The 56,010-nt window shown below is 57.4% G+C and overlaps 1 protein-coding gene across 1 annotated transcript; it reads left to right on the forward strand.

Moving 5' to 3' along the window:
• The first annotated feature begins 4,338 nt into the window (after window positions 1-4,338).
• FAT2 (FAT atypical cadherin 2) lies at window positions 4,339-43,383 on the forward strand. The gene is made up of 24 exons (XM_049778006.1): window positions 4,339-4,532; window positions 10,844-14,204; window positions 14,534-14,848; window positions 14,993-15,051; window positions 15,823-16,128; window positions 16,565-16,775; window positions 17,593-17,732; window positions 18,453-18,713; window positions 19,127-19,337; window positions 24,464-28,519; window positions 29,717-29,913; window positions 30,339-30,492; window positions 30,798-31,031; window positions 31,823-32,206; window positions 32,795-33,009; window positions 33,484-33,621; window positions 33,940-34,083; window positions 34,595-34,792; window positions 35,557-36,364; window positions 36,469-36,617; window positions 37,160-37,613; window positions 40,873-41,020; window positions 41,268-41,707; window positions 42,870-43,383. Exons 2-24 carry the CDS (start codon window positions 10,949-10,951, stop codon window positions 43,295-43,297), a joined length of 12,906 nt encoding a protein of 4,301 aa, XP_049633963.1. The 5' UTR covers window positions 4,339-4,532; window positions 10,844-10,948; the 3' UTR covers window positions 43,298-43,383.
• Window positions 43,384-56,010: the final 12,627 nt, after the last annotated feature.

The raw sequence follows: 56,010 nt of genomic DNA on the forward strand, positions 1-56,010 counted from the left end.
CTTGGGTCTTACTGCACCAGCCCAGCTTCTCCTCCACTGCTTCCCTTGTGACTTTTATTTATTTATTTTTTTTTTTGGTTTTTGGGCCACACCCGGTGACGCTCAGGGGTTACTCCTGGCTATGCGTTCAGAAGTCGCTCCTGGCTTGGGGGACGCCGGGGGATCGAACCGCGGTCCGTCTCCTAGGCTAGCGCAGGTAAGGCAGGCACCTTACCTCGAGCGCCACCGCCCGGCCCCCCTTGTGACTTTTATTAGCCAGAGTTTAACATAAAGCACCCAAGGGTCAGGGTTGACTAATTAAGGGTACTAGTGCGAATTATCTCAGAAAAGGTGAAATAGGGGCTGGAGAGATAGCACGGAGGCAAGGGGTTTGCCTTGCATGCAGGACGATGGTTCGAATCCCAGCGTCCCATAGGGTCCCCTGAGCCTGCCAGGAGCGATTTCTGAGTGTAGAGCCAGGAGGAATCCCTGAGCGCTGCTGGGTGTGTCACCCCCTCCCAAAAAAAAGGTGAAATTAAAAAGGAAAAAAGGATTCTACAGGAATAAAACAACAATGCTTAGTCCACAATGCAGCACTTGGTCATGCCTCTGTCCCCCAGTCTCTCTCCTCCCCAGTCTCTGCTTCCAGTCTCTCTGTCTTCCAGGCTCGGTCCCCCATCTCTGCCCCCCCTCCCAGTCTCTGTCCCCTGTGCTCTGATTGTCCCTGGAGACCTTCTGGCCCTGCAAATACAGGTAAGCAGTTGGCAGGCAGGTGTTAGTCTGTGGGACTCTACTCAGTGGCCGGCGCCTCCTGCCAGGATCTGCATATGTCCCCGTGGCCTGCAGCGTGGGCTCTGGGCCCAATGAGCTCACGAGCTGGCAGGTTTGGTGATCCTCAGCAGTAGCTCAGTCCACACTCGACCATCTGTGCCCACAAGAACGCTCGGCCAGCCCCACACCCGTCCCAGGCCTCGAGCACCACTCAGGCGCCCCACACAGCCACTGTGCTCAGCAGAGCAGCCACTCGCTGTCCTCAGTGTGTCACAGCCCCATGACACCCGGACGGGATGCTCCAGGACTCTTGGCTCATAAGACCAAGTCAGCTCACACTCTGGGAGGTGCCCAGAAGGCCTTTTCCTGACCAATAAGGTCACAGTAAGCACAAACATCACTTGACTCCAGAGGGACATTTTCAGCTGGACCCGGGTCTCAGGCGACTCTGGACAAGCCGGGCCCACCCCAGAGCTGCACTGAGAAGACGCAGGCTGGGCACTCACACCCCTGCCAGCCTCACTGCAGGGACCCGAAGCCAGGCACAGGGCAGTTGACCCTCACACCCTCCCCTGTCCTCTGCCCAGGCACCCCTCAGAAGGGAAGACCAGTGCAGGCCCTGCGGTGGCATCGCCTCCAGGACTTGTCCAAACACATGCTTCCTGAGCAGAGCCACAGTGAGACCTTGGGGAGAGACACCACACCACCTGGGCGCTGTGATGAGGGGGCGACACAAATGGAGGAGTGAAGGTGACACAGAGCAGCCCCACCAGGCGAAACACGAGAGCCACTTGCGTTCAGGGACCCTAGGGGCAGCAGGCGTGTTTCTGTTCCCAGGACTACTAGTGACATGCAGATGTGTCCCGGGGACAGGCAACATGTGGGACAGATGGCATGTGACCCACTGAGGCCCAGAGAGGCCAGGACACGGGTTCAGGACACAGATGTGGGCAAGCAGGACAGAGGCACACCCTGGCTCTCACTAGCTGGCTTTGAGGTCCCTAAGGAGGTTGTGAGGCTGCCAGGGCCCCCAGCTGGGCTCCTGCCTGACACCACTTTGGGAAAATCCTTGAATAAAGTAGAACAATCAGTGGGTGCGGGAGAGGTCTGTTCCTTTGGGGAAGTGATTGGCAACGGCCTCATTCCATCAGGGCCTTCTCTTTTTTTTTCTTTTTGGTTTCTGGGCCATATCTGGAGGCAGTCAGAGGTTCCTCCTGCCTCTGCACTCAGAAATTGCTCCTGGCAGGCTCAGGGGACCATCTAGGATGCCAGGGATCGAACCCAGGTTTGTCCTGCAAGGCAACCACCCTACTGCTGTGCTATCACTCTGGCCCCTATCAGGGCCTTCTCAGACAGACACGAAACCCTCACTGCCCGGGGAGCCAGGATCCCGAGGGGTGCGTGAACGAGGTCAGCGTGGCCTCTGCTCAGGCTCCCTGTGGTACATGCAGCCCAGAGGGAGGCACATGGGGACAGGGCCCATCTGCGTGAGGTTCCAGGCACCGCCAGATGTCCCTGTGCCCACTGATTCATGTGCACCAGGCTCCCCCACCCCAGCGGTGGCAGCTCTGAGCTTTGGTCTGCTCTCCTGGGGACAGACAGAAAGAGTGTTGGGTCTCATCAGCAGTTGAGCAAAAGGGACCTGGGCAGGCCTAGGGGTGTCCAGATTGTAATGGCTGAGCCTGGGGCCCAAGCTCAGGACCCCGGGAATGAGGGACGGGCCCAGCAGAAATCTCGTTTCCTGCCCCAGAGGCATACACCAACAGGGCCATGTCCTGGGGTTGGAACCAGGCCTGTGTGTGCCAAACTCATGCGCTGACACTTGGCCCTGATTTCATCTTCTGTCCGACTCAACAGAGCTTAGAGCGGAGGCCTGAGAGGGGTATGTGTAGACCCCCAAAGCCAGCATCAGATGCTAGGAGCCATGGGTAGGGAGGGGGACACACCCTGCTGGACCCTCCCACTCCTGAGAAGAGACACATTCTCATCTCCTGAGCGGGGCCATGAGGGGAAACCAAGATGGCAGATGACGATCTCATTAGAGCACAAGAGTTGGGGGCTGGGGACGGAGCAATAGCATGGCGGTAGAGCATTTGCCTTGCAGGCGGACAACCCAGGATGAACCCGAGTTCGACCCCCAGCATCCCATACGGTCCCCTGAGCCTACCAGGAGTGACTTCTGAGCATAGAGCCAGGAGTAAACCCTAAGCACTCCCGGGTGTGGCCCCAAAACCAAAATCAATCAATCAATCAATCAATAAATTGCTAAAATATGTTGGGGGCTGCTGTGGGGTTCGGGAAAAAGAGGCAGGAGGGAGGTAGGGAGGAGGACAGAGGCATGGCCCTGAGCGGGGGCGTGTTTGGGGGCGGGAGCAGGTCCCTTGCAAGGGGCAGAGGCCTTCTAGGGTTCAGGGGTCCTGCACAGGGGGTGGTTATGTGGAGGAGGGTCCTGAGCTCTGAGCAGGGGCCAGGTCCATGGGCAGGGTCAGAGTTGCCGGAGAGACCCGGGGTCTCCCCAGCCCCTACTGACCTCTCTAGGTGGACACACTGAGGCAGGAACTTGGGCTGTGGCAGCAGCGGGCGGATGAGTTCACGGGCAGGCGGGGAGGAAGATGAGAGGGTGGCAGATGGCGCCGGTAGTGACCCACTCTGACTCGGTTCCCATCCCCGGGAGGGAGTCTGACACGGTTCCAGTCCCCGGAACTGGGCAGGCTGTGCCCATCTGTCCACAGTGCCCGCTGGATGCCGGCCTGGGCCTTGCTCCCTGCCCCAACCCATGTGTGGTTCAGAGCAGGCCAAGGGCTGCCCCTCTCCAAGTTTCCACCGGTGCCGGGGTCTCCAGACTGCTCTGTGGACCGACCAACCTCGGAGGCCATCCCTGGGCACAGGCCTGGGGATGTGGTTCCACTCACCCACTCGCGGGACAGCCCAGGGGTGCCCAGGAGGGGTCAGGGCTTCGTTAAATGAGAACAAAAGACTGTGGGCTCCTGCTGCCCCCCCCCACGCCCTCTGGTCCCAGAGGACCCTCCTTGGAAACTCGGTAGTGCAGCCATCGAGGCAAGAAACGGAGAGAGAAGGACGAGTTGAGAGACTGGGGGGCCGTGGTGGGGCAGGGCTGGCAGGTCCCGGTGTGGAAAGGCCATTCTGCTGGATCTGAGCAGGGCACGGGGCCAGAACCAGCTGGGGATGGGTGGGGACAAGCAGTGGCCTGGCACAGCTCTGGGGACCGTCCCACATGGCCGCAGGGCAGAGGCTGCAGGGCGGGACACAGAAGTGGGCATCGCTGTGGGCACGCAAGACAAAAGGCACCCATGCCCACTTCTGGAAGCTGAGGGCTGGCCTGGACCGCAGAGAGGCTGAGAGGGGCCTTGCAGGCTCCCAAGAGCCCCTCACGCTCCTCTCCTGTCTAGCCCAGAGGCTCAGACGAGGGAACTGGGGCAGCCAGGTTCCTTACCGGGGTCCTGGGGCCCAGACGACTGGACAGGTGACAGGGAGAGGGGACCTGGCCCGCCCCCTCCAGCCAGGCCTCAGTTTACCCTCCGCCAAGCCCACTGGCGGGATTTGAGGCCGTGCTGGGCTGTCCTGAGCTTCTGGCCCGGCACCAGCTGGCTCAGCCCCTTCTGCACGCTGCCCCGCCTTCTGCCCGCCCCACCGGGGCAGAACGCACCTTCCCTCCCTCAAAGCTGCACCGAAGCTTCCTCTCCGCCTCAGCACTGCCGCTCAGCCCGGTGGCCTGGACTCAGGCTGGCAGCTCCCTGCAGCTCCCCTCCCAAGCCCCTCAGGTAAGCACCGGGCAGGAGGAGGCGCAGGGGGTCCTTGCGGACTTGTCAGGCAGTGGGCAGGGACACCTGGGAGCGGTGGAAAGCCCAGGGGTGGGGGCTGGGGCAGCAAAGTGGGGACTGGGCTCTGCACAGGGGTTGAGAGGGCAGTGGCGGTCCACCCGTTCAAGGTCTAGGGGGAAGGGAGGCCGCCGGTACCCAGACTTCTCAGGGGTCCCTGATTGGGGGGGGGTGGGAATTGGGGTGCACTCTCCTGCACGGTATCCCAGGCCAGGAGCTTGCCACAGAGGTAGCTGCCTCATTCCACGTTTGTGCCTTTGGAGCATCTCAGACACAAGAAGGTTCTGGAGGTTGCCAGGTCAGAGGTCAGCGCAGGGCTGGGTGCACTGTACCCGCTGCCGGGAGCTGGGCCAGGCCAGGGTGTGGAGAGCGGCTGTTTGGGAAGAACTGAGACTTGGGCTCACTCCACCCAGTGGGGCTGGTGCAGAGGTGGGTGCTAGAAGGGAATATCCTGGGGTCCCCCAACTCCTACAGGAGGCCCCTAGCCTTGCAGGCGCTGCAGGCTCCACCCCCCCCCACACACCCAGGATAAAACCAGGAACAGGTTAGGGGCCCCTCGGGCCCTCCCCGCTGCCCCCGGATGGGGAAAGGCCATGGCAGGGCCTGCTCAGCCAGGCAGTGTCAGGCAGGAGCCGCGGGCGTGCCAAGGCTCGACGGGAACAGAAGGAAGCGGCAGCGGGCACCGGCCCCCGCTCCCGCCCAGCTCCTCCCGAAGCCCAGGGCACAGCCAGCACAGCCTGGGTCTTGGGCATCTCCCGGCACAGGCCCTCGCCATGCCCGTGTGCCAAGCCCCACTGTGATACCAGGAGTTCGAGGATGAGGGTTTTAGTCTTGACCAGTGCTCCTAGGGAGGATTCGTGTTCCTGTGTGCGGTTCGTGATCTGTGTGTGACTAGTGGTCCCTGCACGATTATTAATCCTGTTCAATTTGTGATCCCATGTGTGATTAGAGATCCCATGTGTGGCAGGCGGTTTTGTGCATGACTGGTGATCCCCGGTGGGACTAGTAATCTCATGCAGGAATAGCAATTCTACTGCTTTTGGGCTTTTTTGTTTGTTTATTTTGGCTTTGGGGCCACAACCCGATGATGCTCAGGGGGTTACTCCTGGCTATGCACTCAGAAATCACCCCTGGCTTTGGGGGACCATATGGGATGCCACGGATCGAACCCAGGTTCGTCCTGGGCAACAGCGTGCAAGGCAAACACCCTACCGCTGCGCTATCACTCGGGCCCCAATAATTCTCCTCTTCGGACTAGTAAGCACATGCAACCCCATCCATGACTAGTAATCCCACGTGTGACAAGCATTCTATGCTTGGCTAACGACTATCAACATGCATGGGAAGGATTCCCACAAATGGCTGTAATCCCATGCATGACTAATCTTAACGGGTACCATCGCGCATGTCCTGGGCAGCTGTGAGGTGTGGGCAGGTTCAGGACCTTCCTTGTCCATGCGAGGGTCCCTGTCCAGTGCCCCAAGTTCCTCTCACGCAGGTGTCTGACAAAGACGCAGCATGTACGATGCTGCCAGCATCATAGACACCCCTACGCCCCACTGGCCTGTGGAGGCAACCTTAGGGCTGAACTCTGACCCCTAGACTGTGACCGCCCTCCAAGGGACCCGAACTTCAGCAAACAGGTGACACCCGAGTGCCCAACCCGTGCGTACACGCACAGGAAACATGGGACACGCATCACGTTGTAGACACAAACCCCACACACCACACACAAACACGAAGCATACTCCTGTGGACACACAGTTCAGGCCTATTCCCAAGGTACATACATGCGCATGGCGTACAGTTGTACACAGAGACATGTGCTCCACAAATGCACACAACTCACATTTGCACACGTTAGAACACAAGGCACAGGCAGGCACACACCCTAGCACAAAGGGACATGCAGCACATGTACACGCAAAGCTCCCATACAGGCACCCATGGGCCACCGGCTCTAGGAGGAGCTCCCCAGGCTATGGGTCCTCCCTGGAGCTGCGAGGAATGCCGTCTGTTCTGCAGACAGAGCCACAGATGGGGTCTGTTCGCAGCCAGGGCTGCAGCCTGGTGAGGGGAACCCAGTCTCCTCCTGCCCTGTGCCCAAGACTTCCCTGCCCACACCCTTCTCATCATCTCCCCCAGCCTGCAGACGAGCGGTGACAGCACAGGTGCCCCTACGGGGTGCACTGCAGGCTCTGTGCACACTTCCGGGCCGTCACCCAAGGGCTGCCTGGAGGTGGCGGCTCCCGAGTGGGTAATGCCTGGGGCAAATGGAACAGGGCAAGCCGGGGCCAGCCCAGCCTAGCAGCCTGGGAGGAGATCGGGAAACCACGAAAGCCACTCTAGGAGGACCTGCTTGGACAGCGGTGGGCAGGGGGCGACGGGGAGGGAGGCAGCCATGGTCGGCGTCACAAATGACCTGTCACTGTGTGACACCCATCACTGTATGTGTCTCAGTTACTGTATGACCTACATTGTTGTATCTTCCCCTTCACTGTATGATCCCACACTAGTTTCCAGGTCACCCCAAGCTACCCAATAGGGGTGTCCCTGTCTGTGGAGGTTGGAACATCCGGGCCCACATGTCTGAGCAGATACCCTGCCTGTGCCTGCTGGGAACAGACCTAGCTTCCCCAGTCCCTCTACACCATGGGACAAGGACCCTGGCTTGGAGGACAGGTGGGCCGCAGGATTTGTGCTCATCCCAGCCCAATCCTGGTGTTTAGGGGCTTGGGGTTTGGGGATGGCAACTCCTGCCGTAACCTCTAGAGGGCAGCACGTCACCCCAGCACTGCCATGTGTCCGTGTCCATGTCCCGTACACCACCCCCCCACCCCCCACCCCACCCCCCCACCCCCCCCACCCCCGGCAGCCTGTCTACAGGGACCAGCCTACAGGGTTCCAGATCTACCCACAGCCCAGCCTGACCCGACAGTCAGTCAGGTCCCAGACCCTGCAGGAAGTCCCCGACCCAAAACTTGTGCGACCTGGCCTAGGAAGCTGCCACCACCGGGACCCTGCACGTTGCAAGGCTGTAAGGCTGCCATGCCCGCTGCTGTGCCCGTTGCATTGCCCGCTGTCTGCTGCTCGCTGTCCCCGCTGTCCCTGCTGACCCAAGCACTGTGCACCTGAAACCCCTCTGGGCAGCAGCACAGCAGGGCTGGGTCGGGGCTTTCTTTCACCCACCTGGTGGCCCTGTGAGGAGAGGTGTCGAGGGCATACACGTGAGGGATCAGCCAGGGCAGCTCAAGGTTCGCTCCCTGTCTCTCTCTCTCTCTAGTGACTGCCATCTCTGTACCCTCGTCCTGTCACTGGGGAGCCCTGGGATTCAGGACTCAGAGTACCAGTTCAGATCCGCAGCTATACGTGTGGGCCCTGGTCTGGGGGATCCCCACAACCTCACAGAGCCAGCAGCCTCTGGGTTGGGAAATAACAGGGTTCCCAATCCCTCATGGGATTGCATGTACACGATATGGCCTATGTGTATATGTTCAGGGGACACACCTGGCAGGTAAGCATATGTGTTTGGGTGACATATGCTCTGCTGTACATGTCTACATGCATATGCTATGTATGCCACGTGCAGGACACATGTATGGTATGGAACTGCACAAGTGTTGACATGCAAGCGTGTCTACATTAGGGCTGACATGTAAAGGTGTCCACATTAGGGCTGATAGGTGCACACTTGTGTGACGAGTCCTGTACAGATGAGCCAGGTCTCCGGGAGTCCTGTGGGCAGTTGGCCGCTGCTGTGCCCAGCAGCCCCGAGAGCTGCCAGTCGCCCACACAGGCTCATGCCACCCTGCAGGGTCCTAGCATTCCTGGCGATTCACAGAGAGCCAGGTCCCACCCGCATCCCCAAAGAGGGAACACGGATAGGCCTGGCTGCACTCCAGAACGCACTTGAGTTCCCACGTGAGGGAAGGCAGACCAACCGTGCAGACGGAGCCCAGGGGTCAGCTCCCAGGGGACAGGCTGCTCCTCTGAGTTGACGGAGGACATCATCGGCCCATGTTGCGGAGACCTGAGCACTCGCGGCTCACTCCCCTACCACTGCCAGCTCTCACCCGCAGCCCCCCATGGACAGTGGTCCTCCAAAGCCACCTGTCTACTTGTTTTTCCAAAGGGGGCGGGTGGAGAGACAGGTCAGTGAGGTTTGGAAGCACCGGGTCTGGGGTCGCACTGGATGCCCCATCGCAGGGAAGCGCCAGGAACTTGTGGATTCTGCCTCCCACTAGCTGTGTGGGATGGGAGCGCCCTGACGGAGCTGTGAGAGGGACCGGGTTGCTGTAGCCTGACCTGGCGTGGAGGACCTGCTGAGGAGGTCCTGGCCACAACCCCATAGGCTGCCGGAGAGGCTGTGGAGGGCAGGAGTGGGCCAGGGAGGGGTCAGACCACTTGAACGTGGGGTCACGAGCCCCACCCTGGGCGCAGACAAGGCCCTGTTCTGGGGCTCCAGGCATCTCCACAGTGGTGTCTGGGGTGTTGGGGACAGCTTTGGGGCTATGCTGACTCTCTGGTGACCTCAGAACTTAAAGTCTTGAGGTTTTTTATTTTTGGTTTTTGGTTTTTGGATCACACCCGGCAGCACTCAGGGATTACTCCTGGCTATGCAATCAGAAATCACCCCTGGCAGGCTCCGGGGGACCATATGGGATGTGGGGATTCCAACCACCGTCCTTCTGCATGCAAGGCAAATGCTCTACCTTCATGCTACCTCTCCAGCCCCAAAGCCTCGAAAATGAGTCAACTTGACCAACTCAGACCTTCCACCTGGTGCTGCTGAGGGGCCCCTGTCTCCCCACCCCCACCCCAGCTCCTGCTGGGACCTATTTGAGCTGACCAGATCTGAAGGCCCCACTGCCCTGCTGTTCAGGGCTGTGTACAGACTGCCCAGGCCACGCTCCTCCTGGATCCTATCTGAGCACTGCAGACAAGGGTGGCAGGTGGTGAGGGGTGGGGGCTGTGCTGGTGGCATGGGTGGGGGGATTGATACTGGGTCTGGGCTGAGAGCTGCGTGCAAGGTTCGGGAACAGGCAGGACCCACACGCAGTTCAGGACTTCATTCAGCCCTCACTGCTTCTCAGGCTGACAGGGGACCCCTTCAAGGCAATTGGGCAATGGGGAGGTGAAAGAGACAGGTTGTTGTTTCTTTTGTTGTTGTTTTTGTTTTGTTTTGCTTTGTCTTTTGTTCTTGGGCCACAACTGCAGTGCTCAGGGGTTACCCTGATTCTGCACTCAGAAATTGCTCCTGGCAGGTTCGGGAGACCATATGGGATGCCTAGGATCAAACCCGGGTCTGTCCTGGGTCACAGCATGCAAGGCAAATGCCCTACTGCTGTGCTATCTCTCCTGCCCCAGGCCCATCTTTCTCCCACCCTCTCCAACCCCAGTTAGAATCTCTGCGGTCCATGAAGTGTGTTCCGTTCTGGTCTGTGGTCTAGTCCGTGGTCCTTGGTAAGGTCTCTGGTCTGGTCCATGGTAGGTGGTCCAGTCTGTGGTCCGAGCACCCTAATGGGAGACACAGACCTCCTGAAGAACCCCAAGTTTCCTGCATGTTCCTCCCCAGGGAGCGCCAGTGCTGCCTTTGAAGAGAAGGGGCTGGAGGAACCGGTCTGCCAGCCTTGCTTCCCTGGGAATGCTGCACCCCAGCGGCAAGTGGTTGGGGCAGGGCTGCCTCCTCCACCCTCCACAGCCCCCAAAAGTTTGGTTCTGACCTGGCCAACGCAGGGTCATGGGAGAGGACCCAGGGAGAGACCCCCTTGCTGTTCCCACCTTTTCTGCCCTCTCTGCTCTCTGGAGCTTGAGTGGGGAGAAGGGGTCTATCCTGCCTGGACAGGCAATGCAGGCACAGGACTTGTCTCCACATTCCAGAGCTTTCCGTGTTCAGGCCCCGAGGCGAGTGGGTGGGGCGGGTTATTCCCGGGTCCGAGCGTCCCTGCTCCACCTTGGAGGGCCGCTGGCCAGCAGGCCACTCTCTGCCCGCTCCTAAACGAGGCCGTTTCCCAACATTTCCTGCCCTCTGAGATGGGGCACAGAGGGGCCTTGGGGTTTAAAGAGACCCCGGACACAGCTAGGCCGGAGGCAGGTGGCTTGGGAATGAGCTCAGAGCTGCCACCGTTAAAGGTGCCAGGAATCACAGGGGGTTTCCTCCTGCCCCCTGACAGTGTTGGAGGAATTTGTTCCTCTGCCATTTGGTGTGGTATCGTGGCAGGAGATTCTAAAAGGGGGTGCCCTGTGCTTCGCAGGAGACTCAGCAGCACCCGGCCTCAGCCTCCCGACCACGGACAGCCTCCTCAGACCAGGACCCTCGGAGCTGCACGCCAGCCTCTGATGTCACAGAGCTCGCAGCCATGCTGGGTGCCCTGTGGACCGCTGTCCTGCTCTGCTTGCCTCCCTTGGCCTGCATGGAGCCCTCCGGCCCAGCCTGGCGCTTCACTCACTCCCTGTACAATGCCAGCATCTACGAGAACGCAGCACCCAGGACCTACGTGGACAGCCCTGTGAGGATGGGAGTGCAACTGGCCCGGCCCGGCGTGGCCGTGAGGTACCGCATCGTGGCCGGGGACTCCGGAGGCATGTTCAGGGCTGAGGAGCATGTGGTGGGCGACTTCTGCTTCCTGAGGCTGCGCACCAGGAGTGGCAGCGGGGCCCCCGTGCTCAACCGGGAGGTGCAGGATAGGTTCACGCTGCTGGTGCAGGCGGCCGAGGCGGCCGGGGGCCGGGGCGAGCTGGCCCGTGTGGCAGTGCGCGTGCTGGACCGGAACGATCTCAAGCCCCTGTTCTCGCCGCCGTCCTACCATGTCACCATCTCCGAAGACACGCCCCTCCGCAGCCCCATCTGCAAGGTGACGGCCACTGACGCCGACCTGGGGCCCAATGCTGAGTTCTACTACGCCCTGCCTGGGAGGCCCAAGGAGCTGGCCGTGCACCCCACCACCGGCGTGGTCACTCTGATGGCGAGGCTCAGCCCCCTGGCGCACGGCGACCTCGAGTTCCGGGTGCTGGCCGTGGACCGCATGCGTCGGCTGTCAGAGGGGCCAGGCTCGGGCACCCTAGCCCGGCTGACGGTGCACGTGGAGCCTGCACGTAGGAGAGGTCCCAAGATAGCCTCGGTGCTCGTGGACCCTGAGGATGGCGTGGAAGACGGGGCCCTCGCTGTCGTTCTGCTGGACACGACCGGCCCGGGTGCCGACACCGTGGACGTGGTGGACGGCGACCCTGAGGGTTACTTCAAGGTCGTTCCAGCCTACAGCAATAGCTCCGAGTTCCGTCTGGTGCCCGTCAAAGAAGTGGACTGGCTGCAGCACCCCCAGGGCTTCAACCTCAGCCTCCGGGCACAGGCGCAGGGCCCGCCACCTGCCTCCTCCCCGACACTGACCTTCCACCTGTCGCCAGCCAGGCTGGCGGCCCTGCGGTTTGAGCAGGAGGTGTACCGGGTGCAGCTGAGCGAGCTCTCGCCCCCTGGCCGCCGAGTGCTGGTGCTGAGGGTGCCCGGAGCGCCCCCCAGTCTGCACTACATCCTGCAGCCATCCCCGGGGAGCGCGTGCTTCCGACTGCACCCACACACAGGCCTGCTCAGCACGGTGGCGGCCCTGGAGTGGCAGGAGCACCCCCACGTTCGGCTGCAGGTCCAGACGGTCCCGCTGCTGGCCTCTGCCACGGTGCTCGTGGACATCCAGGACGCCAACAACCACGCACCCACCTTCAACAGCTCCTCCTACGAGGCTGTTTTCGATGAGAACCTCCCCGCGGGCATGCGCGTGCTGACCGTGACGGCCACCGACAGGGACCAGGGTGACAATGGCCGCGTGTCCTACTCCATCGTGGGCCCCCGGGCCGTGCCCTTCGCGATCGACCCCTACCTGGGCACCATCACCACCTCCAAGCCCATGGATTACGAGCTCATGCAGAGGGTCTACCACCTCCGCATCCGCGCCTCCGACTGGGGGGCCCCGTTCCGCCGGGAGACCGACGTGCCCGTGTCCCTCCGGCTGCGGAACGCCAATGACAACCGGCCGGCGTTTGAGGCTGTGGGCTGCGTGGGGTCTCTGCGCCATGACTGGCCCGTGGGTGGGGCCGTGGCCACCGTGTCGGCCATCGACGTGGACGAACTGCAGAGCCTGCGCTATGAATTCGTGTCGGGCAACGAGCAGCATTTTTTCGACCTCCACCCACACTCGGGCCTGGTCTCCCTTCGCCGTCCATTTCCACAGAGCTCGGCGGATCCCGGGCCCACCCGCTTCTCGCTGGAGATCACCGCCTTCGACGGGAAGAACTATGCCGTGCCCATGTCACTGAACATCACCGTGGTGCCCGACGCCCGCCTGGAAGTGCCGGTGGCATGCGTGTCTACCGGGGTGCTGGCCCAGTTCACCAAGGCCGTTCTGCACGCCGCAGCGGAGCAAGGGCCTCCCCCACTGGGTGATGAGGATGACGGTGACTTTGGTTCCTTCGGCACCGCTCAGCTCAACCACTACGCCCCCCGCTTCGAGGAGCCCTTCCCTCAGAGCATCGAGGTGCTGGAGCAGGCTCCCCCAGGAACCCTGCTGACCCGCCTGGCAGCACTGGACCCCGATGACGGCTTCGGTGGCAAGCTGGTCTACGTGATCACCGGTGGCGACGAGGGCGGCCACTTTGATGTGGAACTGGAGACCGGGCAGCTCACCGTGGCCGCCTCCTTGGACTACGAGGTCGAGCGGGGCTACAGCCTGAACGTGACTGTGCATGACCTGGGCACCCCCCCGAGGTCCGCCTGGAAACTGCTGGATGTGGCGGTGAGGGATTGCAACGACCGAGTGCCCCAGTTCCCGCCTGGCGGGTACCAGCTGAACATTGCCGAGGACACGGCGGTGGGGACCACGGTGGCTGAGCTGAGAGCAGAGGACGCGGACACGGATGACAACGGAAGGGTCCGCTACACGCTGCTCACCCCCACGGAGCACTTCTCTGTGCACCCACTCACGGGGGAGCTGGTGGTCACTGCCCCCCTGGACCGGGAATCCCAGCCGCGCTTTGCCCTCAAGGTGGAGGCCCGTGACCAGCCCCGCCAAGGCCCCTCGCTGTTCTCCACTGCGGATGTGCTGGTCACGTTGGGGGACGTCAATGACCACGCGCCCCAGTGCGTGCCGGAGCTGCTCAGCCTGAAGGTCCCCGAGGACCTGCCTCTGGGCACGGTGCTGGCACTGCTCGATGCCCCCGACGCTGACCTGGGCCCGGCAGGGGAGGTGAGCTTTGCCCTCCTGGATGATGCCCACGGCACCTTCCTGGTGCACCCCGACACCGGGGCGCTCAGCCTGGAGGCAGAGCTGGACTTCGAGCAGCGAGCCGGCTACAACTTGAGCCTGTGGGCCAGAGACCGTGGCCGGCCCCGGGCCCAGCGCTCCCTGTGCCGCGTGGAGGTGATCGTGCTGGACGTGGACGAGAACCTGCACCCGCCCCGCTTCACCTCCTTTGTGCACCAGGGCCGGGTGCAGGAGAACAGCCCCTCGGGGACCCACGTGCTGACTGTCGTGGCCCTCGATGAGGACGCCGGCCTGGATGGAGAGGTGCGGTACTCCCTGCGCGCGGGCACCAGCCTCGCAGCCTTCAGCATCGACCCAGACACAGGTATGGGGCGTTGAGGGGCGCTCAGGTGACTGGGACAGGCATTCTAGGTATGTCATACATGAGTATCATGCAAAGCAGGTGTATGTTATGAATGTGCAGTTGTGTCATACATGTCCATATGTATCATGCAGGTACAGGTAAGTGCCCCCACATGTGCAGGTGAATGTCCTGCACATTGCAACTGTGTCATACATGTTTGGTTGCATGTTGTATGTGTGCCATGTTCGGATGTATGCTGTTTATGTAAAGCTGTCATGTTGTATAGGTGCACACCACGTCTATGCATCTGTGTCTATGTGTGCGTACATCTGACACTGACCCATCCGTAGGTGTGATTCGCACCCGGGCACCCCTGGACCGCGAACAGGTGGCTCACCACTGGCTGACGGTGCAGGCAGAGGACAGGGGCTTGCGGCCGCTGTCCGCGGTGAGCGAGGTCTACATCGAGGTGGCAGACGTCAACGACAACCCGCCCCGCGTGTCCAGCCCCGTGTTCTACCCGTCAGTGCGAGAGGACGTGCCCCCACACAGCCCCGTGCTGCAGCTGGAGGCCCAGGACGCTGACGCTGGCCGGGCAGGGAGGCTGCGCTTCAACCTCACGGGCGGGAACGCGCTGGGCCTCTTCGCTCTGGACCCTGACACGGGTAGGAAGGGCTGGCTGGGGGAGGAGAGTGGTGACACAGGGGTGCCCGAGAGCGGAAGCCAAGGCTCCTATCTGGGGAGTCTGGCTGCTGGGGCACAGAGCCTGCCACAGGCCCAGGGAGCCCTCAGACCTGGTCTCTATACAGGGCTTCTGTCCACGGCGCAGCAGCTGGACCGGGAAGCGAAGGACGAGCATATCTTAGAGGTAAGGGCCAGCCTTCAGGAGGGGGTTCGATTCTGCAGTGACATGGGTCAGCTCATGACACATGGGGTTACCTCAGGACACAGGTCAGCTCGGGACACATGGGTTCACCTCAGGACATCGGTCAGCTTAGGATATGAGTCACCTCAGGACATATGGGTGTCATCTCAGGACACATGGGTCACTTCAGGACACATGGGGTCACCTCATGACACATGGGGTCATCTCAGGACATGGGTCAGATCATGATATGGGTCAGCTTAGGACATGGTTCACCTTGGGACACATAGGGTCATCTCAGGACATGCAAGTCATCTCAGGACACAGGTCAGCATAGGACTTGGGTCACTCCAGGACACATGAGGTCACCTCGGGCACAGAAAACAGATCCCCTACGTCACTGCTTCCGGCAAAGAAACCTCCTGCTGATACCTAAGAGCCAGGTCTGGTCTCCCCACGAGTGCTGCCATCTGGGTGTGATGTCACAGCCATGTATGTGTGGCTGCACCGCTGGGACACATGCAGAGACTTGCATATGCATGGAACCTGCATACCTGCTCATATTCCGTGTGCTGGCTCTCACCCAGGAACACAAGCTATCGCCACCCCCAACCCAGGCAGTGGGAGTCGGTCCAAGGGGGAAGTCTGCGCAGCCCTAGAAGCTGCAGGAATCAGGCCACAATCAGACACGCAGCATCCCTGAGCTGGGTCCAGGTGTGTGCTGGGATGCCAGGCAGGGGGTAGGGCCATGTCTGACTCTGTCCCCACGTGCAGGTGGCCGTGCAGGACCTCGGGGAGCCCCCACAGAGGAGTACCTGCAGGGTGGTGGTGCTTGTGGAGGACGTCAATGACAACGCCCCCAGCTTTCCCCACAAACTCTTCACCGTGCGTCTCCCAGAGAGCATGGGGGCGCCCGGGCTCCTGTACCGGCTAGTGGCGGCGGATCCGGACCTGGGGCCCAACGGCCAAGTCACCTACAGCATCGAAGACAGCGACACTGATGGCTTCACAGTGGAGCCCGCCACAGGCGTGGTGCGGGCCAACCGCACCTTCCGGGCTGGAGAGTACAACATCCTGACGGTGAGTGGGGTCCTCATGGGCTTTTCCAAATACTGGCAGGGGTCATCAGGCCAGAGCTTCTGACCAGCGGGGGTCCTTCCGATTAAAGACTCAGATGGAGAGGCATCGGGGCATGGAGCACAGCCTCTCCCATGTCGCCATGACATGGGCAAGAGACCACGTGTGACTGGGCAGCCCCTGCGGGCACACGGGAGATGCTCGTGCCCCCTTCTGGGCTGTCCAGAGGGATCCCCTTCCTGCTATGGCAATGGGGAGGGCAGAGATGAGTGGGTCCAGCACACGGCAGACCATCCTGGTAGTGACCCATTACTAAGGTTCTGGAGCTGGCTGCCCTGTGGCCCATACACATGGGGCCTGCTTTGAGTGGCTGCACATAACACAAGAGACAGAACTGCCCCAGCCTGGCCCAGGACCCCATCTCAGCGCCTCTTTCCAGGTCAAGGCCACAGACGGTGGCCAGCCGGCGCTCTCGGCCAGTGTCCGGTTACACGTAGAGTGGATCCCGCAGCCACTGTCTCTCAGCACCCCGCTGGCCTTCGAGGAGCTCCACTACCATTTCTCGGTCATGGAGACGGACCCTGTGAACCACATGGTGGGAATGGTCAGTGTCCAGGGCCACCCTGGACTCTTGTGGTTCAGCATCTCAGGTGAGGGCCTAGGAGCCGGGGGTGGGGGCCTCCAAACATACCTGAGGGTAGCCCATGGCCACAGCAGCCGAGTGGAGGCAGGGATCTTCTGGGGCTGGCTCCCCAAATGCAGCCCCGCCCCAGTGACTTACAGATCCGGAGAAGAGCTTCTCAGGGAGAACATGGTCAGGTGTTGTGGCTGTTCCTATGGATCCCTAAACCAAGCTTTGTTGCCATTCCTGGGAAAAGTGCAGACCTTGAGGGGTCAGATAGATGCTGAGTTCTGCTCCTCCAAATGTGCGGGTGTGTGCAAGCATGCATACTGGCAACTGGCACAGGGACTCTGAGGACTCTGGTAAGAACCCGTCCTGGGGGCCCATCCCTGGAGACCTGGTCCTGGAGTGTTGCAGAGCCTGTGGGCTGTAAGTCCTCAAGAACACATGGCCTCCCCTGCAGGAAGTTCGGAAAGCACTTCCCTGATGAGAGGAGGGCCCGGCGCTACCCCCCCACAGTCATGATTTTGGGGATCAGGGATTTCCCAACTGCTGCCCATCATGCTCTGCACCCCCACAGGCACAGCTCTTCAAGCACGGAGCACCCACTTGAGCATCCAGCTCCACCCACAATTCCAGCCCTGCCATATGCAAGGTCCCCACTTGTGTCCCTGGTTCTGCACTATCACGACAGCTTCACTCTGTGCTACTGCTCAGATGGCGGCCACGTTGGGCCACTCCATAGGGTCTCCCCCACCCTCCCATCTCTGACCAGCTCCCCCCTCGGTCGGTGGGCCCTTTGGGGGGACATCTGCTGCCAGTCACCAGGTTCTCTGTTCCCCAAGGTGGGGGCGAGGACATGGACTTTGATGTGGACAAGGTCACTGGCAGTTTGCTCATTGCCAGCCACCTGGATGTCAGGAGGCGACAAAGCTACAACCTGACTGTGGAGGTGACCAACGGCGTCCACAGCATTGCCACACAGGTCTGACACCCCAGAATGGGCAGCCACAAGGGGCAGCAGAAGGTGGAGGTGGGGCGTGGACTGAGCCATACGGGGGCTGGTTCTCCCACCACGTGAGTTTTTGGGCAAAATGTCATGAGGAAAATTCCGGTACTGCCTCCACAGGGGGTGATGTAAGGTATCCCTTCCCCCAAAGCCCTAAGCTTTTTTTTACTTATTAATTTTTTCGTTTTGGGTCACACCCGGCTGTGCTCAGGGGTTATTCCTGGCTCTGTGCTCAGAAATCGCTCCTGGCAGCTTGGGGGACCATATGGGATGCTGGGATTTGAACCTGAGTCTGTCCCAGGTTGCCTGCATGCAAGGCAAACACCTGTCACTGTGCTGTGCTACTCCCTCCTTTTTTTTTTTTTGGTCCTAAGCTTTCTGTTATGTTCATCCCTCCTAATGGCCAGACACCCCCACCTGAAATGGGCGGGTGACTTTAAATAAAGATTAAGAGAGGTTGGCTAGAGGGAGGAAGAGAAGCAGCAAGGAAGCATGGAGAGCAGCCAAAAGGGAGACAGAGAGAGCTCCTGGGAGAAAGATGAGCTAGGCAGACCTGGCGCAGTCTGCACATGGCAGAGAAAAGGCCGTGAGGGAATAAGGCAAGCTGACTCCAATGGAATATAAATAAATAGATCAGCAGGGTGATACTGGCACCGGCCGAGTGCCTGGCCCGTCATTGCCCCCACCCACTTCCAGGTCCACATCGAGGTCTTTGCCAACATGAACCGCCACCGGCCACAGTTCACGCAGGCTCAGTATGAGGTGCGAGTGCCCGCGGGTACACCGCCAGGCGTGCAGCTGCTCCGCGTGCAGGCCACGGACCTCGACCATGGCAAAGGCCTCGTCTATACCATCCACGGCGGCAGCAACCTCTTCCAGCTGGAGCCCAACAGCGGGACTCTAATCACCGTGGCCGACCTGGGCCCGGGGCCCGTCCAGTACACACTTACTGTCATGGTGAGTGTTGGCTGTGTGCTGACCGCTGTTTACCGTGATGGCCGCTCCCGCTGTGCTTGGTCTGAACCCGTGCTGTCTGTGGCACTGTGCCCTTGGCAGATGTTTTGGCACTGAGACCAGGCTGGGGTGAGGCACACAAGCTTCCCAAGTCATGTCCAGGGGTCTGGACTCTCCATGCAATGCTCTGGCTACAAGGCTGGTCAGCTCCATGTGAGGGTGCGAGGAGATGGCCACGCTGGTGACACCAGGTTCACCCTGGGTTTATCATGGACCACCAGACCTCCCCCCCCATATCTGGGACTCATTGAGCACTTCTGAAGCCCACTCTGGGGGCAGAGTGGTCAGCAACCCCAGCCCTCTTCCGCCTTGGCTCTCTAGTTTGAGCTTCCCTCCCGCTGTCTCCCACTGCCCAGGTTCGAGACCAGGAGGTGCCCATCAAGAGGAACTTCATGTGGGTTCAGGTGTTTGTGGAGGCTGGGAACCTCCACCGGCCGCACTTCACCCAACACCACTACGAGGCCCAGGTGCCCTATACAGCGGCCCCCGGCACGGAGCTGCTGCAGGTGCGCGCCCTAGATGGGGACCTGGGCCCCCATGCCGATGTCCACTACTCGCTTCTCAAAGGTGAGGCCTGCGGGACTGTGAAATTGTTTGATGCATGTTCCACAAACCCCAGCAAGGGAGAGAGATCCCCATGCCCCCGATCCGGGTAGGACAAGAGAGGCGAGTCTGGTAGCTCTTTCGACACAGGAAATAATCCACACACAACTGGGAAAGAATAACAGGCTAGCAACCCACACATCTTGCGAACCAAGATGGCAGCTCCCCCTCCAGGCTTCCCAGGCCTTCTTTATTGGGAACAAAGCCCACCCCAAGAGCGGGGACTAGGCCAAGTAAAAACTGGGCCAAGTGAAAACAACATGGGACCCCAGAGCTAGGCAGGCACATGAGGCCGTGGGCATGACAGAGGGATCTGTGGGGATGTGGCCATGGGCCACGTGCAAACACCACTGCTGGGCACAGGCTGGTGTGACTACACACCGGTACAACCCTGAATGCCGAACTCTGCTGAGGTCACTGAAGCCTCCTATATGTAAAATGGTTTATCCTATCTCAGAAGTGAAACCAGGGCCAGAGAGATAGCACAGTGGTAAGGCATTTGCCTTAGATGCAGGAGGACAGTGGTTCGAATTCCGGCATCTCATATGGTCCCTCAAGCCTGCCAGAGTGATTTCTTTCTTTTTCTTTCTTTCTTTTTTTTTTTTGTTTGTTTGTTTGTTTTTTTGTTTTTGGGCCACACCCGGCGGTGCTCAGGGCTTTCTCCTGGCTGTCTGCTCGGAAATAGCTCCTGGCAGGCACGGGGGACCATATGGGACACCGGGATTCGAACCAACCACCTTTGGTCCTGGATCAGCTGCTTGCAAGGCAAATGCCACTGTGCTATCTCTCCGGGCCCGCGATTTCTTTCTTTTCTTTTCTTTTTCTCTTCTTTTTTTCTTTTGGTTTCTTGGGCCACATCCGTTTGATGCTCAGGGGTTACCCCTGGCTAAGTGCTCAGAAATTGCCCCTGGTTTGGGGGACCATATGGGATGCCGGGGGATCAAACCGCAGTCCTTCCTTGGTTAGCGCTTGCAAGGCAAACACCTTACCTCTAACGCCACTTCACCGGCCCCCCAGGAGCAATTTCTTTTCTTTTTTTTTTTTTTTTTTTGGTTATTTTTGGTCACATCCAGCGGTGCTCAGGGGTTACTCCTGGCTGTCTGCTCAGAAATAGCTCCTGGCAGGCACGGAGGACCATATGGGACACCGGGATTCGAACCAACCACCTTTGGTCCTGGATCAGCTGCTTGCAAGGCAAACGCCGCTGTGCTATCTCTCCGGGCCCCACCAGGAGCGATTTCTGAGCATAGAGCCAGAAGTAACCCCTGAGCACTGCCAGGTGTGACCCAAAAACCAAAAAGCAAACAAACAAGCAAACAAACAAACAAAAAAGAAGTGAAACCAGGGCCAGAGCAGGCACAAAGGAAGGTGCTTCCAGTGTGTGGTGTGTGGTACACCTGGATTCCATCCTTATAGGGTCCCCCAAGCCCAACCAGGAGTGATCCCTGAGTGCAGAGCAAGAGTAAGTTCTGAGCACAACTGGGCGTGGCCAAAAACCAAGTAAGAAAAGAAAAAGAAGCAAGAAATAAAATAAACAGTGTCAGAAAGGCTTTGCAGAAACTATCAGTAAAATGGAAGGTGGGGGACCAGAGAGAGCATTGAGGTAAGGCATTTATTTGCCTTGCATGCTGAAGGACTGTGGTTCGAATCCAGGCATCCCCGATGGTCCTCTGAGACTGCCAGGAGTGATTTTTTTTAATTTTTTATTTTTAATTATGAGACCAAAGATGCAAAGAAAGAGAACAAGGTAAAGTTACAGTGGAAGGATAATCACCCATACCCAGAATTCTCAGAAGTCCCCTTGCTGAGATCTTAACTTTGGACTTTAAGAACATTAAGAAAAATAAAACAGAACCCATGTACAATTACTTTGTCCCTCAAGTCCCCAGATTGTAATACATTATAATATTTCTTAGCAGCACACAAAGCAATTTAAAGCCATAAAACGGGGCCGGCGAGGTGGCGCTAGAGGTAAGGTGTCTGCCTTGCAAGCGCTCGCCAAGGAAAGGACCACGGTTCAATCCCCCGGTGTCCCATATGGTCCCCCCAAGCCAGGGGCAATTTCTGAGCACGTAGCCAGGAGTAACCCCTGAGCATCTAACGGGTGTGGCCCGAAAAACAAAAACAAAAAAAAAGCCATAAAACTTATGTAACTCCTTAAACATTAAAGGCATAGTATTTTTTTACATTTCCATGCACATACATATTAGTTTAAGTTAACCTAAAAAGTTTAAGTGGATTTTTTGTAAGGATTAGAGTCAAAGGAGCACAGTAAAAACGGTATTAGAGTGGCAATTATTGTTTGCATAGGCCCACCAAAATATGAGGGACATGGAAAGGAAGAACCTTGGCCTATATACAAGGAGACCCTACCCCTGAAGTTTCCTGGCATAAGACTAACTCTAGGCTCCAGGCAAGCTAGTTTGTCCAATCCAAGACATTGTCTGTAATGCCAACACACTTTTATTTATTTTTGGGTTTTGGGCCACACCCGGCGTTGCTCAGGGGTTGCTCAGAAATAGCTCCTAACAGGCATGGGGGACCATATGGGACAACCACCTTTGGTCCTGGATCGGCTGCTTGCAAGGCAAACACCGCTGTGCTATCTCTCCGGCCCCAACACACTTTTATTTTTCACACAGTCTCTATTGTTGGTATCATGTTACTGAATTAAAAATCCTGAAATTTGCATATCTTACATTGAAGTCAGGATGTGGAGCATCCTCTAGTTTCACTTCACAATAAAAGGGCAATGCAGAGAGCACTGTCATTTAAGCAGGTCGTTGTTGTTGCTAAGTCTTCTCAGTGTTAAGAGAAGTCTCTTTTGAGCGGGTCTAAATCAGAGCAGCGGTAGGGTCTTCCCTGGTAGAGGATTGCTTCCAGGTGATGTTATAGACAAACTTGGATGTTTCGTGGATGGCTTCCCTGGTTCAGGGGTGAATGGAGAATGCACATTCTTCTGAGGCATGTGCCAGGTCATTATGTCAATGTTCAGGGTGTAAGGTCCCGTTGCACTACAAGATTTGTGTGTACCAATCTCTATTAGATAAGATCTTATTTGTATGTATAGTATTTTCTCATTTTAATGTGCCTATGCAAACAAGGAGCAATGCTAAGTGACATTATCGGCGTATATGGGGGCCATAAGAAAAAGTCCAACAATCCCCATGACATGGTTCAATCATAAGCATTAAACTGGGGGACTCTTTCACCAAAATTCCTCATTGAACAGCTCACAAAGAGAAGAAAAGATAATAATTTGTTAGAATAGTCACTGTATAAGAAAATATTTAGTAAGACTTACAGCTTTCAGAGAAAAAACACAAAAATAGGGGCCGGGCGGTGGAGCTAGAGGTAAGGTGCCTGCCTTGTCTGCGCTAGCCTTGGACGGACCGTGGTTTGATCCCCCGGTTTCCCATATGGTCCCCCAAGTCAGGAGCGACTTCTGAGCGCATAGCCTGGAGTAACCCCTGAGCGTCAGCGGGTGTGGCCCAAAAACCAAAAAAAAAAAAAAAAACAAAAAACCCAAAAACCAAAAAAAAAAACACACACAAAAATATTCAAAAGACATACATGTCCATTTTATGTCTCTTGATATAGTTGGGAGTTGTTAGTTCCAATGCGCGGCTTTGGTCTGTGATTAGGATTTTGCGGTACTGAAGTTAAAAAGAATAATGTTGGTTACTGATGGTTGGGGGCGTGAGAGAGTTAAGGAGTGAAAATGAGCTTTGTAGGGGAGTGCAAAAGGGCAGAATACAAAATGAACATTCTGCATACGCAAAACATAACTTAAGGATAGGGAATACTCTTAATATATATAGTGCCCCTGCGTGGTTTTGAACATGTAGACTGATAAGAAATTGCCAGTGACAACCTTAGTGCAACCGAGCAAATCTCAGCACACCTCAAGTTAGGACCCACCTTGTCTGGCCACCTGGACTGGCACCCAAGGAAGGCCTGGAGGCCGGGGGCAGAGGAGGGGATGGCTGGGGGCCTATTAAGGCCCTCAGCAACCCAAGTTAGGGAGAAGGTCTTCGACATAGGGTCTCCCCAAACCCCATGTCGGCTAGAGCTAGTCTCCAGATCAAGAAAGGATTTGGTAGAGAGCTGGAAGCCAGGATCTTCCCGCCCTCCTCCCTGTGCCCTTCCCACCTAGTGCTGGGGGAAGGGTGGGGAAAGCTTGGGACCCCATCCAGAGGGACCACCCGACACCCACCTTATGCCAGGAGTGATTTCTAATGTAACTCCAGAAGTAGCCCTGAGTGCTGCCAGGTCAAAATCAAAAAAAAAAAAGAAAGAAAGAAAGAAAGGGTTGGGCTCAGGAGTTAGCACAGGTGTCTTGTACAGGTGAGTTCGGGTAACACTTACTTGATCCCATGAACCACTGAGGGTCCCACATACAGCAAAGGACAGATATAAACATGTTAACCTTCCTTAGGCTGCTAATGGGGTTGACACTGAGTTGTCACAGCTGATAGAAAATGGACACCTGGTGATCAACACACAGGAGAGGTATCAAGGCCTTTCAACATCCCCAACCCCGTGACCCTCAGGCCTCAGTGTCCAGGGGGGCGAAACCTTAATGGTGCCAGCTCTGCCACTGTCATCTGTGCGGGATGGAAGATGCGATCCCAGGTGCCGCCTCACAGCTGCCCCTATCTGCCTGGGCTAACATGCTTCAGTGTCAGTTTCTCCCCCATACCACACTTGGGGTCTCCCCTCTGACTCCACTAGTGAGGTCTCCTCACACCATACTCAGACACTCAGGACCACTGCAACCCGCTGCATTGGGTGCATGCTTTCCGTGGAGTGTGGCTATCTAGGGTGTCACTGTAGGGTATCACTGTTCACGGACCATGGCTGTCCTTGCGGTGTCACTGTCTGTGGGACATCACTGCCCATGATATCACTGTCCAGGAGCCGTGGCTAATCAGGGAGTGTCACCGAGTGTCACTGTCCATGGGACATCACTGTCTATGGGGAGTCGGTTTGTGGGAGTCACTGTCCTTCCATGCCCAGGGCAGGTGGGGGTGCCACCCAGCAGGTCTGCTCTGAACTATGCTGGCCGTGACCTTGCCATGTCTCTGCAGGGCACAGCACGGGGCTCTTTGCCCTGGATGGCCTCCTTGGAACACTCACCCTTGCCCAGCGGTTGCCCCTGACTGGACCGGCCCAGCATAGGCTGACCATCAGGGCGGAGGACCAAGGCTCGCCCCCGCAGCACGCTCTGGCCACAGTGCTCGTCCACGTGTACCCCGCGCACAGTAGCGCACCCCGCTTCTCCCAGGCTGAGTACTTCGTGGAAGTCCCGGAGTCGGTGCCTGTGGGCTCCCCAGTCCTGCGTGTGGCAGCCACCAGCCCCTCGGAGGTCTCCTACGAGCTGACGGATCGGGGCAAGGATGCCGCCTTCTCCCTGAACCCCTATTCTGGCCTCCTCTACACCCAGAAACGCCTGGACCATGAGAGGTTGGCATCCCACCAGCTGCGGGTCCGCGGGCACAGCATGGCCGGCACCTTCACCGACGTGTCGGTGCTCGTGTCTGTCATCGACATCAACGACCACGCGCCTGCCTTCTCGCAGCCCACGTTCCTGGGGCACATCAGTGAGGCAGCCCCACCGGGCAGCCTGGTCACAGATGGCAGCCACAACCCACTGGTACTGCGTGCAGCTGACGGGGATGGGGACGGGGACGCGCTGCTCACCTACGAGGTCCTTGAGCCCGAGGTGCTGCGCTTCTTCCGGCTGGACAGCAGCATGGGCACCCTGACCACCGCCGCGGAGCTGGACTATGAGCGTGTGGCCTCCTTCCGGTTCCGGGTGTACGTCCGTGATCAAACCGCACCTGTCCTGTACGCACCCCGGCCCTCCTGGGTCACGGTGATGGTCACGGATGTCAACGACACGCCCCCCAAGTTCTCACAGCGTATCTATGAGGTCGTGGCCACAGGGCCCGTCCACCCAGGCATGGAGCTCCTGACCGTGAGTGCCAATGACCCCGACTCCACTGTGACCTACAGCGTGGTGGCCGGCAACGCCGACAGGGCAGTGACCCTGCACCCTGACAACGGGCACCTCTGGGTGGCGAACCCCACTCTGTTGGGGGTTGGCCGGGAGCTGACAGTCGGGGCCTCCGATGGCCTCCATGAGGACACAGCCCTGGTGCGGGTGAGGGTGGCCCCCGCAGAACTCACAGACTTGCGGTTTGATCAGGACACGTTCAGGGCGTCCGTGAAGGAAAACGAGCCTGGCGTGCAGACACTGGTGCTGCTGGGAGTAACAGGCGCGTGCCCCAATGACAGCCTGGCCTTCGCACTCCTCAACGCGACCGACCACTTTTGCGTGGCACGCTCGGCCGGTGTGCTGCAGACATGTGACCAGCCCTTAGATCGCGAGCAGCAGGATGTCCATGTGTTGGCCGTGGAGGTGCGTGACAATCGTGTCCCCCCGCGTGTGGCCCAGGCGCTGGTCCACATCTCGGTGGAGGATGTCAACGACCACCGCCCCGAGTTCCAGCACCTGCCCTACACAGCCGTGGTCCCCGACGGCACGGAGCCCGGTGACGTTGTCTTCCAGGTCTTGGCCACCGACCAGGACTGGGGTGCCTACGCCAAGGTCACCTACTCCCTGGCTGAGAACTACGCCTACTTCCGCATCGACCCCTTCCAGGGGGACATCTCGCTCAGGAGGCCTCTGGACTACCAGGCCCTCAACACCTACCGCCTGGGGGTGATCGCGAGCGATGGCGGGAGCCCCCCGCTGCGGGCGGAGGCCGAGGTCCTGCTGGTGGTGAGGAACAAGACCAATCCGCTGTTCCAGAGCCCCCGCTACACTATCCGGGTACCCGAGAACATCCCTCCCGACACCCCCGTCCTCCACACGCAGGCCCGCAGCCCTGAGGGCCACCAGCTCGTCTACCACATCCCCGAGACGGAGGCGCTGTCCCAGGTGGCCGTCAACTTCAGGACAGGCATGGTGAGCATCACGGGTCCCCTGGACCACGAAGCTGAGACCAGCCACGTGTTCACAGTCAGGGCCACGGACACAGCGCTGGGCTCGTTCTCCGAGGCCACCGTGGAGCTCCTGGTGGACGATGTCAACGACAACGCGCCCGCCTTCCCCAACCAGGTCTACTCGGCGGCTGTGCCTGAGGGCTTGCCTGCACACACCCCGGTGATCCGACTGCTGGCCTCCGACCGGGACTCCGGCCAGAACCGCGACGTTTCCTATCGCATCGTGGATTCCGACTCGGACGCATCCAGCTTCTTCCATGTGGACGCGGCCACTGGGCAGCTGTCCACCACGCAGGAACTGGACTATGAGAGCCGCCAGCAGTTCCAGGTGCGGGTCCAGGCAACGGACGGGGGCGACCCCCCACTCAGCGGGGAGACCTTGGTCAACGTGCACGTGTCCGACGTCAACGACAACCCTCCCGCCTTCAGGCAGTCACAGTACGAGGCCAACGTGAGTGCTCAGGCCACCTGCGGCCACCTGGTGCTGCGCGTGCAGGCCCTGGATGCCGACCACGCCGATGCCCCCCACCTGCACTACCTGATCCTGTCAGGCAATCAGGACCGGCACTTCTCCATCAACCGCTCTTCGGGGATCATCTCCCTGCTGAACCTGTGCAAGAAGCAGCTGAATGCATCGTACAACCTGCGAGTGGGCGCCTCCGACGGCGTCTTCCGTGCCACCGTGCCCGTCTACATTAACACCACGGCTGCCAACGCGCACAGTCCCACCTTCTTGCAGCCCCTGTACGAGGCAGAACTGGCCGAGAACGCTGCGGTGGGCACCGAGGTGGCCGTGCTGCGGGCGCTGGACGCCGACAGCGGTCCCTACGGGGCAGTGGAGTACACCATCATCAACCAGTTGGCCGGAGAGAAGTTCGCCATTGGACCGGACGGCCGGGTCCACACGCTGCAGAAGCTGGACCGGGAGAATGCAACGGAGCGCGTGGTGGCTGTGCGGGTGATGGCGAGGGACGGAGGGGGCCGAGCCGGCTTCTGCACCTTGAGGGTCATCCTGACGGATGAGAACGACAACATGCCCTGTTTCTCAGCCCCCGAGTACACCGTGTCCGTCCCTGCCAATGCCAGCAGGCACGCCCCGCTCCTCCGTGTCCTAGCCTATGACGCCGATGAAGGCCACCACGCGGATGTCACCTACTCGGTGGCTGCAACAGAGGGTGGGGAAGACGCCTTGGTGGACGTGGATCCCATCAGCGGCCTGGTGCGCGTGAAGGAGAGCCTGGTGGGCCTGGAGAACCACACCGTAGACCTGACGCTGCGGGCCCAGGATGGGGGCCCTCCACACTGGGACTCCCTGGTCCCCTTACACCTTCAGGTGGTGCCCAGTCAGGCAGCCCTGCCCAGGTTCTCCGAGCCCCTGTATACGTTCTCGGCTGCCGAGGACCTCGCCGAGGGTGCGGCCGTGGGCTCTGTCCGGGCCGAGGTGGGCCATGAGCCCATCATCTACAGCCTGGTGCAGGGTGCCACGCCAGAGAGCAACCAAGAAGGTGCTTTCACTCTGGACCCCCACACCGGGCTGCTCAAGGTGGGCCGGCCACTGGACTACGAGGCCACCAAGTGGTACCAACTGGACCTGCTGGCGCACTGCACACATGGAGACACGCGCCTGCTGGCCCTGGCCTCCGTCCACGTCCAGGTGCTGGATGTTAATGACAACCACCCCCTGTTCGAGGCTGACCCTTACCGGGCCGTGCTGGCTGAGAACATGCCTGCTGGCACAGCCGTCATCCAGGTGACCGCCGGCGACCGGGACAGCGGGCGCAGTGGCCAGGTGAGCTACCGACTGCGCGCAGAGCCTGCTGGCCGTCTGCACCAGCTCTTCACCGTGGACAGTGACACAGGCTGGGTCCGTGCACTGCAGCCACTGGATTGTGAGTCGGCACAAAGTCACCGTTTCCACGTGGAGGCCCATGACCATGGCAGGGTTCAGTTGACCTCGCAAGTGCTGGTGGAGGTCACAGTGACCGATGAGAATGACCACGCACCCCATTTTGAGGCTGACAGCTACCGAGGGGCCGTGGTGGAGAACGGGGCTCCCGGGGAACCAGTGGTGGCCCTGCGGATCTCGGATGCTGACGTGTCTGCGCGTAACAGTCAGGTCACCTGCTACATCACTGGTGAGCATGGCCGTACTGGCCCTTCCTCTCTGCTCTTCTGGTGGTGTTGGGGCCACCAGGCCACACGGGGGGGGGGGGTTGGGGAAGCTGTGCGGTGTCAGGGATTGGACCTGTCACTCAGATGCATTTCTGGTTTTGATTTGGTTTGGTTTTGGAGCTGCATCGGAAGTGGGAAGTGCTCAGGGCTTACTCCTGGCTCTGCACTCATGAATCACTCCTGGTGGTGCGTATGGGATACTGGGGATTTAACACCAGGTTAGCTGCGCGCAGGGCAAACGCCCTTCCCAATCTATTATTCCCTATCTTTGGAGGGAGGCGACAGGTGGGGGTCAGAGGTGCCTTGGGGACACATTCAGCCTCTGAGGAAGCTGGGAACAGCTGCTGGCCTCCCTCCCTGATTCCATCCTCCAAAGTCACATCAACAGGGAAACCCCCTCCAGCCTACTTTTGAGGAAGAGCATGGCAACGATGGCCCCAGCTTCAGGGCAAGGGGAGTGGGTGTGGGCAGAATGAGGACACTAAAATAGTGAGATGGCTCTGCTCACATCCAGGGGAGCTCAGGCCTATAGGCAGAGATGTCTGGAGTAGCTGGGGCTTGCCCAGGCCGGAGGAAAGCATCACGAAGGATTATTGTGCTGCTGGTCCCCACAATCACACTTGACCTGGTGGCCCCGAGCAGCAGCATCTCAGGGACCACAAACGCCAGAGGCGGAACTGTGAGGATCCAAGAAGAAAAGTCCAGTAGGCTGAGTCAAGTGCCACATCCGGGAATAATCTCTTCCAGAGAGATAGTACAGTGGTAGGGTGTTTGTCTTGCACGCTGCTGATCCAGGACAGATCCGGGTTCGATCCCAGCATCCCATATGGTCCCTCGAGACTGCCAGGAGCGATTTCTGAGCACAGAGCCAGGAGTGACCCTTGAACGCCAAAAGAGCAGGGACAGGGGAGCAGAATCCCGCATGGTCAAGGATGCCAGTCAGGCAGGCTGGGCCCCAATGATGGAGCTTGTGAGCTTTCTTTCACAAACCCCAAATCTCCTGCAGCAGGAAGCCAGACTGGGGGTGTGCCCAACCTGAAAAGTGCCGGGTCAGGAGCAGAGGGGGTCTTGGGTTCCCGAGGAGATACAGCTCCTTCCCCCGAAGCATAGAGCCTGGGTACATGAGCCCGATCCTTGTGCTGTTGGTCCCTCCTCTTTAGAGGGAGACCCCCTGGGCCACTTCAGCATCCGCCAAGAAGGGGACGCGTGGACAGTCTTCTCGAGGCAAAGCCTGGACCGCGAGCACACGGCCAAGTACCTGCTGCGGGTCACGGCCTCGGATGGCATGTTCCAGGTGTCAGTGCCGGTGGAGGTGCTGGTCCTGGATGTGAATGACAACAGCCCCGTCTGCGCCCAGGTACGGCAGTCCCACCCTGCGTGGCCCTGGGCACCGCTGCCCTTCTGTACCCGCTCTTAGCATGGCCGCCACCCTCGTCCCTGCTCCTGGGGACAGGCATCATGTCTGGGTGCCACCATCTTTCCAAGGACTCTCCTGCAACCCTCGGGACCTGCATTGTGTGCAAGCTTGTATGCATAAGTGAATGTGTGTACACCTGTGAGTGGCTTTGAGGCGCATTCCCCTATGTCCACATCTGTGGATCCAGCGCCCAAACATGGTTCCCTCCCACCCTTGTGCACACAGCCCTCTTGAAGAGGGTCTGGAGGACATTACAGACTCCAGAGACCCAGATGCTGGCCCAGCGGCAGCTGTGATGGGGGTGGTCACACCAGGCCCCTCTGCCCTGGCCCCTTTTTGACCTCAGTGTGTCCCTCTGCCCCCAGCTTCTCTACAGTGGTCACGTCCGGGAAGACATATCCCCGGGCCATTCCATCCTGAAGGTCTCGGCCAGTGATGCGGACATGGACGCCAACGCACAGGTGTCCTTTTCTCTGCATGGCCAGGGAGCCCAGGATTTCCGGCTGAACCCACACACAGGTGTGCCTCATGGCCTCCAGAATCATGCACTGCTGGGCAGGGGGCAGGCAGACCCTCCAAACTCACAGACCAGTACAAGCCCTGACAAGGGTGGTGGATTCTGCAGCCCCGCCCAGAGGGAGGTGCCAGGGGAAGGGATGGAGTGTGAGTGTGGGGTACTGTGAGTTGGAGCATTGGGGGGTTGCCCAGATAGGAGAGGCCTGTAGGAGACTCAGGGGGAGGAAACACCCTAAGGACAGGGCAGTGGCCGGTGTGTGGGTCTGTGGGCCCCGGAAGCTGGATACCACTCACGCTGGCCTCTGCAGGGGAGCTGAGCACGCACACGGCCCTGGACCGGGAGAGGAAGGAAGAGTACAACCTCGTGGCCAAAGCGACCGATGGGGGCGGCCGCTGGTGTGAGGTGAATGTGGTTGTGCGTGTGGATGACGTGAACGACAACGCCCCCCGCTTCTTCCCGCCGCACTGTGCAGTGGTCATCTCCGACAACACCACCCTCCATGCCCCAGTGGCCGTGGTGCTGGCCCGAGACGCTGACCAAGGTTCGGGGAGGGAGTGTGGTTTAAGGCCCTTGGGTGTGGTCTGAGGACCAGAGGGTGTAGTTCTGGGCCTCCTGGGAGTGTCCGTCTGAGGCCCTGTGGTGTGGTTTGAGGCCTCTTTAGGATCTGTGCTTTCCTCATGTCTTGATCATACTTATAGGAAGTTTGGCAGTCAGGGGTAACAGGGTCTTGGTACAGGCATACCATGGCTGACACGCCTGGCCAAGTGCCTGAGAGTGAGCAGAGGTAGTTACAGCTGCATCATCCCCTGCCTGGGCCAACATCAGCTTCCAGCACCGTTCTGGCCCACTCCTCCCTCTCACAACTTCCCTGAGGCCTGGAGCCCACAGATAAGAGTGGGCTTGAGGGGCCGGAAAGATAGCATGGAGGTAGGGCGTTTGCCTTGCATGCAGAAGGACAGTGATTTGAATCCCGGCATCCATATGGTCCCCCAAGCCTGGCAGGAGCAAATTATGAGCGTAGAGCCTGAAGGAATCCTTGAGTGCTGCCGGGTGAGACCCAAAATCCAAAGGAAAATAAAAAAGAATTACTTGGGGGCAGGAGCGGTGGCGCTAACGATAAGGCGTCTGCCTTGCTCGCCCTAGCCTAGGACAGACCGCAGTTAGATCCCCCAGAGTCCCGTATGGTCCCCCAAGCCAGGAGCGATTTCTGAGTGCATAGCTCAGAGTAACCCCTGAGTGTCACTGGGTGTGGCCCAGAAACGAAGAGTGGGCGTGAGTGTCCGGTTCATGGTCTGAGAGGGCCTGGGCACAGGTGGTACCCTCGCCCCACAGGCACCAATGCACAAGTGGTCTACTCCTTGAGCGACTCAGCCGACGGCCGCTTCTCCATCGAGCCCAACACGGGCATGATCCGGCTGGAGAAGCCGCTGGGAGCCGAGCCACGGGCTGTCCTGGAACTCACCGTGCGCGCCTCAGACCTGGGCACGCCCATCCCGCTGTCCACGCTGGGCACCGTCACCGTCTCTGTCGTCGGCCTGAATGGCTATCTGCCCACGTTCCTGAGCACCGAGCACACCATCCACGTGCCCGAGAACACCCCGCTGGGCATCGAGATCCTGCGGCTGGACACCCTCACCCGCCCCAGCACCCAGAAGGCTCGCTATCGCATGGTGAGCGGCAACGAGCAGGGCCACTTCTACCTGGACACCCGCTCAGGTGAGGCAGGACCCAGGCACATGTATGCACGCACCTTTACCCGCCTTCACATACACGTACAAAGATGGAGATGATGGAAAGTGATGAAGTGATGGGGAAGGGGGAGGAAATGGGGATGGAGGTGATCATGAAGAAAACAGAAGCAAAGAGGATGATGGCGAAAGTAGAGATGATGGTGAAAATGGGAGAGTCGGGGCCGGGAAGGTGGCGCTAGAGGTAAGGTGTCTGCCTTACAAGCGCTAGCCAAGGAACGGACCTCGGTTGGATCCCCCGGCATCCCATATGGTCCCCCCAAGCCAGGGGCGATTTCTGAGCACATAGCCAGGAGTAACCCCTGAGAGTCAAACGGGTGTGGCCCAAAAACCAAAAAAAAAAAAAAAAAAAAAAAGAAAATGGGAAAGTCAATAAAGGTGAAAACATGAGTAAGGGGGAGATGTTGGAGGAGGCAGATGAGACAGTGGAGGAGAGAGAGATGAAGGATAAGACCAAAGAGATATGCGTCTCCCAACGCTCTGAGCTGTCCGCCCTGGGGTTTGGCAGAGACGCTTCCTGCTCCCCCATCGGGCTTCTGTTGCCTCTTGTTCCCAGGAATCCTTTACGTCAACGGGAGCTTGGACTATGAGACAGCCCCCAAATACTTCCTGTCGATTGAGTGCAGCAAGATGGGCATTTCCTCCCTCAGCGATGTGACCACGCTTGTGGTCAACATCACGGACGTCAACGAGCACCGGCCCCACTTCCTGCAGGATGGGTACCATGCCCGCGTGCCAGAAGATGCCAATGTGGGAGAGCCCGTGCTCACGGTACGCCTAGACCATGAGACAAGACCACGTGTAGACAGGCAGATGGGGCCTGGGTGGGATTCAGAGCTGCAGTGTGACCCCTGCCTCTCCACTCATGCCCCAGGCCTGGGTGGGCACCCCTGGCTCTTCTTCATTGTGCTTTAGCCTCATACCCTCCCAAGGACCCCCGCAATACCAGCCCTTCTCCATCCACCCCGTCTCCCTTCAAACCCTTCTCTCCAAGGCTTGTCCACCTAGACCACAGAGCAAGCTGAGCTCTTCAGGGGACCCCCACAATCTTGGGCAGTTAGCACAGTCGTGGAATTCCTTGGCCCAAGAGCAACCCCCTGGTTGAGCAAGTGAGAGGGCAGAAGACCCAGTACAGGAGCATGCCTGTATGGCCTTTCTGGGCTGGACAGTGCCCCGAGTCAGCCTCTCCTCGCTGGGGACCATGGCTAAGCATGTTCCCTCAGCCACTCACCCCTCTCCTTGCAGGTGTCTGCGACTGACCGAGATGGACCAATAGGCAGCGCCATTATTTACAGTCTGGTGGAGGGCAACCAGCAGGGGCACTTTGCTGTCCACCCTGAGAAGGGGCAGCTGAAGGTGGCCAGGACGCTGGACTGGGAGCAGGTGAGACAGGGTTGCCTGAGTTCCTCAGATCTGTGCCAGTACTCCCACTGGCTGACAGGCTACAGAGAACCCTCACACTGAGTGGGTCCCTGGGTGGGCACTCTTGCCAACATTCTGGAACATTCAAGCCCTGGGCCTTCCAGAAGTTCCAGGAAGGCTTGTCCTGCTTGCCAAGGGAAGTCAGAATTCGGCCTACCTCACAGATCATGGGGGGCAAGATGCCTCCTTCCCACCTCTCAGTGCACTAGTGAGACTTGTGCAGACAGGATTGTCCAAGCTGACTCTCCCCCCCCACCCCCCCCCGTGCTCTTGCCACAGACCTCGAGCTATTTCCTGCGGCTCCGAGCCACAGACAGCGGTCAGCCTCCTTTGCATGAGGACACCAGTGTCACCATCCAGGTGGTGGATGTCAATGATAACCCACCAAGATTCTTCCAGCTCAACTACAGCACCACCATACAGGTAAGAGGCCCCACGTCGCCGTGCAGCCGCAAGGGAGACATGAGCTGAGAGAAAGAAAGTAGATGAAAGGATGGAGGGGTGAGTGGATGGTGAGTGGAATGAAGGATGGATGGTGAGTGGATGGAGAGACGGATGGATGGGTGAAAGGATGAGTGGACAGAAGGATGGATAGGCCAATGGACAAACTGATGGAAGGATGATGAGTCAGTGGATGCAATGGATGATGGGCAAGTGGATGAGCTGATGAAAGAATGGAAGAATGAATTGGTGAACAAATGGTTGAGATGGTAGGTCGATGATGTTTGGATGAGTGGATGGGTAAATGAATAGATGAATGGATTTTCAGGCAGATGAAAATAATGATGGGTGAGTTGGGTGGGTGTATGGATGAATCCATCAATGAGTGAGTTGATGGTGAATGTTAGAGTTCTTAGGAGCATCCAGTGGGTATTCACCACAGAGGCGGTTCAGGACTCACCAGTTCTTTGCTGCCCTGCCCCCTGGGTCTCAGGAGAACTCCTCCATCGGCAGCAAAGTCCTGCAGCTGATTCTGAGTGACCCCGACTCTCCTGAGAATGGCCCTCCCTACTCGTTCCGAATCACCAAAGGGGACAACGCCTCTGTTTTCCGGGTGACTCCCGATGGCTGGCTGGTGACCGCTGCGAGTCTGAGCAGGAGTGTTCAGGACCAGTACCAGCTCGAAATCGAGGTGAGGGCAGCATAGGACCATGGGGGATACAGATCCCACAGAATATGTCCCAGTACCATGGGCATCTCAGGGAGAAGCCACGGGAACCCCTGGATGTGCTGGACGGGCCTCATACACATCCACGTCCACTGCTTCTGGTGAAGGTTGAGGGAAGCCAAGGGCATGCCTGGATGTGGGCAAACCCTTCTCCAATGCCTCGTGCTCAGGCTCATCCTGACCCTTGTTCTGGGGCCCCCGCTTTGGGTGCTTCCCTGAGCTCAAGACACGCATCACCCAGCTACCCAGAGTTTCTGGCAAAAAGTAACTATGCACTTGGGGTTATCTGGGTACAGGTGAGTGCCAGGGATGCCATAGGAAGAGGCTTCATCCATCCCAATTGTGGGTCACCAGGAGGTGGAGGTATGGGGTGCAAGGCAGCTACCCTAATGGTGGGGGCCATTTGACCCAGAAGTGAGAAGCAACAAGCAAGATGACAGAAAGAGGGGCCGGGCGGTGGCGCTGGAAGTAAGGTGCCTGCCTTGCCTGCGCTAGCCTAGGACGGACCGCGGTTCGATCCCCCGGCGTCCCATACGGTCCCCTAAGAAGCCAGGAGCAACTTCTGAGCGCATAGCCAGGAGTAACCCCTGAGCGTCACAGGGTGTGGCCCAAAAACCAAAAAAAAAACAAAAACAAAAAAAAAAGATGACAGAAAGATACAAAGCAGCCCGGGAAATTCTGGTCAATGCTGGGCCCCTAGGGTGATGGTGCTGCCCTACTGCCCGCAGGCATCTGACAGTGGCTCGCCAACACTCACGTCCTCCACCTCAGTCAGTGTCCTGGTCACCGCACGGAGCCTCTACCCGCCATCTGCCCTGCCTCTGGACATCTTCATCACGCTTAGCGCAGCCGAGTTCCCAGGTGGCCTCGTGGGCAAGATCCATGCCACAGACCCCGACCCCCAGGACACATTGACCTTCAGCCTGGGGTCCCATGTCCCGGGCCCACTCTTCTTGGTGGGCCCATCAGATGGCACGGTACTGGCTGCCCAGGGCCTGCCATGTGGCCGCCACACCTTCAATGTCACCGTCAGTGATGGCACTTTCGTGGCCACAGCAGGTGTCCATGTGCACGTGTGGTGTGCTGGGCATGGTGCCCTTCAGGGCGCCATGTGGCTGGGCTTCCGGCACCTCCGCCCCGAGGAGCTGGTTAGCGACCACTGGCGCAACCTCCAGCGCTTCCTGAGCCAGCAGCTGGACGTGCGACGCGCCAGCATCCGCCTGGCCAGCTTGCAGCCCACTGAGACCGCCCCTGGTGTGGACGTGCTCCTGGTCTTTGAGAGCCATTCCAGATCCTTCCAGCAGTTGCAGGAGCTGGCAGCCACCATCACGCACTTGGCCCCGGAGATGGAGCGTGCGCTGGGCGTGCAGATGTGGGCGGCTGTGCCCATGGCGCCCTGCGAGGGCAGTGCTTGCCAGGCACTGCCCTGCCAGGAGACGGCACAGCTGGAGCCCACAGTGGGGCCCCCATACAGCACCGCTCGGCTCAGTGTCCTCACCCCCCGGCACCGGCGGAAGAGCAGCTGCAGCTGTAACGGTGAGTGTGGGTGAGTGTACGTGGGATGGGGGAAGCCACTTGTAGCTCTGAAATGATGCTGGGCCTTGGGCTGTACCTGCGGGTGACCACCGGCCCCTCCCCAGGGACGGCTGCCATATTCAATGGCCAGAGCATCGGGCGGTACCGCCTCCCCAGGACGCAAGCCTGGAGTGCCCGCTTCCGCCTGAGGACCCAGCAGTCAGACGCCACCATTCTGCTGCAGAAGCGGGAGCCAGTGGGCGTGTCCTTGCAGGTAAGTTCTGCCATGCCATGCCCTGCCCTGCCCTGCCCTGCCCAGGGCTGCTGGGAAACCCAGTACCCCTGAAGTCCTTGCCCAAGGACCTCTAGGCCAGCTGCTCTAGGCGAGGGGGTGGAGCCAGCAGGTTCTGACACTCGGGGACGAAGCCACGCAGAGCGTGGGCCAGTGTGACAATACAGCGGTGAGGGCATTTGATTGTGTGCATTCGAAGCTTGTTCGATCCCTCGCATCTCATAGACTCCTGAGCACCACCAGTGACATTTGAATGCAGAGCCAGGTGTAGTGTGCTGGGCATGGTGTCCTGCAGGGGGGGCACCCCTGAGGGCACCACAAGGCCATGGGCAGATCATGATTTCATGGGCAGGAACATGGGGCCACAAACAAGCAGAGTGCCTGTCTCCAAGTCCTGATGTCCCTGCAGTGCATGCGGCAGGGCCTGGGCAGGCTGTGGCCTCTGGGCACTACAGAAAGCACATCCCCAACACTGCAGCCCCGTCCTCACCCCAGCAAGCACCACTGACCACAATCCTTTGCAGCTGGCGGATGGAGCACTGATTCTGGAACTCAACTGCCCAGGGGGCTTCCTCAGAAACCTCTCCTCGGGGCAGCGCCTGAGTGACGGCCAGTGGCACTCGGTGTGGCTGGAGGTGAAGGATGTGACCGCCAGACTACAGGTGGACGGCACCGGAGCGGACCTGGAGCTCCCGGGGAGCTGCAAGGGCCCTGCGCTGGAAAGAGAGTTGCTGCTGGGTGGCCGGCTCCTGGCCACGGAAGCCCCGCAGGCGGCCGCCCAGGTGTCCCACGGCTTCCAGGGCTGCCTGGACGCCGTGGCCATCAACGGAGCAGCGCTGGAGCTGCTGGGCACGACGGAGGCCGGCTGGCTGGAGCGGCGGGCACTTGACCCCTGTTGCTCCTGGGCCCCCCAAAACGCAGCCTGCAGTTCGAACCCCTGTGTCAACGGAGGGCAGTGTGCCCCGGAGCCTGGAGCAGGTAAGGTGGCCCAGCCACCCTGCACGCAGCACACCGGCCCGGCTCTGGAAAATGGGCAGTGGGAGGAAACCCGCGGAGAAAAGGCTCCGGCTCCTGATCATGAGTCGGCCTAGGTCCTAGATCCTGACGTGGCTCCCGGCTCCTGACCATGGGCCTAGGTCCTAGATCCTGACGTGGCTCCCGGCTCCTGACCATGGGCCTAGGTCCTAGATCCTGACGTGGCTCCCGGCTCCTGACCATGGGCCTAGGTCCTAGATCCTGACGTGGCTCCCGGCTCCTGACCATGGGCCTAGGTCCTAGATCCTGACGTGGCTCCCGGCTCCTGACCATGGGCCTAGGTCCTAGATCCTGACGTGGCTCCCGGCTCCTGACCATGGGCCTAGGTCCTAGATCCTGACGTGGCTCCCGGCTCCTGACCATGGGCCTAGGTCCTAGATCCTGACGTGGCTCCCGGCTCCTGACCATGGGCCTAGGTCCTAGATCCTGACGTGGCTCCCGGCTCCTGACCATGGGCCTAGGTCCTAGATCCTGACGTGGCTCCCGGCTCCTGACCATGGGCCTAGGTCCTAGATCCTGACGTGGCTCCCGGCTCCTGACCATGGGCCTAGGTCCTAGATCCTGACGTGGCTCCCGGCTCCTGACCATGGGCCTAGGTCCTAGATCCTGACGTGGCTCCCGGCTCCTGACCATGGGCCTAGGTCCTAGATCCTGACGTGGCTCCCGGCTCCTGACCATGGGCCTAGGTCCTAGATCCTGACGTGGCTCCCGGCTCCTGACCATGGGCCTAGGTCCTAGATCCTGACGTGGCTCCCGGCTCCTGACCATGGGCCTAGGTCCTAGATCCTGACGTGGCTCCCGGCTCCTGACCATGGGCCTAGGTCCTAGATCCTGACGTGGCTCCCGGCTCCTGACCATGGGCCTAGGTCCTAGATCCTGACGTGGCTCCCGGCTCCTGACCATGGGCCTAGGTCCTAGATCCTGACGTGGCTCCCGGCTCCTGACCATGGGCCTAGGTCCTAGATCCTGACGTGGCTCCCGGCTCCTGACCATGGGCCTAGGTCCTAGATCCTGACGTGGCTCCCGGCTCCTGACCATGGGCCTAGGTCCTAGATCCTGACGTGGCTCCCGGCTCCTGACCATGGGCCTAGGTCCTAGATCCTGACGTGGCTCCCGGCTCCTGACCATGGGCCTAGGTCCTAGATCCTGACGTGGCTCCCGGCTCCTGACCATGGGCCTAGGTCCTAGATCCTGACGTGGCTCCCGGCTCCTGACCATGGGCCTAGGTCCTAGATCCTGACGTGGCTCCCGGCTCCTGACCATGGGCCTAGGTCCTAGATCCTGACGTGGCTCCCGGCTCCTGACCATGGGCCTAGGTCCTAGATCCTGACGTGGCTCCCGGCTCCTGACCATGGGCCTAGGTCCTAGATCCTGACGTGGCTCCCGGCTCCTGACCATGGGCCTAGGTCCTAGATCCTGACGTGGCTCCCGGCTCCTGACCATGGGCCTAGGTCCTAGATCCTGACGTGGCTCCCGGCTCCTGACCATGGGCCTAGGTCCTAGATCCTGACGTGGCTCCCGGCTCCTGACCATGGGCCTAGGTCCTAGATCCTGACGTGGCTCCCGGCTCCTGACCATGGGCCTAGGTCCTAGATCCTGACGTGGCTCCCGGCTCCTGACCATGGGCCTAGGTCCTAGATCCTGACGTGGCTCCCGGCTCCTGACCATGGGCCTAGGTCCTAGATCCTGACGTGGCTCCCGGCTCCTGACCATGGGCCTAGGTCCTAGATCCTGACGTGGCTCCCGGCTCCTGACCATGGGCCTAGGTCCTAGATCCTGACGTGGCTCCCGGCTCCTGACCATGGGCCTAGGTCCTAGATCCTGACGTGGCTCCCGGCTCCTGACCATGGGCCTAGGTCCTAGATCCTGACGTGGCTCCCGGCTCCTGACCATGGGCCTAGGTCCTAGATCCTGACGTGGCTCCCGGCTCCTGACCATGGGCCTAGGTCCTAGATCCTGACGTGGCTCCCGGCTCCTGACCATGGGCCTAGGTCCTAGATCCTGACGTGGCTCCCGGCTCCTGACCATGGGCCTAGGTCCTAGATCCTGACGTGGCTCCCGGCTCCTGACCATGGGCCTAGGTCCTAGATCCTGACGTGGCTCCCGGCTCCTGACCATGGGCCTAGGTCCTAGATCCTGACGTGGCTCCCGGCTCCTGACCATGGGCCTAGGTCCTAGATCCTGACGTGGCTCCCGGCTCCTGACCATGGGCCTAGGTCCTAGATCCTGACGTGGCTCCCGGCTCCTGACCATGGGCCTAGGTCCTAGATCCTGACGTGGCTCCCGGCTCCTGACCATGGGCCTAGGTCCTAGATCCTGACGTGGCTCCCGGCTCCTGACCATGGGCCTAGGTCCTAGATCCTGACGTGGCTCCCGGCTCCTGACCATGGGCCTAGGTCCTAGATCCTGACGTGGCTCCCGGCTCCTGACCATGGGCCTAGGTCCTAGATCCTGACGTGGCTCCCGGCTCCTGACCATGGGCCTAGGTCCTAGATCCTGACGTGGCTCCCGGCTCCTGACCATGGGCCTAGGTCCTAGATCCTGACGTGGCTCCCGGCTCCTGACCATGGGCCTAGGTCCTAGATCCTGACGTGGCTCCCAGGAGATACGTTCAGGGGTGGATCCCCAAAGTCCCTGCACACCCACGCTTCACTGGGGCTAGCATTCCCCCCCCCCACACACAGGGGAGCCTTCTCTGCTTCCTGCTGCAGCCCAGGCTTCCTCCTTCCAGTGCAGACTCACTCACGTGTGGGCCCAGGAATGCCCCGAGAGCGTCTTCTCATGTGCATGTGCATAGACATGATGCTCAAGCATGCACACAAAATGTGTATACGTGTGCGTATGCGGTGTGCACATGACATATGCATGTGACATCGGTGTATGTGTTTATACATGGCATTCACACATAGATTAGCACAGGCCATCCACACACAGGTTGCGCCTCCCACCCAGCATCGAAGGCCCGCACAGACACACAGTGGGGCAGCTGTGCAGGATGCCTAGCGCCCTGGCATGGTGTCCCTTCTCCCCCTGGTCCAGCTAGACCTGCACCGCTGCCTTCTGCCTGTGCCTGCACTGGTCCCCCAAATGGTGCTACCCCAGGGGATCTTTAGGGGGCTCCGAGTGTCCGTTGGCTGAGTCACAGGAGGGTAGGTGTAGGTCCCTCCCATAGCACCCCCCGATCTTACCCCTGTGCCCCCAGGCTATGTGTGCCAGTGTCCCCCTGGATTCTGGGGGCAGCAATGCCAGCAAGGACAGAACTGCTCTGTCCCCAACTGCCCAGACCCAGGAGCCTGCACATCTCCAGAGGGTACTCCGTGCAGCTGCCCACACCCCCAGCAGGGGGAGAGGTAGGAGGGAAAGGGAAGGGCAGGAGGGAGGGGAGTGCTCCAGGAGCACCAGAGGGACATCCCCACTCCCAGGAATTTCGGGGTGCACATATCTGGGAGAGGGGTGCTGCGAGGGGAACCCCGAAAAGACCACCCCACTTGCATGTGGTGTGGGGGAGCAGTTTTGGTGGAGTCCAGGGGGTCATGTACCGAGGTGGGTGTGTCGGAGTCTAGTACGACTGTGACACTGTCCCCCGTTGCCTGGCAGGTGCGAGGCTGACACTGGGGGCTGCCCCGCTGGCCACTGCCTGGTCACACCGGCTGTGCAGGGCGGAGACTGGGGTCAGCAGGAGCTGCTGCTGGTGGGGTCTGCCCTCCTGCTCGTGGGGGCTGTGGCTGCCGGGCTGCTGCTCTATCACCGCCACCGCCGTGCCCACAAGCCTGTGGCCAGGGAGGACCCGGACCTGCTGGCCAGGAGCGTGGGTGTGGGTACTCAGGTGCCGCCCATCCAGCTCAGTGCCCTGGGCACGGGCGCCGAAGACCCCCACATCCACGCAGAGCCCAGCAAGGCCTCCGAGTTCGTCACCTTCGGCCCCAGCTCCAAGCAGCGGCCAGTGGTGTGCAGTGTGCCTCCTCGGTTCCCGCCTGCCGTGCCCCCTTCCTGCTCGGAGGCTGCCATGAAGAGGACCTGGTCAGGCGAGGAGCTGGGTCAGTGTGCTGGGGCGGGGACGTCACAGGGAGGCAGCCAGGCTAGGGCCCACACAAGGGGACATGAAGGTCTGTGCTTAGGATCACAATGCAAAAGGACAGGTAGAGAGGCCGGAGCGATGGTGCAGTGCTAAGGCATTTTGCCTTGCATGCGGCCGACCCAGGATGGACCTGGGTTCAATCCCTGGCACCCCATATGGTCCCCCGAGCCTGCCAGGAGGGATTTCTGAGTGCAGAGCCAGGAGTAATCCCTGCGCATCACCAGGTGTGGTCCAAAAAACAAAAAGAAACCAACAAAAGAACAGTGAGGGTCCAGAGAAATAGCACAGTGGTAGGGCATTTGCCTTGCACACAGCCAACCCAGGACAAACCTCAGTTTGATTCCTGGCATCCAATATGGTCCCCTGAACCTGCCAGGAGCAATTTCTGAGCAGAGCCAGGAGAAACCCCTGAGCACCGCCGCCAGGTGTGACCACAAAATCAAAAACCAGGAAAATAAAAAGGACAGGGAGAAAAGGTGATCATAAAGGGCTCAAGGTCACAGGAAGGGATTTGAGCTTGGTGCAGTAGTTCAAGAGCAGTGTAGACAGTGAAGGTCACATGAGGGGTTGGCCCAAGGTCACAGTGTGAGCATGAATAAGTGTCAGTGGACACTCTGGGCTCCCCCACCCTGGCCTACTGCCCTCAAACCTCGCCCACTGAACAGTGCCCGTAGGACAGGAGACACCTGCACTGGGCCTAGCCTGGGAGGGGAGATGCCACGCCCTGCTCCATCTGGAGGTGCGCTGGCCTTGGGCAAAGGGAGGCAGGCAGGGAGGGACAGACAGACAGACACCCTCTGGGGGGGGCACCTGCAGGCTCCTCTGCCTTAGGTATAGCTAGTGTTTTTTTCCACTGGTGACACTGATGGCCCTGCAGGCCCAGTGACTTGTCAGCTTCAAAGTGGCCGGGAGCCTGCTGGGACCAGGGTGTCGCCTGCCAGGCTGTGCTCTGCCACCCTCTGTTCTTGAAAGCAGCACAGCCTCTCCAGCACGAGGGTGCAGGTGCCTTTCCAGGGGTGCTGGGTTGGGACTTAAAGCAGCTAGCCCAAGACAATGAATACACCCACATGCCCAGGGGTCCCAGCAGTCAGCACTCAGCTGTTCCTCCCCTTGCCTTTCAGACATGCCAGGAGGCTCCGTGGCTTGGCCCCCCACCTACTACAGGAAGGACGGCTGGCAGTACCCCCGCACGGAGGCTGCCCTGGTCACGCCGCACCCTCCCCAGCCCCCCGCCCACTATGGGGGCTTCCCTTTCTCCCTGGAGCTGGGGAACAAGCGGGCCCCCCTCCCACCCCGCTACAGCCACCAGGACCTGGAGGACCTGTTGCGATCCAGCACCCAGGAGCCCCCACCGGCCCCAAGCCATGGCGAGTACATGGCCATCAGCTACTACCACTCACGCATCCCAAGGGGCAGTGCCCGGCCCCTGAGCCTACACCTCAGTCGCACAGACCATAGGGCGGGTGGGCTGGCCCCCGCACCCCCACACTATGCCAGCTCTGACCAGGTGGAAAGCGACTATGGCAGCTGTGAGGAAGTGATGTTCTAGCGAGTTGGGAGGCAGCAAACGGGCGGGGAGACGGCGAGGACAGGCAGCCCCATGGCACACGGTCACGCGCATGTCCAGGAAGAGGAGAGGGGGCGCCCAGGAGACCCAGAGAGAGAGAGAGAGTCTGCAGTGGAAGTAAAAGGGAGCAGGCTGCAGGGATGGGGACGGCCTTGGCAGCAAGGTTTCCCCCTGAACTGGGTTTGGTGACAATGGGCCCCTCAAGGAGGCCTTGTGCCAGGCTGAGGACAGGTCATGGGGGGCTGTACCCCTCACTCAGACCTGAGTCACCCCCTTAGATATACAGTCACCGGCACTCTGGACCCACGTCATGGTTCGGATCTTCTACGACTCTGGACTCTGCACTCCAAGAATCTAAGGCAGGAGGCATGTGTCAGGGGGTGTCTGGAGAAGCCCCAAGAGGACAAGGACACAGTCCCGCTCAGGGCAGGACCGGGAGTTGGGCTCCGGGCCACTTTCAGGCATGCCAGACCACCCTACCACAGAGGAACAGGATGCCAAAAATGTACAGCATGTGTGTACATGTGGAATGGGTGCTATGCAATGCATGCATAGCTAAATACGTGGATCATTGCACACAAGCATGCACAGAACACGTGTGTACATGTGGGGCATGGACACGGAGGTCATGTGATCCATGGGGCATTGTGCACGTGGCAGCCCTGTTAAGGCACTGTCGGTGTGCACATGCATGGAGATGTGCCATGAGGACTTCATGCATGTGCTGACATGTGAAATGTGCATACACGTGCCAAGAAATCAATGCACGTGTGTTCAGGCACCGTGAAATGTGCATCTGTGTGCCAATGTGAGCATGCATGAGCACTGTGCAGCAGGTGGGGGGCAGCAGAGACCAAGCAGCCGCCTGCCTGAAACATATGAAGAGTCAGGCCCAGAACTGCAAGACGGATCCCGGTGCCTGGTGCCCTGGACTGTCTCCAATAAAGGGTTCTACTGTGATGGCGTCTCCGCCTGGTTGGGGTCAGCTCAGGGGGAGGGCCTGCGACTCCAAGGGCCCCTTGCAACAGGGTTCGTGGCCATGGGGGTTGCAGCATGGAGACTCCCGTACCAGCGCTGCTGAGCACGTGAGGCAGATGGGTGCGGAGATAGGGACGTGCGCCTCATCAGGTCAGAGAGGTGAAGGGATTCGGAGCCCTGGGACCCCAGAAAAGCTGATAAGCTCCAGGCATCACCTCCAGATCCTGATACATGAAGTCAGGAAAGGGTACAACTAGACAGACAGACAGATGGAGCTCAGGACCCCACTGTCAAAGTATGATCTCAACCCTTTAGGGAAATGTGCGCTTCCTCTAGGGCAGGGGTCTCAAACTTGCGGCCCTCCATACAACATTTTGTGGCCTGTGGCCGGCCTTCAAATATCGCAGTATTTGAATAATCGCAGTAAAAATCGCATTAGTAAGAAAAAAAATCGCATTAAACATTCGCATACCCCGAGAAGTTCCAGTGTATGCAAATGTTTAATGTGGTTTTTTTTCTTACTAATGCAATTTTGTATTGCGAATATTCGGTAAGCGAAATCCCTTACCCCGACTTTGCCTCCTGCGGCCCCCAGGTAAATTGAGCTTGAGACCCCTGATCTAGGGGTCAAACCGAGGCTCCACTGGACAGAACCTGGTATCAGTCCCGAAGCCCCCCCCCTCCAGGGGATAGCGTGGCTCCCCACAGAAGCATCCACTTGACCTCAGGCTAGGCAGCCTCAACCCACCAACGGCCTTTATTGAAAGGGAGGCAGACACGGGCCTCGCGCCCCCACCAAAGGGAAGAGGGGATGCAAACCCATCGTACAGCACCACGGGCGACGCCCTGAAGGACCCCTGCAACCTCCCGTGGGGGACCCCGACCCGCGGGGGTGTGGAAATGAAGGTTGCTAGTTATTAGTGGGTTCACCCGAGCAGAACTGACCTGTAAAGAAGAACTTGAGAAATTAGTAAGAAGGACCCTCAAGACAACGCATGCTGTTCAAAAGGGAAGTTTATTGTCGGGGGATCAGCTTTTAAGGGCTGAAATACGTCAGAGGGTGTTACAAGTTTTCCACCAATTACAACTGTGAGCACTCATTAGCATAAGCTGGGGGCAGGTAATAGGGAGGGGCAAAGAGGTAGACCTGAGCACATGTTTATACTAAGAGAGTTTATATAGAAAACACAAGATCCAAACAGAGTCCCACAAATTCCACTCAGCAAGCACAAATAAAACATCAGCTGTAATCCTAATAACCTATTGCTAACACAAAGGCAAGTTGCTCTATATATTTCTTTCTGGCTGGAAGTACTGGGCTGCTTTGAATTACTTTAGTATTTGTCTATTTCCTTTGTTCTCAAGGCATGGGCGCCTTTGGTCACGTGGGTGACCAGATTAGGAATTACTGAGGTGTCCTGTGCTCTAGGTTTCATCAGCTAGGCTCCCCACAGTTCCCCCTTTACTGTAATAATAAAAGAAGAGCAAAATGGGTGGAGTTGCCTGTCTTAGGTTACTTGGTGGGCTTCCAGTTCTGGACATGGCAACAAGAGACCAAATTAAAAGTTTTTGCGCGCAAAATATTAGGAATGCCATGTTTGCACCCAGACACTGGCACCAAGCTATCCCCGTCATGAGCATCTCCACAGCCAGGAGCAGAGCAAGCAGGGGCGTTTAGCCAGATACTCAAAACTCCTTAAAGCTCAGAGGTTTTTATCCATGGCTTCAAGTCCTTCGGGGTGCATTTAAGAGAGCCACTGATGTTGGACCTATACTGAACATTAGGGCAATCTCAGTAACCGGATTTTTTTTTGTTTTGTTTTTGGGCCACACCCTGTAACGCTCAGGGGTTACTCCTGGCTATGCGCTCAGAAGTTGCTCCTGGCTTGGGGGACCATATGGGACACCGGGGGATCGAACCTCGGTCTGTCCAAGGCTAGCGCAGGCAAGGCAGGCACCTTACCTTTAGCGCCACCGCCCGGCCCCAGTAACCGGATTCTTAACAAAACTTGTGAGGCAACGGAATGCCTAGGGACCAAAGGAAAAGGTAGCAAAAAGCCAATGAAAGGACCAAATTAGGCAGCAGCTTAGACAGCCAGGATAAGGTAGAGGACCAATTTTTATATCAGGACTCATCTTAATCCCTCTGTCTATTTCTTAACTAAGCCAAGTTTATTTATTTATTTTTAAAAGTAACATTCTACTGTAAAGATGACACAAATTTCCCCCTCCCTCAAAAAAATATCAAATTTAAACCACGGCGGTTATTCTGCTCTATCTCTGCTAGGAAATCAACAGTAGTGTAAACTTCTTTAAGTTTGTATACATTTTTTAACAACAGTTATAAGGCATTAACAGATTCTAGAGTATGAACCAATGAATAAATTTCCGTGCTCACACCAATAACACCCAGGCCTTCCAATAAGGCTAGGGTGAAGGCAGTGTTTGATTTTCTACTGCAGCAGGAGAGAGACACAAGGTTATTTTTAAGAGGTAATAAGGCAATTTTTTGTCTAACAGTTAATTTAGGCATTAAAACAACCAAAACACAGTAGTCCTAGGACTAAAGAAACAAATGTAAAACAATGGGGGAGATAAACCAGTGAAAACAGGCAAGAAACGTTAAATTGGGGGCAATCATGAACTGAAAGGAGAAATCAACGACAAGAATTTGATTACAATTTTCTATAAGGGGAATCATATTGGGTACCAAAAGGCAAAGTTCAAGTCCCACCACTAGTTTTAAAGTTATGCCGCGGTTCGATCCCCCGGCGTCCCATATGGTCCCCCAAGAAGCCAGGAGCAACTTCTGAGCGCATAGCCAGGAGTAACCCCTGAGCGTCACAGGGTGTGGCCCAAAAACCAAAAAAAAAAAAAAAAAGTTATGCCATGTTGTTGGGGCTTCATACCGCATCGCAGAAGGTTGGTATCGTTGGTGAAATGAGGCAGTTCGAAGGCGGCAATTTATTTATGCTGGAAGGGTGGGGAAGCAGGCAGAGTTCTGAAGAGCTTGGGGCATGGGAGAGGTTGAGCTGACATTGCCAGGGGAATTGGCTATGTCTCCGGCACCATTGTAGAACTAAAAGTTAAAAGGGGAAGGGAAGGAACCAGAGGTGTTGTCATCGTCTTGCAAGGGAGAGTCAAGTGGAGCAAACAAATTAATGAAGCCTTGGTGCGAAGGGGGTGGTTGGTGGCAGTGGTGGGCCTCAAGGACAGCCAGGCAGAGTACCAAATTCAGCATTGTCAAAGGTGGAGTCAGTCAGAAACAGGTCCGCAGAAATGGCAGGCTAGCAGGAGGGGTGACAGGCTCTTTTGAAGTGGATGGAGACAGGACTGCGGAAGGCTGCAAGAGGTCTATAAGAAAACAGCTTGGCAGGAGGTAAAATGGTTACTTGGGGGCTTTTTTTAATTTAATTTTTCATATAAAAATTAGGAATTTACACAAATCAAAAATGGATCAGGCTTTAAAAATTGTATTTATCGGGCCCGGAGAGATAGCACAGCGGTGTTTGCCTTGCAAGCAGCCGATCCAGGACCCAAGGTGGTTGGTTCGAATCCCGGTGTCCCATATGGTCCCCCGTGCCTACCAGGAGCTATTTCTGAGCAGACAGCCAGGAGGAACCCCTGAGCAATGCCGGGTGTGGCCCAAAAACCAAAAAAAAAAAAAATTGTATTTATCATGAAATGTAGAAATAACAAATAAACAAAACAAAACAACACTAAAACACAACATTGTGGCCACTTTCATTCATCACAACACACACATGAACAGACGAAAGGATTAAAACAAACTTGCATTAGAAAAATTGACAAGCGCTTTTAAATATTTAGCCGGCATGTTTGTAAAAAAATTTTTTTTGTAGAAAAACTTGTAGTTTTTTGAAGTACTTAGTGCAGCTGGAGTGGAACTTTGCTGAAAATAAATTTTAAGGTTTAGCTTTAACACAAAACATTTTTAAAACAATTCTACTTTGAAGTTTAAAACATGAAGTAAAATGTAAGCGGTTAAAAAATTTTTTTTGTTAAATGAAATGGTTAATGAGCACTGTAGAAGGAGTCTTCACTCTGAAGTATATCATTTGCTGTAAATGAAGAGGTTTTCTTTAAATTAGTTTAACAGGAAAACAGTAAGGCAGCTGCAATAAAGTGTTAAAATTTTTAACAAATAACTGTTTCTACTTTGAAGACTTTAAGTGAATAATTTGTAAAGATTATATACCAAATTAAAAAGGTTAAACACATCATTTTCACATTATTTTTTAAATACCTTAAGAATCAAAATAAATTTTCTAGTAGAAATATAAAAGACTCAGATTTTAATACCTGTGTGTCCATTTAAAATTTTAAAACACCAAAAGGTTTTCCTTTGGAGGTTGCCTCTTAAAATATTTTTGCAGGTATCACTGGCATTTAGAAAGGAGAGCTGTTTATGAATGGGGCGCTCTGGGGAGCTTTGGATCTGGGGCTGCTGCCGCGACACCCTCAGCCTGTCGGAGGGGCTGGCGCTAGCGGGGGAGGGGTGTCCGCCCTGATCACTGGTTGTTAAAGTGGCAGCTGGCCAGAAGGGGGGGGAGCAGCAAGTGTGTTGCTGCGTCCATGTCCCGGGGAGCTGAGGCGACAGCTCGAAGGGAGGGGTAAACGCTGGTAGAGAGAGAGCACATTTCTTTGAGTCCTTTGGAGAGATTGGGAGCCGGCACGGGAGGCCGTTTTTAAGTTCTCCTGTGCGTTTTTCACAATCTGCAAGCTCTTAGGGTTAAGATTTGAGTTAACAGTCATGCTTTTGAGCAGATCCAAACATTTCAACAAGTGTCTTTAACTTTTCATCTTTTTCTACTTCTTAGTTCCTCTTGTATATAATAATTTTCGCCCCTCTGCTCGGGCTGGTTCCCATTTTTACTCTGGGACTGAAATGGGATGGCGGTTTTCACCTAGGCCTTAGACTCACTAAATGACGTCGCTTTGATGTACTTTACCTGACGTAATTTAGCTCCGGGACTCGTTGCGCTTTGCCACCCGGTCGGCTTTCTGTAACTTGAGCTTCCACGGTTGGGCGCCACTCTGCAACCTCCCTGGGGGACCCCCGACCCAAGGGGGTGTGGAAATGAAGGTTGCTAGTTATTAGTGGGTTCACCCGAGCAGAACTGACCTGTAAAGAAGAACTTGAGAAATTAGTAAGAAAGGGCCCTCAAGACAACGCATGCTGTTCAAAAGGGGATTTATTGCCGGGGGAATCAGCTTTTAAGGGCTGAAATACGTCAAGAGGGTGTTACAGGTTTTTCCACCAATTACAATTACCAGCATTCATTAGCATAAGCTGGGGCAGGTAATAGGGAGGGGCAAAGAGATAGAGAGCATAAGATTCAAACAGAGTTCTATAAATTTTACTTAGCAAGCATGAATAAAACAAAACATCAGCTGTAATCAATGATAATCTTTTGCTAACACAAAGGCAAGTTGCTCTATATTTTTCTTTCTGGCTGGATATATTGGGCTGCTTTGAATTACTTTAGTATTTGTCTATTTCCTTTGTTCTCAAGGCATGGGAGCCTTTGGTCACGTGCGTGACAAGATTAGGAATTACTGAGGTGTCCTATGTTCTAGGTTTCATCAGCTAGGCTCCCCACAGCGGTAGAGCATTTGCCTTGCAGGCGGACAACCCAAGATGAACCCGGGTTCGATCCCTAGCATCCCATACGGTCCCCCGAGCCTACCAGGAGTGACTTCTGAGCATAGAGCCAGGAGTAAACCCTAAGCACCGCCGGGTGTGGCCCCAAAACCTAAATCAATCAATCAATCAATTAATCAATAAATTGCTAAAATATGTTGGGGTCTGCTGTGGGGTTCAGGGAGAAGAGGCAGGAGGTTAGGTAGGGAGGAGGACAGAGGCGTGGCCCTGAGCGGGGGCGTGTTTGGGGGCGGGAGCAGGTCCCTTGCAAGGGGCAGGTTGGTGGGAGGGCAGAGGCCTTCTAGGGTTCAGGGGTCCTGCACAGGGAGTGGTTATGTGGAGGAGGGTCCTGAGCTCTGAGCAGGGGCCAGGTCCATGGGCAGGGTCAGAGTTGCCGGAGAGACCTGGGGTCTCCCCAGCCCCCACAGACCTCTCTAGGTGGACACACTGAGGCAGGAACTTGGGCTGTGGCAGCAGCGGGCGGATGAGTTCACGGGCAGGCAGGGAGGAAGAGGAGAGGGTGGCAGATGGCGCCGGTAGTGACCCACTCTGACTCGGTTCAGGACCTTCCTTGTCCACGCGAGGGTCCCTGTCCAGTGCCCCAAGTTCCTCTCACACAGATGTCTGACAAAGACGCAGCATGTACGATGCTGCCAGCATCATAGACACCCCTATGCCCCACTGGCCTGTGGAGGCAACCTTAGGGCTGAGCTCTGACCCCTAGACTGTGACCGCCCTCCAGGGGACCCCAACTTCAGCAAACAGGTGACATCCAAATGCCCAACCCGTGCGTACACGCACAGGAAACATGGAACACGCATCACATTGTAGACGCAAACCCCACACGCCACACACAAACACGAAGCATACTCCTGTGGACACACAGTTCAGGCCTATTCCCAAGGCACATGCATGCGCATGGCGTACAGTTGTACACAGAGACATAGGTGGGTTTTTCTACCGGCTCTACCCAGGGGAGAGCCCCGGCCAGCAGTGTTCTCTCGCCACCAGGGAGCCAGTAGGGTAAAACCCACAAATTATTTACGAGATCTAGACTTCAGCCCAGCACCTAGGAATCAGAATTCAAAGAGGTTAGTAGTAAGGACACAAGATGACAAAAAGATATCATTGCCGCACAGAAGTGAAAGCATTATGCCGAGTTAGTAGAAGCTAAGCTAGTGGTTAGAAGTTGGATTAAATAATTTTGATGTTTGTGGCGTTGCCTCTGACATTGTAAGCATTCTGAAAAGGTGATCTTTTACCAAACAAAGACAGATGCAGAAGGTGTTCCGAAGATACAACATCCAAAGACCGAAGGTTGTGTGCCTCTTTTTGAATCTCAAATAAGGATGTAATAACCTGAGCAGAAGGATTTTTATCATTAGTGCTTGTTTTGTAGTTTAGTATGGCTTTGGCATGGCCAGATCCCAGTGTGCATGATTCAGGATCCCCTGCAGGCACAACACCAAAGCTGATGCCCATCTCTGAAAGACGACCTATGGTAAGAACTGCAGGATGCATATAGATTCTATTGTCTTTATAGTAAGAATCAGCAAACATGTCTACCAGAGGCTTTCCCCATTCCAAAGATGTGCGAGTTAACGCCCTACAGACTTTCTTTGTTCTTTTTGCCTGCTGCCCAAGCTCAAATAAGAATCTTGAAATGCTTGGGAATGTCTCTGGAGTTACACCTGCTTTCCAAAGCCAATAATAGCTACTAAAGATAGTGTCAATCTGTGCACCCTGGGCTCTATAAGCATTAGCTTGCTTAGCCAACTCTGCTCCCTGGTCTATCATCTTATTTATGCTATTATACATCTTATTGAATTTCTCTGTGTCAATCAAATCAGGGTGTTCATCACCCCATACTTTCATTCTAGCTAGTGAACCACGAAAGCCAGACAAAGCTGCAATCCCTTCTAGTTCACAAACTTTGGCTACTCCTGTGGCAAACAAAGGAAAGCCAGACTTTCCTGCTTTCTCAATGTCACCCCATGGTGGAAAGAAGGCACATGAAAAGTTTCCTTTCATAAAATCCATACACCACCTTACATGCTGTTCACTGACACGAGACTTGATGTGATTTTCATCTCCATTGCTTAAGACTTTGTTTCTCCTCCGAATCATGTCTGATAGCATCTCTTTAATACTCCTGATACAGATGGCTGGGACTTTGTACTCTGCAGCTATAGGCTCATTGAGGGTTGCAGTGGAGGGAGAGATGCTATAGCCTGTGTCAATTCTCCACTGAATTGCTGCCTTCTGATAATCCACAAGCTGTTCAGGCTTAGGCATCTGTTTCATTAAAGTTGAGTAATCTTCATCCCAGGATCTAACAATAGAACTGTTCTTGTTAAGCATGAACCAATCAAGTCCCCTCTTTACCATACCAGTAGAACAGTTCCAGATACATTCTGGCAGTGGTGCTGCATAACGTGTCCCAGCAATCAATGCTTCACTATAGATGGCATCTTTCTCTCCTTCGGTACCAGCATCTGCCATCCTCCTAAGGTAGTCGTCCAGCCTGGGTATAACATGGGTGAGGGAGCAAGAGTTCGTATACTCACTGTTAACTGGGATGAGCTTTCCAAACTCTTTGAGGTACATCTCCAGTTCATCCTTGGTTTCCACTTTGATTTTGTTCTCCATTGTACTTGTCACTTCGTGCGGCAAGTCTGTCTTTGAGAGCCATTCAAATGCCACTTTATCCGGGGGCCAAAGGGTTTTTCTCCCTAGCAATTAGGGGACGGGCTACAGAGCAGGATTGAAACTTTAACCAATCAAAGGCATACACATACATTCAAAGCACCAATGGTAAGAACTTATCCAAATAAGGGTTACAGATATCCTATGGGCAACCAGGGGTGATGGCCGAACGATAAGGAGGAAGTTGGGGGACGGGGGATGGGAAAAGGCAAACAACTAAAAATGCCAGGCATTTATATTTGCGTCAGTCAGCAAGAAAGGAGAATTAACTTTTAAGCAGAGCTATTTAAAAGGAAGAAACACATGTTTACATAAATCCTCAAGCTAACTTTAAAGGTCATATGAGTGAGAGATGCACCAAAAGAGGGTCCCAGGGTGAAAAACAGGCAGGACCCGCGGTTTAGCAAGATCCTGTTTCAAAGGTTATTTTTGCTGCAGCGTTTCCTGTCGGCTCAGGCTAATGCAAACTTTGAGGCCAGCAGATCTTGGCTGACAGTGTTGCAGAGAAGGGTTTAGAGAAATTCAGCTCACAGGCAAATATACATGGTGGGTGCTTGGTCACCCACAGACACATGCTCCACAAATGCGCACAAGTCACATTTGCACACGTTAGGACACAAGGCACACGCAGGCACACACCCTAGCACAAAGGGACACGCACCCCATGGACACGCAAAGCTCCCATACGGGCACCCATGGGCCACCGGCTCTCGGAGGAGCTCCCCAGCTATGGGTCCTCCCTGGAGCTGTGAGGAATGCCGTCTGTTCTGCAGACAGAGGCACAGATGGGGTCTGTTCGCAGCCAGGGCTGCAGCCTGGTGAGGGGATCCCAGTCTCCTGCCCTGTGCCCAAGACTTCCCTGCCCACACCCTTCTCATCATCTCCCCCAGCCTGCAGACGAGCGGTGACAGCACAGGTGCCCCTACGGGCTGCGCTGCAGGCTCTGTGCACACTTCCGGGCGTCACCCAAGGGCTACCTGGAGGTGGCGGCTCCAGAGTGGGTAATGCCTGAGGCAAACGGAACAGGGCAAGCCGGGGCCAGCCCAGCCCAGCAGCCCGGGAGCAGATCGGGAAACCACGAAAGCCAGTCTAGGAGGACCTGCTTGGACAGCGGTGGGCAGGGGGCGACGGGGAGGGAGGCAGCCATGGTCGGCGTCACGAATGACCCGTCACCGTGGGACGCCTATCACTGTATGTGTCTCAGTTACTGTATAACCTACATTGTTGTATCTTCCCCTTCACTGTATGATCCCACAGTAGTTTCCAGGTCACCCCAAGCTGCCCAATAGGGGTGTCCCTGTCTGTGGAGGTTGGAACATCCGGGCCCACATGTCTGAGCAGATACCCTGCCTGTGCCTGCTGGGAACAGACCTAGCTTCCCCAGCCCCTCTACACCATGGGACAAGGACCCTGGCTTGGAGGACAGGTGGGCCGCAGGATTTGTGCTCATCCAGCCCAATCCTGGTGTTTAGGGGCTTGAGGTTTGGGGATGGCAACTCCTGCCGTGAACCTCTAGAGGGCAGCACGTCACCCCAGCACTGCCATGTGTCGTGTCCGCCACTCCCCCCCCCCACCCCCCCCCCACCCCCCCCCCCCGCAGCCTGTCTACAGGGACCAGCCTACAAGGTTCCAGATCTACCCACAGCCCAGCCTGACCCGACAGGGAGGCAGAATCCACAAGTTCCTGGCGCTTCCCTGCGATGGGGCATCCAGTGCAACCCCAGACCCGCTGCTTCCAAACCTCACTGACCTGTCTCTCCACCCGCCCCCTTTGGAAAAACAAGTAGACAGGTGGCTTTGGAGGACCACTGTCCATGGGGGGCTGCGGGTGAGAGCTGGCAGTGGTAGGGGAGTGAGCCGCGAGTGCTCAGGTCTCCGCAACATGGGCCGATGATGTCCTCCATCAACTCAGAGGAGCAGCCTGTCCCCTGGGAGCCGACCCCTGGGCTCCGTCTGCACGGTTGGTCTGCCTTCCCTCACGTGGGAACTCAAGAGGGTTCTGGAGTGCAGCCAGGCCTATCCGTGTTCCCTCCTTGGGGATGCGGGTGGGCCCTGGCTCTCCGAGCCTCACCCGCCTTGCTGTGAATCACCAGGAATGCCAGGACCCTGCAGGATGGCAGGAGCCTGTGTGAGTGACTGGCAGCTCTCGGGGCTGCTGGGTACAGCAGCGGCCAACTGCCCACAGGACTCCCGGAGACCTGGCTCATCTGTGCAGTACTCTGCACACAAGTGTGCACCTGTCAGCCCTAATGTGGACACCTTTGCATGTCAGCCCTAATGTAGACACGCTTGCATGTCAGCACTTTTGCAGTTCCATACTATACATGTGTCCTGCACATGGCATACATACATATGCATGTAGACATAGACAGCAGAGCATATGTCACCCAAACACATATGCTTACCTGCCAGGTGTGTCCCCTGAACACATACAGACATAGGCCATATTGTGTACATGCATCTTGTGTGTACATGCATGTGATACCATGTCCTATGTCACAAGATTGCTGGCGTGTCTTGGCATGCATGTGTGAAAACACCTGTATCACACGCATGCAGCAAGAACACAGTGATGTTGCATGATCACACAATGCCATGCATGTTCCTGTCATGTGTGTGTGCACACATAGCGACTGTGTGTGTATTTACTTGCATATACACACATATGCTGTGCCATGTGTGTAGCCACAAGGGCAGACACATACACAGCCTGCATGCCGCAGTGTGCAGCATCAGCCGGATTCGGGTGAATCTGTCTGTATCTTTGTGTCTGTTTTTGTGTCCATGTCTGTCTGTGTCTGTGTTTCCCAGGGAGGAGCTGCTAGGGGCCTCTCGCACTACTGCTGCCTCTTGGGCTCCGCGAAGGGCTGTCTTCGAATACCATGCGTTTGGGGTTCTGGATGCTGTGCGTGACTCCCCAGTGACTTCCCGCACATGTGGCCTGTGTGGGAGCTTGACGGGCAGAAAGCTGGGCTAGGGCCCATGAGGGATTGGGAACCCTGTTATTTCCCAACCCAGAGGCTGCTGGCTCTGTGAGGTTGTGGGGATCCCCCAGGCCAGGGCCCACACGTCTAGCTGCAGATCTGATCTGGTACTCTGAGTCCTGAATCCCAGGGCTCCCCAGTGACAGGACAAGGGTACAGAGATGGCAGTCACTAGAGAGAGAGAGACAGAGAGCCAACCTTGAGCTGCCCTGGCTGATCCCTCACGTGTATGCCCTCGACATCTCTCCTCACAGGGCCACCAGGTAGGTGAAAGAAAGCCCCGACCCAGGCCTGCTGTGCTGCTGCCCAGAGGGGTTTCAGGTGCACAGTGCTTGGGTCAGCAGGGACAGTGGGGACAGCGA

The sequence above is a fragment of the Suncus etruscus genome, chromosome 8, assembly GCF_024139225.1.
Source record: "Suncus etruscus isolate mSunEtr1 chromosome 8, mSunEtr1.pri.cur, whole genome shotgun sequence".
NCBI classification, from domain to species: Eukaryota; Metazoa; Chordata; class Mammalia; order Eulipotyphla; family Soricidae; genus Suncus; species Suncus etruscus.

Excerpts from the sequence above, each read along its gene's own strand:
- FAT2 (XM_049778006.1), top strand. The coding sequence starts at position 10,949 with ATGCTGGGTGCCCTGTGGACCGCTGTCCTGCTCTGCTTGCCTCCCTTG. Across the intron at positions 28,520-29,716 it reads GGTCACCTGCTACATCACTG|AGGGAGACCCCCTGGGCCAC; the intron begins GTGAGCATGGCC and ends CCTCCTCTTTAG. Across the intron at positions 31,032-31,822 it reads GGCCCGAGACGCTGACCAAG|GCACCAATGCACAAGTGGTC; the intron begins GTTCGGGGAGGG and ends CTCGCCCCACAG.